The 72,089-nt window shown below is 35.1% G+C and overlaps 1 protein-coding gene across 1 annotated transcript; it reads right to left on the reverse strand.

Annotated features, from left to right (window-relative positions):
• Nucleotides 1–26,909: 26,909 nt before the first annotated feature.
• Nucleotides 26,910–27,080, reverse strand: K441DRAFT_549811 (uncharacterized protein; the record flags this gene model as incomplete). The annotated part of the gene is made up of 1 exon (XM_067643030.1): nt 26,910–27,080. A coding segment is annotated over one exon (171 nt), but the record flags the coding sequence as incomplete, so codon positions are not given.
• Between the last annotated feature and the right edge of the window lie 45,009 nt (nt 27,081–72,089).

Here is a 72,089-nt window from a genome sequence, read left to right on the forward strand (position 1 = left end):
TCCCATAACATAAATCTCTTATTACGCAATTCTACGAGGAGATCCTCTTCCTCGACTGTCTATGCCGGCTCTTTAGCGCGAAGAAGATTGCTATAATAGCGCTGATATATACCCGGTATTCTCCCCTATAGGGTTTTTATAACATCATCCTATAATAAAACTAAAAGCAATACTTAGTAACCTAGCTCTATAAGGATTTAATCTTCGTAGGGTGTCTATATAGTTTAAGACTAGGGCTCCCGCAAGGCTAGGACCTGAAAATATAGACTACTCGTACCTTGGGTCAATAAAGCACCCTATATAATTCTACCAATATTAGTCCAGTTTATATAAATAAGGGCTTATTTTATAGCTCTATGCTAGAGCTATAAAATAGGTCTCTATTAGTAAAATATAGAGCTATATTAGTAGGGCTATAGGGGGTATATTGTTTTAATAGTGGTAGGGAATACGCGGGCTTACTCCGGCACGAGTTTACGATATTTCGGCAAGAATAGTATTAGTAGGGCCTTAAATTCCATTCCAACTTTTAAGCACCTAGTTATTAAAGAAAGTCTACTATGGGGAAACGAATATACATTACATAGCTAGATTAGTATAAATTTCCCATCTATTAGCATATGATCCTTAATGGTTTTAAGGACTTCTTTACACCGCTTACCCTCTGCATAACTAATAAACGCGAAACTGTATCTTAGTGACCACCTATTTCTTTCGGCCTTATCTAACGCATGCGCAATAACTACCTTTGGCGATGGATACTGAACTATCCTTATCTCCTCTTTGCCCTTATTTATTCTAGTCTGCACTATATATATAGAAGAATGCTAGCGCTTTAGAGAATTATTATGATGTCTATTTACTACTCTGTTAAGTGTGAATACTAGCCTATCTTTATCCTTAGAAATTCCTGTTAGTATCCACTCGCTAGTAGGGCTACGGATTATATTAATGTACTTTAGGAGTTTAGGGTCGTCTAATAACTGGCGGATGATCTTTATACTATGACGTCTATATCCTAATACCGCTTTAAGCCCATGCCTTTAGCAATTATTAAAATAAGATTTTACCGTTATAAGAAACCTATTAATAAAATCCTTATAGCTGTTAGTTTTCTTCTATAAAAACGTAAACTAGTTACTTATATAAACTTCTAAATGCTTAAATGCTCTGGTTGAACTGAAAGTAGTTAGCTAAATAATGTTATCTCTAACTAGTGCTCCTATGGCTAAACTAAAAACGGTCGGCTAAAGGATATAATCCCTGACTGGTGCCACTGGAGTAAGGTAAGGTAATGTCTTAGTCTTATTATCTTTAACCGTTAGGGATTTAAGAGGTAATAATTGCGTAGGGGTTAAGGATGTACTTAGTTCCCCCTTAAAGTAGTCTTAAGCAAGCCTATCCTCTACTCTAGAGTATATAGAGAGGGTACTAATATTACTAGGGTAGGTTGGGTCCTTATTAGTATTTACAGAAGAGGGAAAGGGCTGGCTTAGTATATTAACACTAGAAGGAGTTGCCGTCACTTTAATACCGCTAGGAGAGTTAAGCTTAGGAAGTATTTGTTTCTTATTAACATCTACTAGAGGGTAAGAAAGATAGGACTGAACGCTTATCGTTATATTATTAACACTAGAGTTAAGTTTAGTAGGTATTGGTTCCTTATTAATATCCACTAGAGTAGGAGGGTAAAGATAGGGCTAGATATCGCTCGTTATATTATTAATATAAGAGTTAGTAGTGTTCTTATTAGCCTTATCTAATAATAAGTCTCTAGTGCGTATAATTTGCCTTTAGTTACTTATAGAGCTAGTTACCTAATAGTTTAGAGTTACTATAGGAAGTTGTTAATGGATTTTCGTTGCCGGTTATAGAAGGGAAGTATTTATAGGAAATAGAAATGGGGTATATCGAGTAAGTATTTATGTGAGGAAAGTACGGTAGAGCTACTGGTACTAAGCGGCTTCCTATACAGGGCTGCCTAAATCCCCCGCAAGCTAAAGTGCGTGGCGTATACGCCTATAGCTAAATCTAAACACGCTAATAACTTAGAAATACTACAGAAGTCTATATGCAAGGTTTATTATTAGTTACACTTATATTTAAATACCTTATTGTATCCCGAGGGAACGGCTCAGCGTTTAAATACAATAGGGCTAAATAGAAGCAAATGGTGAGGCTTGCTCCTATAGTTCTCAAAGCTTAAAGAATTGCACTAAGACGGTCGGCCTGTATAGGACATTCTACTCTTAATTTCGTGGTGGAGACTTAGCGACTAGAAGAGCAAATGCCCTATATTTTTAGGTACTGCTTATATAGGTAGTAGCATTATAGGGCATAAATTTGCATAAGGCATAGCTACGTTGATTAGGGTAAGATACGCTGCTAATTTTATAAGGCGAGATAGGCACTGCTTGCATTAGGCTTTAATTTAAGCGCCTATCTTTAATGATCTATATAGCCACACCCCTATACGCACTACCCGCCACTTATTTTTATATATTATCTCATATAGGATCCCACGGGAGCCCCTAAATAGGTTTATCGGTTAATTCCCCTTAGGATTCTTTGTTCTCTAGAACTAAAATATAACTTAGTAAAAACGTACTGGTTATAATGTTTATATTAAAACTAACTAGTAGCACTTCTAATAGCTTTTGGTATACGCCAGCTTATAGCCTTTTAGTTTACTTTATTTAACCCATTACCTCTTAGTTTCTCGTTTACGCGTTCCAAAATTTTTTGCCTTTTAAATAAATTCATATCATTCCAGCCGCGCCCTAAGCTAATAATACTTCTAGCTTCCTTATTTGTAAATTTCTACTAATCCTTATTAAAAAAGGCGCCTTAGCCTAGGCCTATATACTTACTAGGAAACGCTGCTACTGCTTTAGGTTATGCTGAACTGCATTTTATACCTACTTTGCAGTAGCATTAGCCCTAATGTCCATTATACGTAGTAGTGTTTAGAAATGGGTATTAGTGAAATTACTAGGTCCTAATATATTGTGGCAAAGCGGGGTTTCGCGAATAGAGAATTTTAAGTTATTTAAGTGTCTTGGCTAACGCCACTAGAATTACCCCTGCTAGTTTGGTTTTATAAGACTGGTCCTCCCGCCTTCCCCAGGATCGTACTAACTATTTAGCTAAACGCCGCTAGTTCTAGCAGCCGCGCTAGACGCAGCCTACCTAACACTTCTACTATGTTATGGAATATGCAGAAGAACCATATAAAGTCATAATTTAGGCAGCCCCTAGCTAATATGTCAGATCTTTCTCTTACTAATAGCCCTAGGGTTACTGCGAGGAGTTAAAGTGCTAGAAGTTGCTTGCTATAGCTAATCCGCTACATTATAGAAGCAAGAGGAGCCGGGGCTCCTAAGTGCAATAGCTAAGTCAACGATAACAGTCACATTTTCCCCAGTTATTGGAAGGATAATTTATTTTATAAATTGCAAAACCTCTCCGACGCTCCGCATGAGCCAGAAAAATAATTTGCTTATAGAGTAAAAGATTACCTTCACACTATTTTCCAATACTAAAAATAGAACTCTTAATGAAGTATAATTATAAAGATGGCCAATACAAGGCCTGCGTACCTATATTATATATTAGTAAACTAATAGCTAAAATTGGGGGAGGCTTCGTATATTAAAATTGACCTTACGGCCTTAATTTCCGTCTTAGTAGTTTGCGCTACTATCCTAATTATGCCTATATACCCGCAACCTAATAGCTAAGCCAGAAATACGTGTTTAGAGCGATTCTGTTAAAGCTATAATTGCAAATACTAACTAAGAATGATACTAGCGTAATAAAGCTAGACGCGCCAGACCTTAAAATCTTTAACTAACATTTCGGAGAGGTATATTACCTAGAAGAAAATAATAAGTAAGTAGAAAAGGGCACTATATAACGCTATTTTAATAATAGAAGGGTTCGGATGCTATAAAAACTAAGTAGTTGCAATAAGGAAGAGGGTAGAGTAAGTAAATCTACTAACGGGAGCTATAATCCTAAATATCTAAGAAAATAGAAAAGAATGAGGATGAAAGTAGGAGTAGGGTAGCTTATAACGATATTATTTCTCAAAAATAAGGCGGGCTATATAAACGCTATATTATCACCACTAAATAACTTAACCAAGCGGCTTCCTAATAAGTTATTACCCCAACCTCAGGCGATAAATAACTAAAGAAGGTACTTAGGGCGTGTGGGGGTTAGTCACCTTCTCCATTCTATTACTAGATTAAGTATTTAATACCGTCTATAATTTTAGGTAATACCAAATAGAAAAAGAGAAGAGTATAAATCTTTTATTTTAGCTGGTAACTTACAAGTTTTCTACATCCTTATACCCCGTATTAATCTTCGTCTCCTAGCTATACGCTTATAGTGCGGCGCTATAGTTCATAAGCACTAAAACTGTATAGATACTCTACCGGACCTTCTATTAACTTAGTCTTAATATTAAACCTAAAGTGTCTTAGAACAGGCTGGCTTGCTAGTATAGTTAACACCTATATCTTCTTTCCCTCTTCGTCCTACTTTTCTACTGCTATTTTAATAAGTATTTTGCCCAGACCAGACTTCTAATAAGACTCGTATATAGTAAGAGTAGAGATTTTTATTAGGTAATCTTGGGAGTACCTAGCGCAAAATTAGCTATGCCCTTAGGCCTATAACTTAAGAACTATACTAATGCCCCTTAGCGTGAGTTTGTTCCTTATAAAACTTAATATTATTTAGGTTTTTATCTTAACGTAGATTTTCGATACCCTTTAGGAGGCTATTGAAAATACCTTCGTTTTATTAGCTTGCAAACTTATACTAGATGGATAGTAGTACCGTATAAATGTCCCCCTTTAGTAGTGGCTGAGGTTCTAGGCCACTTATAATAAGGACGCTAAAAATTATAGTTTCGCCAATTAATACTATTAAATCTTGCCTGGCCTATGGCGACTTAACTACCTTAGCTTCGTTTTTATTGTATAGGCTTTCCATACTATAAACCCTCAAGGTAGAACTAAGAAACGTATTAATAAGATCAACTACGTAGAAGTCGTATATGTTTATTAGGAATTCTTTAAAATATAGTCTCCGAATCTTAAAAAATGGGGAGGTTTTAAAAGCTAAAACAATAATATAGGTTGCTTGAAATACGTCTATATACGTAAGTAGTTGGATTTAATAAGTAGCCATTGCAGAAGAGAGTAAAGAAAAGTAAAATTAGTAGCAGAAGGAGGAACACCCTTAAAAGATATATGGAGAAGTTATAATATTAATTAGACGAGACTATTAGGACTATTATAGATATAATAGCTATAGCCCCTACTCCAACTAATAGAATTAGGTTCTTTAGTATTACTATTCCACCCTTCCTTTAGATAGTATCTAGTAAAGGATTCTATATGGCAGGTATAGCTGAGAATTATCGCCGCACGCATTATGCTAATTTATCGTTATACATTTTGTGTCTGCTTAGTGTTACCTAATGCTTAACCTTTAGGAACGTATGTATATAAGCCTAATACTACTAAATGCTATTAGATGCAAAGATAAGGTGCTAAGGCAAAAGATATAGTTTCCTAAGCTAGATATAAATGACTACTATTAAGGGTCTATAGTAGATAGACGCGGCCTTCACTTTAAAATATTCTTTATACCTTTCTCTTTAATATAGTCCTCTAAGCCTTAGAGATTCCTCTAAATTATAGTCTGCAATTTAATTAGAATAGATACCGTATAAGAAATATTAAACGTACTTAAAACGTATATGCATTAGAGTGGTTACACATTAATTTAAGGAAAGTGGTTAAATAGATAATATCCTATACTTATTGCCCTTTAGTTTTTCTATAAAGAGCACTAAGGAACTCCCGTTAAGACTTAGAGAAGGAATAAATTAAAAAGTAAGAGAGTTTATCTATAGTCCTCTTATCTAGGTGGATGCAGAGAATTTCACTTAATATTAAATTATTAAGTATTTAAGCGACTTGTCGGTATTTTAGGCGGTTAGGATTTCCTAAACCCGCACCTGCCGTTTATTAGTCTTTTAGGCCTATAGTAATTTAAACCTCTAATAGGCCAGTGCTAGGACACGACTTTAGAGGTTCCGTTTACTAGCCTTATATACCCTTAAGTTAGTAAGTACCGGAACGCGAAGAAGTTTTAAGCTTAGTGGTTAATCCAGGACAACTTTCTAATGTAATTAAAGACGCCTTTTCTAAATCTATACCGGCGTGTAATAAGGCACTTGCTCCTGGGCCAAGGTTAGTAATTAATATATTATAGCTTAAATCTCGATCCTAGCTGCTAGTAATGGTTATAAAAGGCTGCTAAATATACTAGTTTAAGACTAGTAGGGTCTAGTAAATTGCGGCTTAAAAGAGCGAGCTAATTGTTGAAGAAGTAGCACCTATATTAAAGAATAAAGTGGCCGTAAATGGCTAGTAGAAATAGGGCAGACTAGGGAATAGTTTAAAAGGAGCGGTAAAAATAGCGAAGTTAAGGAAGTAATAAATAAAAGCTGTAGAAGAACGTAATAAGGCAACCAGTAAAGTGGACGGTAAAGGTAATTATGTATCCCCAGCGTAATAGGGCGAAATTAGCTTTATATATTACTTATCTCCATCCTATACCCTTAAGATTTAAAGTATTCTTAGGTTTATTAAAGCGTTTTAGCCTTTAATTCTTACGGGACGTATTATTGCATTATTAAAAAGAAATTAATGGGAGCTTTTAGACTTTATAGTAGCGGGTAGGCTATATCTAATTAACTAGGGAGACGGCTGTATATCCTTACTTTAATTAGCTGTTTAGTTTTCCATTATGGATCTTCAGAGGAGCATAAGTTGTAGTGGTAGAGTTTGGTATAGTGTGGCGTCTTAAGGGTAATAAGGCGAGAGGCTAATGCACGCTAAGTTAAAATTGCAGGGGTATTATTGTTGCGATCGCAACGATAATCCCCTGCAACATTTCCTGCTTCTCTTACTCTTATACCCTATTACCTTTTTTTCTTAGTTTAACCAACCTATAGGATTATAAATACCTCTCTACTTTAGCAGTGTAGTGAAATAGATTTTAGCGCCACGGTAATTCTATTCCATAGCCTTTCCCTTCTTAAAACTGATTATTATTCGCTATAGGACGGAGAAGCAGTCCTTTCCAGTGTACTATTATAGCTCGCTCGCACTATCCGTCTTTATTATGCCGTGGGTTTACCTTCTATTACTTCTCTCCTAAGGGATACTTATAGATAATAGTTATTGTTAAATAAGATTAAGCTATTTGCGTAATTCCTACATTCTACTAATGAAGGCGAAGCGGTAAAAGCCTGTGAAAAAGTGGTAGATAAAATTCTAGAGGCCTTACCTACCGACCGCAGAGAGGCGCTTAGCTTAAATAAAACCCTAACGGTCTCAGGCCCCTAGAACACCCTAGCAATCCCAAAAGCCGCGAAAGCCACAAAAGCCCCGAAAGCCGCGAAAGCCCTAAAAGCCGCGAAAGCCCTAGAGGCCTTAACGACCCCTATAGATCTAGAGACTAGGAAAGCTATAGTTGAATTCATTTTATTATTCCGGATTCTCGAAAGATAAGGAACCCTACCTCCTAATAGAAGCCTAGACCCACTTCACAGAGGAAGCCCTAAAAAACGCTAGAATTTATTGCCGGCAGCTATAGAGTGACTAGTTACAGTTTACACGAAAATTTAGTCTTTAGATAATTATAAATTAGAATAGTTCCTTAAGCTTTATAATCCGGCTAAGGGCGGATTACTTAAAGCTCTCTAGGAACTATATATTAAACCAGCAGGAGCTAATAACTAGGTAATAATTTGTAACCTGGTTAATGTCCTTAACGTAGGCAAAAATGCAGTTGGTTATAGGTTGATGAAGTCTGTTTTGTCTGAGACGCTAGATAATAAGGTAGAGCGATTAAAGAAAGAAGGTTATAAGCCTAAAAAGGGCCAATAATTTAGAGCTTTGGTATAGGAGATAGCCTATCTATTAGGAGGAGAGCGCCTTAAACTAAATAATATTGCTGGCTAAAAATAGAGTTGTTTTAAACCTGGAGTACTTATTAGTCTCTACAACCTAGATTCCAGTATAATATTAGTTTTTAATTACCTCTATTAAATTAATAACTAACCTATAATAGTATTGAAAGGCATATGGCACCTAAAGAATTCGATATATTAATTGCTTAGATGGAAACACAACTATAGTGCCAGAAATGGACGGAATTGTCTCCTTTGGCGAGGAACCTAAAGGATGCATATCTCTATCGTGCTAATACTAACTCTATAAGTCAGCCCGAAGCCAGCAGCGCTATCCAAAGCCCTAGGGGTATAAAAAGATTGGCTACTACTAAGTAGTTTAATACTAAACGTGCTAGGCGTAAGTTATTTAAAATAAGTAGTCCGCAAGCCGTCCCTAACGGGAGTTCCAATTAAATATTTCTAACGTCTTTAAGGGACTAATATAGCATAGCCAATCTTTATTTGGACCCTCCTAAAATGCTATTACCTTTTAGATCTACCTTAATCCCTAAAATCTACTCGTACCCTTTAGAAATTCCTCTTAACCTAAGCCATTACTTGACCCCTAGGATGTCCTTCTCTTTTAAACCTACCTTAATTTCTTCTAATGCAAACCTAGACTATTACTTAAATTCCGAAGTACCTCCCCCTTTTAAACCTCTATTAATTCCTAAAATCTATTTAGATCCTCTATTAATTCCTCTTAATTTAAATTCTAATCTCCAGCTAATTACTCCACCAGCTACTACAGTAATAAATAACTAGCTTAATTTATACCCTACATTTCTATATACAGCAAGCCTCAACCTAAACTAGAATTCGCAATATGGTACTCCCTGTATATTTTAATATCATTTCTACTCTGCTTCCGAGGAACCTACGGCCTTAGACGGCTTCTATAAGGCTGCGGCCTTAGACGGCTCCTATAAGGCTACGGCCTTAAATAGCTCCTATAAAGCTGCGGCCGTATAGACCTATAGAGATATATAAGTATGTTCACCCCCCTTCCCTATAAAGTGTTAAGGCGTATTATTAAGTGCGCCTATTATATTGCCGCTCTGAAGTTTAGGGTATTTATATTTTGTGGAAATCTTAAACCCCGGCAAACCGTTATCTAAACTTAGCGGGCTAAGTACTAATATTACTATAGCCTTTACCGTGCTATCCCCGGGGTTCGCCCAGATTTCCTTATTTATATTGTTGTAATATACTAGATATTGTTTTTTAACGGAGACTATATCTTTAGTAGTGTAGAGAATTTTAGTAGCGTGCTGCCTAGCGACTTTCTAAATATTTTTTATTAGTATACTGCTGATCTATCTAGCGTTGGAAATACCTTAACGTATAGTGAAATATAAGGTGACGTTGCTTCACTATTAGGTATTTTATAGAAGGGGAAGTCCTCCTTTTAGGAGGATAAGGATTGGCTCTGTGCTGATAAAAAGGCGCGCAAGTAATCTAAATATCTGCTATCCATATTAGAAGCTATCTATAGTGCGGATATAATAAGTCTAAGAAAGATGTAAGTAATAAACACATTAGTGAATAGATATAAAGACCCTTTAAAGGGGCTGATTTTTCTTTAGCGGGGCTAATTTTTAGTAGGGCTGATTTCCGGTTAGGCAGGGTCTATATAATACCGCCTATTCCTAAGAACCGTTATCGCACTAATACGCGCCTAAGTATTAACGCGCCTTACGAAAGAGGTGCGGGCGACTTATAGAAATTGTCTTAATATTTATAGGTAAAGAGAATGTGCTATAGGGCGTATATAAATATGTATCCTCTAGTCCTATATAAAGAGGCCACTAGACCTTTACTCCCGTCGTTATCCTTACCTAGCACTTTTACCTTAAGAATAAGATTGTAATGAAACTGCCGGAAATTATAAAGGATAATTTAATTCTCAAACTAGATTGTCCTCCCGTTTCTCCTTAAGATTTCCTATAGGGCTTTAATAAACCTAGTATAGATTATGACGGTATTAAGGTAAAAGATATTATATACCCTTTAGTTATATTAGTCTAATAGTTCTATAGGTTAAAGATATTTTTACCCTCTGCTATATACGGCAGTGTTAGCAATATAGCCCACACCTATATTATGGCGAACGTGTTTTTTTAGGGATATTTAATTCTAATGGTTTAGTGGTTAAACATATGGTATTCTCGGGTGATCTCGTACATATAAAAGGCGGGCTAGAAATGATTAAATAGGTAGAACGTAAGGTAGAGAATGGGAATGATTGGCTTTAGATAAAAAATGCTCTATCTTCTTAAAAATTCTTTAAATAGGTCTCCTTTAACGACCAACTTAAGCGGGTTAAGGTAAATATTATAAATAATATGGCTTTTTATAAGTTAACAGTTTTATAGGTCTTAGATATAATTAGTTTCCGCCCTACTTTAAGCGCTTCCCCCCTATATAGGAGACGGTTTACCCTACTTGGGATTTTTCTTTTAAATGGGTCGCAGAAGCTAGGCAAAGTGCTATTAGATATAGTTAAAAAGATAGAAAATAGAAAGGAAGCCATGGAATAGGTAAAGCGTGAGCTGCAGCGTTATAAGGACGAAGACTTAGCCGGGCAGATATTGTTTTTAAGTTTTACTTAGCTAATGCAAGAGCTACCTTTATAAGGAGGATCTCAAAACATAGAATCTAATATTACTAAACAAAGTTAGTTATATAAGCGGGTTTCTAACGATAGTTCTAGAAGAGTCCTCTATACGCGTTTCCTGCTTATATAAGCAGACATCCTTTGTTCCGTTTTTAGTCGGTCTCCATAGTAGATACTTCGGTTTCTATACCGATATAGGCCTATATTAAGGCCTATATTCGTTATAGTTAGATTCTAGATTTACATTCATTCCTTCCAATATTATTTAGTTTATTAGGTTATGAGCCTGGGTTGCTACTAAGCGCCACAGTTTAGCTGTTTTTAAAAAGTTTAGAAGATTAACACCTTACCACGGGTTGCATTAAGTCATATCTTACTATTCTGCATTATTTAACGCCTTACTATAGGCCGCATTAAAGGTTACTACACCTACGTGCTAAAGCCATTTTTTTATCGAATTTATTTATTTATATATCGCTATGGGTAAAGACTATCTAGGCATTTAACGCCTTAAGAATAACGGTCCAAATTAGCACTAATATTAGACGTAGCTCTGCGCGTACCTACCTTATTAATATGAAATTTAGAGTTAACCCGCACCCTAGTTACCCATAAAAACGCTAGAGACTTTAATACCTTAACTTTAATTCTTTGTGGAGGACCAAGCGGGTTATAGGGCGGCTAACTTATCGCTGCCAAGCATACAAAGGTAAAGGACTTATAAGCTTAACTTTAATTTAATGTACATACAAACAACAACGAGATACTCTTAATATAGAAGCAACTAGATAGAAAAATAATACCGAGCTAAGAAAATCCTAATTGGCGCCTTAATTCTTAACGCCAGAAAATAAGAACGTAATTGCGAAAATCTTTTCTTATAAGAAATTTCTTATTTCTTTAGCTTCTTGGAGGCTCCATCTACGGTATAATCCACCTTTTTTTTACGTGTCCCTCTCCTTAATAGATCTTCTAAATGATTATCTGGCGCCTCTTCTGGTTGGTCTCTTTGCTTATATAGTTTACCCCTCCAAGCTATCTCTATTATAACATCTTTAAGCGGTTTATATATCCTAGCATAATAACGGAGGTGACGCGGGTTCTTAGTATAGTATAATACGAGTTTCTTATGCGGTATACCCGTGGGTAAAACCTAGGTAGGATACCAGCATATTACTGCGATAGGACCATATGTAGATATAACTAATCTATATTTAGGGTTTCGGAGACGCTTTAAGTCCTCTATTATATAGCAAGTTGGCAACTATAACAAGAGATACTATACGGGCGTCTAATTAATTGTATAGGCGTTTAGTTAATTAATCGTATAAACGTTCGTACGGGCGATTGTATAGACGTTTATAGAGCCGTTCGTAGAGCCGTTCGTAGAGCCGTTCATAGAGATAGTTGTACGGCGATTAACCGTATAGGCGGTTATACGGCCAATTGCAGAACCTTCCTAGTATATTAGTGCTGCGTATTAGTAGAGCTTTAGAGCTCCGTATAGGGCTTTAAGTAAAGCTTTAAGCGGGGCTTCGAGCGGAGCTTTAAAGGGGAGACCCCCTTAGACCCCTGCGCACAGCGTGCTCCATTTACTGCATAGCCAGTTAAATAGAATGAAGGCAAATTACGTAAAGTAAAGGTAAGTAATTGCCTATATTATAAGCAAGCAGGTCCCTAAAATCTCAAAGCTTTGTAAGATTATCGGCATTCTATATATTCCACCCAATGTTCGCTAGGCTACGATTTCCATACGCGATACAATTATTAAAATATCTTTAGCCGTACCGGGCTACCGTGGTAGCACATTAGCTATAACGGCACTTAATTACAATAGAGAAGCGATAATATCTAATTGCCTTTCCGGCGATATACAGTTTATAAAAGGTGGAAAGAAAGCTTTAGAGCAATTAAATAAAGAGGTTAAGAAACTTAATAAAGCTAACTGGGCTACTAGGCCCTCCCTTATAGTTTAATTAGTGTTCTAGGCTCTGCTAATGCTTGCGGCAGCTATAGTACTTCCATAGAGGAAATGATTTGAGTTTATATAGAGGAACCACGCTGCTTAAATTGCTTGATTTCGTTTAGAGAATATAAGATCTTATACGGCTTATATAATGGTCTAGCGATTTACTATTATTCTATAACTAAGCCCAAAGCCCTTCCCGCCTTGTGCCTTTACGTTCGCCTATACTTACAACCCCTACTAAAATTAAACCCCCCTCTCTACGCTCTCTTCTCCTAGCCTTGCCAAAATACCTAGTGTAAATATACTTCTTTTGTAATAAAGATAGAAAGGCTACATGGAAGTAGTCTTTTAAAACCCGATGCTTAATTTTGTAAACTGTATAAGCATAGCTAATCTTGCGAGCTGGGTGATCGTATAGGTTATATTAGCACATAGTTAAGGAAAAAGTGGAATAGTGTAATTGGCGGGCCGGTACGCAGGAATATAATACTATTTAACTTTACTTAATATGGCTTGGAGGAGTGTAGAGCCTTAACCTAAGCTATAGGAACACGTCCTCTAACTAAGCCTCTATTATATAACCACTAACTGCTTCTAGGCGCTGCGGCCGTATACCCCACTACTTACCCTTCCTGGAACTTTAGAAGTTACACTAGTCCTTAGTTAAGCAACTAACGTTTAAAGCTCTAACTAACTAGCTAAATTTATTACAGATTAAACAAAGCTAATAATGACTTCTTAATGTATATATAGAGGCTCTAGAGCCACGTTTAATAAAGCAGAGTTCTTATTCTTAATCGTCCTATTTAACACCAAATCACTCCCTTAAACATTGCTTAAGACGTAGTTAAAACTAGAGAAACATACTATCCAAGAGTGTTCCGTTCGGCTTAGCGCGGCTTATAGATAGCGAGAGATATAGCGACTTAAAACTTATATGCCAGGGGCTGGAGTTTAAAGTCTATAAAGTGATTATATGCACCCAATCTTCTGTACTTGTAGCTGCCTATAATAGAGGCTTTTAGGTAAAAGCTAATTAAACGTCTAGTGGAATTAACCCTAACTAACTAACTAACGGGTAGGAGGCGGCGACTAATATTATAAATATCAACGAGTTCAATTCCGGCACCGTTAAAAGGATAATCCAATTTATATATAAGAGGGACTATAAGAATGGCAAGGAGAAATAAGGATCTAATATTAATGACGCTAATACCTTATCGCCATCTAAACTAGATAATAGCGGTGGCGATAATAAAGACACAACAATACGGCCGACGACGGCCTATATTATACTTCATCACGTTTATGTTAATATAATTGCCGATTACTATAATATACCATAGCTAAAAGAGCTTGCGAATACAAAAATCCAACACATTCTAGGAACCAGCTGGTCCGTAGGTAGGTTTCCTAATATTATTAAGGATGTCTTTAGCCTAATAGGCGACTTAGTATTGTATAATATAATTACCTTAACAGCGGCCGAGTATATTAAAGAGTTTGTTAAACTTAAGGACTTTGTAGAGCTGGACGTTATAAGCGATTTCGCCATCGGTATTGTACGGATAGCGATTACCGCATCTAAGGACATAGAGGAAAATTTTATACTAAAACTTTAAGCTATCTAATCTCGGCTATGATAAATAGAATCACTGCTTTAATCCGCCGAGGCGAGGTATGCCGCGGCTGAGCGTAAAAGCGAAAACATTAATAACTGTTTTAATACCCTCTGCACGACTAGGACCTGTTATAATATCGGTTGCAGAGCTGAGTTTATATATTATATTAAGGACAGCAGTTATCTATCTGACCCTAATTACCCTTATATACTTCGTTGTAAAAGGTGCGAGCGTTATATATAAGTAAAGATACATAGCTTAGGAGATCAGCTTAGGTAGGAAGTTATTATATAATACTTCTCTTTCTTTCTCCGTTTGGGTTGATCTAAGAAATTCGAATGTATATCTCGTCTATAGTCGGTCTGTTAGATATTATATAGCAACTATATTATCCATCTCCTATTAGCCTCCCCTCCCCTTACCTTACCCCTCACCCCACCCTTTATCTCATCCTTTACCTCACCCTCACCCTTACCCTCACCCTCACCCTTACCCTCACCTATTACCCCTTACTCCCCTAAACGAATTACAAAATCCTAGTTATTATATCTATTCTATTAAATACTGGAATAGGATTAGATGATAATAGACTAAAATAAAATAAAAAGTGGTAAAGAATAATAAGATAAGCGCGTAATAACTAGGAAAAGGTCCTATATGTACTAAGTACATAGTTCTAAAGATGTATTTTATGCTTAAGGGTTACTTCGCAAATATTGCACTTAATCTTACCCTGCTATAGGAGTTTAGAGAGATGTGTTTATTGGAAATGCTTTATAAGAGCAGCTAGAGTGTGGAACTTGTATATGCGCTTGCTGATTGCGAGATTTTTATTCCCAAGGCAGATAAAGCATATTTTTGGTCTTTTCTCCTTATATAAGGATAACTTTGCCCTCTCTAGCGCTTTAGCAGCTTCTGAAATCTTAGCATCTTCTTTAATCTTGACTTTGCTAAGGGCGATATCTGTCCTAAACTATCTCTGGTAATAATTCCGCCGATATACTCTGCCTTCCTCGATATTATAGTAATCTATAACCGCATTAATGGTATTATTGCGTCTACGTATTTTATCTTTTAGTAACATGCTAGGAAGCGTTATAATCGCTTAGATAAGGCGTTTGTGTTTAACCGATCTATTATCGCTAAATTCTAAGGTTGCTTTAATATCCTCGCTAAATTTATCTCTAGAAAGTTACCGCTTAATATTAATTATAGCTTATTCGTTGTCCTAATTCTTCTTAATATTTTCTAATAGCGTATTTCTCTGACGTTGCCTTTCATTTGTAATTTCTTGGCTAAGTTTTTGGTATTCTATACTTCCTGCGGTTTTGCGCTTAAGGCTAAGCTTTAGCTTATTTTAAATTTTAATTAAGGTACGAATGCGTAGGTTCTCGTTTACCAATAAGGATTATTCTGTTATTAGGTGCTGTGGCCGCCGCGGGTTAATTAATTGGCTTATTCGGTATACCGCTTTCATTAACTTTTCTTAAGGCTCTAAGCCTTAAATAATTACCTATGTATCTACGCCAACACGCCGCGGAAGGTAGTACTTTAGGAATATTCGAGCGTTAGCGTGCTGCATTATTAGGTTCCGGAGGGCGTTACTTATATTACCTAGGTAGTATAGGCGTTAGAAAGGTTTTAGTAGAACTAGCTTTATATAATAGAACTCACCATTCTTATTAAATGCCTTACCTGCGCCGTAACGGAGACTATATAGGCGCGTAACCTGCTAAAATCCCGTGATTGCGCCAAGGTCCTTAATCTAGGGCAAAAGAGTTAAGTATAGTAAAGGCTGGTTAAGTGAGACCTTGTAGCCGTAGGGGTTTTTAATTGATTACCGAAATATGGGGATATTATCTAGGTCTAAACGGAGTGGTAGCGGCAACTTATTACGCCTAGGCTTAATATATAGCTTGCTAAGCTGCTCTACGGACGTTAGATTAGGGGGTGTAAAAGCTTAGTTAGTAAAGAGAAGGCCTAGGAGAAAGACGTAAGGGCTAAAAATAAGTAAAGGGTCGAAGATAATCTTAGGAATTAGGAAAGTATTACTAGTTCTCTATAAGCGTAAGGTAAGAGAAATAGGGTAGAAAGAGAACGTACGCTTCTTTTATGCTAAGATATTCCTTAGTGAATTTAAATATAAACTTAAGCACGATCTTATAAGGCCCGCCTTCTAGGTCGCGAATAAGTGTGACCTTTATATGTCGGTAGCATAGATTAAGAAGAGCTTTAGGTCGGCTTGTAGTGCAAAAGCCTAGCTATAGTAAGAAATGGACTTGTATCTGATATCGTCTAACTATATATCTCTTCCTTATTATAACTAAGTTAGTCTTAAGAACTAGGGCGAGATCCTCCACGTCTATAATAGTCTTTTCTCGCTTTTTCTTGCTTAAGCTATATTTCTTGGCCAGTTTCCAAAGTACCTAAGAAAGATATCTTAGCTCCACCTTACCTTACTAGGTTAAAGGGTTAACTGGGAACGTAATTACCTTATATATCTAGCGGTTTAGTTTGCCAGGAATTTTCCTACTAGTCGCTTTCTCGTATATAAGGCGATAGTACTTCTAGTATAAGCTAAGCGAGCTAGAAGCCTTCGTCCCGCGCCATTTCCTACCCCCTTTCCCTCGTTTTTAGTTTAGAAACCAGTTAAAGAAGCTATAAAGGAGCCGAAGCGAGAGGACACGGTATATTTTCTTGGGGTCTTTCCTTATATAGGTGCAGTATCTAGAAATTGTTAGCTCTCCGCCAAGTTAGGCCTAAGAGGAAGCCGCTAAATAGGTTATTACTTACTAATACTAGTGCTCTTTAATGCGGTTAAGGAGATTCTTACTACCATCGGCATAGTCCTGCGTTGTGAAATCGGATTCCTTAAACTCTTCTAACTATTTAAGGTAGTATTTTGGTGGATGGTCTTAATCCTTATAAAGCTATACTTAAGCGGGCGCTTTATAAGCATCGTTAGATCTAGCAATATTACCAGCGTTAGATCTAGTAATGCTATTAGTGTTAGATCCAGTAATGCTATCAGCGTCACAGTTAATGCCACTGTCGGCGTCATAGTTGGCGTCGCAGTCGGCGTCACTATCGGCATCACTATCGGCGTTACTATCGGCATTACTGTCGGCGTTACTATCGGCATCACTGTTAGTATTACTGTTAAAGACGGTCGGTTCTGTCCCGTAGCTGTCACCATCGCTGTCCGTGTCCATATACTCATTATTAGTGACACTAGACAACGAGCTGTAATCCAATAATCGAGCGCGCCGCATTCTAGGGAGCTAGAAGAGAACTTAGGGTAATGACGGCGAGAAGGATATAAAGAGTAATATGGGGTTAAGGAGATGGGAGGGTAGAAAATAAGAGAAATGGGGCCTAGATTAAACGGATCAGAGGTGGGAGCTATAGAGTATATATAGCTTCGGCGCTAGGCGCATAAAAGGATCATAGTTTGCCTGTTAAAAAGCGAGGGGTATAGGGTGGTAAGCGAGAGGCTTAACGTTAGACCGGCAAGTAAGAGGCTTAGGGCGGCGGGGAGTTTTAGCGACGTGACCTCTAAAAACGGCGACAGAACCCTCCAAAACCGGCAGTCAGATCTCCATTTTCTTTTTTAATAGAGTATATTTTGCGTAGTTATTTATTATATACCGGTTTCTATAGGGCTATTATCTAATACTCTTTTAGGTTTAGACTATTAAATAAAAGACGTATTACTTTATAGTTTAAGTGTCCGTAGTTATATTATACTATTATTAATCTTTTTATAGTATTAGTTAGTTTAGTAACTTATAGGTATCTTCTATTCGCCTCTAGGGCGTCTTATTAAAGACTATTACGATTAGAATTCTTTACTAGGGTAGGCCTTTAGCGGCGTTAATACTACCTTATAGGCATTCTACGCTCCCCTTTACTACTAGCTAGGTAAAGGGTACCCTTATTAAGGTTAGTACCCTAAATCTCTTTCTTTATATAACTATCTAACCGCCATTACTTATCCTGCTTAGCTCTTTCTCCTTATATATATTTTCCTATAGCGTAGTTATAACCTAATATAATTGGGTTTATCTTATTCTAGTAGACTTTAGATATACCTAAAAGGTTTTATATACTATCTTCTGCTATACTTTATATTCTTTACTATAGTATATATATTTAGCTCCCTTATCCTTAGGGTAGTTCTTTATCTTATATATATTAGCGTATTGCCTATACCTTTTCTATCTCCTATATACGCTCTAGGTATAGCCTTACTACTAGTATCTAAAGTATTAGCGAACTTAGACTACGTAGTATAGCTGGACTTTATACTATAGGCTATTTATACCTATTCCTTTATAGGCTACTACCGCCTATATCTTATAAGTTAGTAGGTTAATTATTAAGGTACTGCGTATTTTAACTCTTTGGAACCCTAGTAATACCCCTATATATATTATATATACTTTATAAAGCTATATAACCCTAAACATTATAATTCCTAAAACTAGTTTTTTAGTAGCCTTTATAATCTTTTAGATAAATTATAAGTTTATAGCGCCTTACCCGCTTTCTACTTATATATTAAGGGGTATCCTAATTACTTTAACTAGGTAGTTTTAGCGGAGGATTTTATACTTAGAGGTATCTCCAAATATAATAGCCTAGTCCTTTACCTATTAGTTAGGGAGTCATCGGGAAAATATAGTACCCTTTTAATGGCCTCAATGGCTAGTAGTTAACGCAATTAGCGCGCAGTTAAGGTCATTTAGCAACTCGACCGACTAGCCTATATTATATTTTTTTGACACGCAGCCTACGCGTAGCCTACGCGCAACCTACTAGCAATCTGCGTATTTAGCAACTATAATTATATTTACCTCTTTTATACTAATAGTATATTTTAAATAAATAAAAGCTACTTTAAAGCTATTTATAAGGCTAGCAAAATAAATATTATTATTTTAGATAATTTAATATAATATAGCGATGGTTCTTTTCTACCTATCTACCTATTAACTTACCTACCTGCCTATATTACCTACCTGTCTATATTACCTACCTATCTACATCGCCTACCTATCTGCATCTACTTGCCTATCTATATCTACTTACCTATCTATATCTACTTACCTGTCTATATTTACCTACCTATCTATATTACCTACCTATTTATATCGCCTACCTATCTATATTTACTTACCTATCTATATCTGCTTACCTATCTATATCTACCTACCTATCTATATCTGCTTACCTATCTATATCTACTTACCTATCTATATCTACCTACCTATCTATATTTACTTACTTATCTATATCTACTTACCTATTTATATCTACCTACCTATCTACATTTACCTACCCGTTAGTATCTACCTACCTATCTATATCTACCTACCCGTTAGTATCTCCCTGTTTATGCCTACCTGTCTATACTACCTTAATTTAATCAATTAATTGAATCGTTTATAGTGTTCGCTGGCTAGTTATTATTATCTAGCTCTAGCGACAGTCGTCTAGTTCTAGCGATGGTTATCTAACTCTAGAGACGGTTATCTGGTTCTGGCGACGGTCGTCTAGTTTTAGCGACGGTCGTCTAGCTCTGGCGACAGTCGTCTAGTTTTAGCAACAGTCGTCTAACTCTAGAGACGGTCGTTTGGTTTTGGCGATGGTCGTCTAGTTCTAGTAACGGTCGTCTGGTTCTAGTAACGGTCGTCTAGTTCTAGCGACGGTCGTCTAGCTCTGGCGACAGTCGTCTAGTTTTAGCAACAGTCGTCTAACTCTGGAGACGGTCGTCTGGTTCTGGCGATGGTCGTCTAGTTCTAGTAATGGTCGTCTAGTTCTAGTAACGGTCGTCTAGTTCTAGCGACGGTCGTCTAGTTCTAGCGACAGTTGTCTAGCTCTAGCGATAGTCGTCTGGTTCTAGCGACAGTCGTCTAGTTCTAGCGACGGTCGTCTAGTTTTGGCGACGGTTATCTAGTTCTAGCGACGGTCATCTAGTTCTAGCAACGGTTGTCTGGCTCTAGCAATAGTCGTCTAGCTCTAACAACGGTCGTCTGGTTCTAGCGACGGTTATCTAGCTTTAGCGACGGTCGTCTAGTTCTAGTAACGGTCGTCTAGTTCTAGTAACGGTTATCTAGTTCTAGCGACGGTCGTCTAGTTCTAGCGATAGTTATCTAGTTCTAGCAACGGTCCTCTACTAGCTGCTATTCTAGTGCCTCCCTAGATAGGGAGGATATAAAAAAGGAAGGAAGGGTAAAAAATAAGGCGGCTACATAGGTAGAGATACGTGTAGACGCTATCGGGAATATAGCGGGGACCCGATGCAGAGCTTCGTGTAGAGCCTCCGTACGCAGAGCTTTACACAAAGCTTCGCGCAGAGCCTTATACAGAGCCTCTATACGTAGAGCTTTGTATAGAGCTTCGTGTAGAGCTTCGTATAAAGCCTCTATATGCAGAGCTTCGCGCAGAGCCTCGTGCAGAGCTTTATATAGAGCCTCCGTACGCAGAGCTTCGCGTAGAGCCTCNTGCAGAGCTTCGTGCAGAGCTTCGTGCAGAGCCTCTATACGCAGAGCCTCGCGCAGAGCCTCATACAGAGCCTCTATACGTAGAGCTTCGTGCAGAGCTTTGTGCAGAGCTTCGTGCAGAGCTTCGTGCAGAGCTTTATGCAGAGCTTCGTGCAGAGCCTCTATGCGCAGAGCTTCGTGCAGAGCCTCTATGCGCAGAGCTTCGTGCAGAGCCTCTATACGCAGAGCTTCGTATAAAGCTTCGTGTAGAGCCTCGTGCAGAGCCTTATGCAGAGCCTCTAAGTAATAAGACTATATAAGATTGTATAAGATTATATTAGATAATATATAATAGTTAAATATATAGCATATAACTTTACCTTAATTACATGTTAAGAAATATATAGTTACCTTTTAAAGTTGCTAAGTAGGTTAACTGCGTATTATTTAACTTTTAAATATATTAAGTTAGTTAATTGCGTATTAATTGCGTGTTAAGTTAGTTAAATTGCGTGTTAAGTTAGTTAATTGCGTATTAAGTTAGTTAAATTACGTGTTAAGTTAGTTAATTGCGTATTAAGTTGGTCGAATTGCGTATTAAGTTAGTTAATTGCGTATTAAGTTGGTTAAATTACGTGTTAAGTTGGTTAATTACGTGTTAAGTTAGTTAAATTGCGTGTTAAGTTAGTTAAATGCGTATTAAGTTGGTTAATTGCGTGTTAAGTTAGTTAAATTGCATATTAATTACGCGAAACGCGAAAATCAAAGTCTACTTAAATCTTATCCTGCGAATATTTTCCCGATGGTATAACCTTTACGTTACTACTATATAGGACCCTAACTACTACTGCCTTTAGTATATATACTCTAATTAATATAAGGATCTATTCTAGCTCTACTCCTCCTAACTTTAATATTTAGACCCTAACTATAGACCTTATGGATGCTATATTGAGTAGGCGCTAGAGGGGCACTAATTAGGCACTAGTAGCAATATTAGCCTATAAGGGCTTTATTAAGTATGTTATTAGTATTCTCTATAATTTTATAGCTTCTTTAATACGCCTAAGCCTATCCTCTACGGCGTTCTAGTTTCTATTATGTCTTATCTATAGCTCCTAAACAATTTATCCTACTATTAAGCCGCACGCGCTACCCCTACGCGTAGGTATTTATCTTCTCTCTTTCCTAAATCTTCCTTAATATCTTTTAGGATGTTTATAAGTTCCTGCCATTTCTAATCCTTATTTTTTAGTTATTATAGTTATATCGCCCCCTATTAGGTTTATTATAGTATCGCAATTTTCTATATAATGTCTTACCTTTAAGTCTACGTTAACTCTCCTATATCACGTAGGCTTTCCGGCTATGCTATATATATTAGTTCTAGGATATAATATGCCGTAGATTTAATTAAGAGTAGTTGTTTCTTTATTAGGTAAGTAGTAGACGTGTTCTACTACTATAGCGGCTTTTTACTAAGTTTAATTATAAGATTAAATATAAACCTAGTAAGTTAAACCTAATAAATAGCCTATTATAGTACTTAGACTATATAAAAGAGTTTAAAAAAGGCAGTAAAAGGATAATCCTTAATGCTATACTACTAATAGTATAGTAAAAGTTATGGGTAATAAGCCTTATAAGAGGTTTATCTAGTACTACTATACTAATTATACTATAAAAAGTATATAAAAAGTATATAAGTGACCTTTATAACTATCGTATTAATAAGATAAGGTACTCTATTATAATAACTTTATAAATAGTATCTATATTATATAATATACTTACTAGTATAGACTTTATATAGAGTCTTATACTATAGTAAAAAGTAATAGTAATAGCTTTTACTAAAACAACTTTTAAGGAAGAATATTCTAAACTACTTTTAAACTATATTTAAATAGTATAGGATAAGGTTATTAATTCTTATACTATTTATAGGAAGTTAGAAAAGGGGGAAATGCCTATTAGTATAAAAGATTATATTTTTTTAATTAAAATAATCTTATATAATAAAATAGTAAAGGTTTAATACTAGAAATATTTTGCTTTATTAAAAGATCCTTTAAAGGAATTATAATAATCCAATAATAGGCCATTATAGCTTTAATTATACTTGTAAGGTAATTAGATGAAAGTATATTTAAGATATACTTTTTAAAGACATTTATAGATATTTAAATTAATATAATACTGATTAATGTTTTAAAACTTATTACTATATACTTATAGCACCCTAAAAAAGCTCTTAAAAAAGATAGTTATAAAACGTATATAAGAAGCGGCGGAAGTATAGAAGCTACTACTATGGACATAAATAGACGTAAGAAAGAAAAGATTAACTCTCTTAGCTCTTTCCCTAATTATCTCTTATATTTAAGCGGTATAGTAAGCTTACCTAGAACATACTATATTTATACTAAGCCTAAACCTAAGCGGAGTATTAGATAATATATTATATAAAAGTGTTAGTAACATAGGGTAAATCACCAATAACGTAGTTGGTATGCAAGTGGCCCATATAAGCAAGTGGCCCACGTCAAAACCCCACCAAAAATTCGAGAATTCATACCTTAATATCTTAACAACCACTTAATAATAAATTCTAATAATTTAGATTTAGACTTTTATATATACTCTATAGCTTTTATTAAAGTTATATAGTAAATAGTTTAGTAGTTTTTAAGATATTAAAATTTGGGGGCCGAAACGAGGCCATATTACTATAACTTAAAAGCTACTAAATTTATTTACTATGCAACTTTAATAGAAGCTATAAAGTATATATAAAAGTCTAAATCTAAATTATTAGAATTTATTATTAAGTGGTTGTTAAGATATTAAGGTATGAATTCTCGAATTTTTGGTGGGGTTTTAACGTGGGCCACTTGCTTATATGGGCCACTTGCATACTAACTACGTTACTACTCGAGTAGATACAGTGATAGAAAAGCTTGTTGTATTAGATAGGGGCGGGTGAGGAACTTAAGGTTCCTTACCGCGCTAGTGCCACGACAGCACGTGACGGCAATTTGCCGCACGTAAGGGCAAATTGCCTTATTCCCGACACTAGCAACTCTTCTTTTTATAGTTACTATTTATATACAAACAGACCGTATATAATAATACAACAGTAGGTAGAATATAGTAGACTTTGGTAGGTAATATGTCTTATTCTACTAACCCGGACTTCTACTAGCTAATTATAATTTTTTATCCCTAGGATGGAAAATCGCTATTAGCTCACTTACTACTAGCGCCTTAGCGGCCCTTACCGCATCTTTTACTCCCTCTTAACTTAACCTTTAACTCGCATACATAGAGTATTTATATTAACGAACGTCTCTAGTGCCTTATTTAGGTTTGCCTTTGTTATTACACTACTAGGTTATCTTAGCCATTAATTTATTAAATCTTAAAGAGTTCTTAACGCTTATAAGATTGCTATAGTGCTATAATATTAATTATAAGGCGCTTCTCCTTTGTAGTACTAAGCTTAACTAAATACTTATAGAGGGAATATAAGTCGGTATATATAATTATAGGGATAATAGGGAGTTTAAGTCGATCTATAATTATCTTTAAGGTAGTTCCAATTATAATTACTATATTAACTCCGCCAACCATTCTATATATCTCTAACGCTAGAACGCTTTAAGTAACGCGCTTACTTTTAGTTAAGCTCTAATAAATAAGGTTACTATAGATTGTAAAGTTACTCTCTCCGGTAGATTCGTTTATAATAATAATCTTATATCCTAGCTAGGAGCTAAAATCTTTATTATTTATAAACGATCCATTAATAAATATAAAAAGCTTAGCGGTAGGAAGGTTAATAGGCACGTAGAGCAGTCCTTGGTTAAGATAGTTCATTTGCTAAAAGAGGCGCTTATTTAGGGCAAGGACGTCCTCCTTAGTTAGTTCTTAGTGTTAAGCGGCAACAAAGAGATTAAAGGAAGCCTTAGGTTGGTAGATAGAAGCAATATAAGCTCCGCGAGCGCGTTACTCTATATATCCTTGCTTTAAAGACTTAATATTAACGGCGTTAATCTTCTTACCTTAACCCTTCTAGCGTAAGAAAATGGAATCCTTATTTAGGGAGAGGATGCATCTATTAAAGAGTAATAGTATTTTTAAATTAAGTCTTTCCTTTGGCTTTACTATAAGATTTGCCTTTACTAGCTTATCTTCTTTAAGAGCTAAGAATTGGTCGTCTCCTAAGATAATTATATTATTAGTTTGTATGCTAATAATTCCAAATAGAGTTCCTGTAGTTATAATAAGGAAGCAGGGATTAAATATAGAAGTGGTCATTAAAAGCTTCTCTTTATAGTGTTTACTATAAGTAGCCTACTAATAGGTTCCTACCTCCGCGATTCTATATAATGGCTTAAGCACGACTATAATTATATCCTTAGGATATTAGTGGTAAATTTGCTCTAGAAGATATGCTAATATTAAGCGCTAAAGGTGTGTCTCTAATTAGGTGTAGGCTTAAGTAATATCTTAAAAATAAACTACTATTCCGTTCTTTATTAAGGAAGAAGCTAGTACAACAATAACTTATTAACTAGCTCGTTGTATTATTAGAGATTGCGTAAGAATCGTCTCCTTACCGTTATTATTGTAGCCTTAGATAATAAGCCTTAATTTCTCAAATAGGGCGTTAGTAGCTTTACCCTTAATCTCGTTAACCATTCTTAACTTAAAGATGCGAACTCTATTAAACTTAGTAGGGTCATATTTCTTAAATTTAAAGACTCCTTTTGTAATAAGACCGTCGATTTCCTGTTTATTAGATGCTTAGAAGGGAGCTTCTAGAGTTATAATACGGCCTTCCTTTTAGAGCTATTTTGCAAGCTTAAAGTTAGCCTTCTCTTTAGCTGTTATAAAGGCCATTAATAACTCGTCCCTACTCTTAATAGCGGTAACGAGTTATTCTTTAAAATTAATAAGATATTAGCAATTTTATAATCCCTTCGGGCGACCTCTACCGCGTCGTGGTTGCGGTATGTCTACTATAATTATATTAGGACCACAGTCGCCTTCTAGGGTATATTAATCGTGGTTCTCCTCCGGGGTATCCTCTAGGGTATCCTATAAAGGCTTAAGACTGTTATCCCTATAGTAGGGCTTAATAACGGTTAAGCGAAATTAAGTGGGTCTATAGGGCATCTAGAGAGTGTAAGTTTAACTATTAATAGTAATAAGCGTATATAGGCCTAACCAGCCCCCTTTCTTACGCCATACCCGTACTTTAGATTAGAGTGGCAGATCTATTATAATTAAGGTATTTAGACCGTTTCTTATTCTTAATACATTATTAACCTAACACGTGGCGTAGATACAGCGTACTTCCTTTATTGCCTTATAGATAGCCTTAGCTCGTTACATAACGGATAAAGATAGTAGAGAATTATTAGTTATTTAAGGGTAGGTGCTAAAGACTAGTAACGTAAGTATGAGTCTATCTAGGCTAGTAGAATCGTTAATAGCCTTAACAGCCATTTATAGGATGAGCTCTTTGCTAGCGCCCTCTAGTTCCAAAAAAAATCTTATATACTTAGCGTAATGGCGTATAATATCGTTTTACTTTTCTAATACTATTATATGCCTTAATAGGGACTTCCTTAACCTTAATTTCTATTACCTTTGCCTATTACCAAAACTCTATAGATAAGAAGTTCCTTTCTATATTATAAATAACTCGATTAGGTAGTCCTAGGTAGATATTAATCTAGCATAATTAAAGAGTATCCTATGCGTTCCTAGCTAACATATTCTTTAGAAAACGTGCGGCTTAGAAGAAGGTTAAGAGGTTAATAACCTAAAGTACTGGCTTGCCGCTAAAATATATAATGTTAATAATAATATAGAAGTTAAAGTTATAGTTATCTTTAAGGGTAAACTTAAATCGGCTAGGGGACTTCTAGTTTATTTGGTAGTAATAATAGTACTTTATAAGATGCTTAATTGTCTTAACCTTAACCTTATAACCTGCTTACTAAAGGACCCTAAGTAGTTAGTAAACAGATAGGTAGCTAAAACAATGGTGTAGTTAACGTAGCTCTAACTTAGTTAAGTGGCTCTAAGTAATGCTCCTTTCTGGCTATTAAAGGAGCAACTAAGGGTAACCCTACTTACGTATAACGGGCACCCAATTATCTCCCTAAATAAGTATATTCTTAAGGTTATTAAGCTTAATACCTAATTTATCCATATCTCGGATATAAAATAGAAATGGGGTATTTATAGGAATAACGTGGAAAGTAATATATCCTAACGGGGTTTGGACCTTAATTGTGCTAAGAGAAATTGCAGTACCCTTGCTAAAGCGAATTATATATTGGCCTACCGTTAATTAGTTAATTTAAACAGAGCTATTAAGCTACTAAAGAGCTTAAACTTAAGGTTCTTCTACTATAGATACTCCTGCGGCTCTAGTATCTGGTATAATACCATGGAAGACGTTTGCTAAGTATTTATTGTTAAAGGAGAACGCAGAACTTTTCTTTAGCTTATTAAAGATATCTAACTTTATAACAAAATGGAGCGTAGATTAGTTATTAAGGACAGCGATGGTTTATATGCCATTTACCTTACTATACTTGGTAAAGTATTAACGTAGTCGGCGGGCTAGTGGCCCACGCGGGCTAGTGGCCCACCTTAAAACTCACCAAATTTATACCTTAATATCTTAACAACCACTTAATAATAAATTCTAATAATTTGGATTTGGACTTTTATATACACTTTACAGCTTCTATTAAAGTTGCATAGTAATTAGTTTAGTGGGTTTTAATATATTAAATTTTGGGGGCTAAAATAAGGCTAAATTACTATATCTTAAAAACTACTAAACTATTTACTATATAACTTTAATAGAAGCTGCAAAGTGTATATAAAAGTCAAAATATAAATTATTAGAAATTATTATTAAGTGGTTGTTAAGATATTAAGGTATGAATTATCTAATTTTTGGTTGGGTTTTGAGGTGGGCCACTAGCCCGCGTGGGCCACTAGCCCGCCGACTACGTTAGTTAGAAGAGTAGTCCTTAATTTCCATATCTATAAGGAGCTATTTAGCCTCGTTAGCCTTATCCTTAAAATCTTCTTCGCCTTTATATTAAACTAGGAAGCTTTAGAAGTAGGCTATAATAACCTCTCGGTTTCTAACGTTTTATACGCTCTAGCGGAACTTATTATATACCTCCTTTCGTCTATTAAGGGGGTGCCTAGTTAACTAGCAATTTGGCTTCTTATAAACGTAGCACTTCTTCTAATAATCGCTCCGAAATAAACCTCTATAATTATCTTGTAGTTAACGTTAATTATACCCTCTACCGTATCCCCTACCGCGGCCACTATATATTTAATCGGTCTAGTTGTAATTATATTAGTTAGTTGGGTTAATTAAAGTAGGTTAGGGTTAGGTATTAAATTGCTATACTTCTTAAGAGCGCAGAGCTGTACTAATAGAGGATCTTAATTAGGTATATACTTCTTTATAAGTATTTACAGGATTAAAGAGAGTAAGGTTGTATTCTTTAATACCTTAGCATACGCTAATAATTTAATCACGTAGGCTAAAGTCCTCTTAATATAATTTAGATAAACCACGCTAAATTATCTAAAGTTAATTAAAGAGCTTTTAAAGATAATTAAGCCGAGAGATACCTGGGTTTATAGCAATAATTCTTAGAAAGGTAGTCTCTCTCCACTCCAATATATACTACTGCTTATTCTCTTTTATTTTAAAGTGGCATCTTATCTTATATATTATTCGGTTAAAATTATATCCTTTTCCTACCAGATAATTATAATAGAAGGTACTAGTGCGGCCCTTAAGCATAACGGAATAGGCGTTATAATATTAGTTAGGTTCTAGTCCAACCTTCTAGTAACAGTTATAGAAGATACGCAGCTTTAAATTAAGGATATTATATAGTTCCCTGCTAAACCTCTTCTCCTAGTCCAAATAGAGCTTTATAAGCTCTGTAAGCATCTTTAAGGTGCCTTTAAGTAGTATTAGGCCACGTTAAAATTACATTAAAGATTAAGGTGGGGATTGCTTTATAGGCTATAGTGGAGATATAAAGCCTAATAGAACACGGTATAGTACCTAGTCTTACTCTAGTAGAGTTTAAAGGTTATTAAATTGCGAAGTAAGGGGGTCTTGCGCTTACTCTAGAGCAATGGAATTAGAACATGTCTCTATTAGTGTATTATTTAGATTCTATTGTAAGTTAAGCTTCCTTATAGTGCGTAGTTAGTGCTTAATTTCTTATAGAGTCCATTTATACTCTTCTTTTACGTTAATAATATGCTCCTAAATATTATCTCTAATAGCGCCCCCATCTATAGGAACAAATACTCCATTCTCCTAAAGGAAGTTACGGAAGTCTTATACGATAACCTTTATCGCGAGAGCCTATGTTTCCTTTATCTATCTAATAAAGTCCTCCTTTATATAATACTAAAGCACAGTATCGTTATATTCGCTGTCTTTATAGTGTGCCATACAGTATAATAAGAATCCGTTTAGGTCCTGTTGTTTAGCATTTATAGGGTTAATATCCTTCTTATACTTCTTTAGGTAGGTTAACGCCATAATTAGTATAGAATTAACGGGGTGTCGTACGTCAAAGGTAGGTAAGTAGGATTTTCGGTTTTGTAGAATCTCGTAGGTTTACTGTTAAAAGGTAGGCAATTTAAGATATTGTTTAACGCGTTTTAGACGTTAATTTAGGACCCTAGGTTTAGTAATACTTCTAACCTAGAGTACTCGACCAAATCTTTGTAAACGTAATTGTTCTGTATAATAGACGTAACTTGGTATCTCCTAGTACTTAATAACACTTCTATTACTAGTTTTCCGTAAGTCTAAGGTAGTATAGTATCGCCGGGATCCATTCCATATAAGCGCATATAGCACCCCTGCACGAGACTGTCTCTTCTATTAAAAACCTTACTATTCTATAGTTAACTGTGTATTTAACCACTAATCAGTGTTGGTAATATAGGGTAAATTACCAATACTACTTAAGTAGATACAGTGATGGAAAAGCTTGTTATATTAGATAGGGGCGGGTAAGGAACTTAAGGTTCCTTACCGCGCTAGTGCCACGACGGCACGTGACGGCAAGTTGCCTTACGTAACGGCAATTTGCCGCACGTAAGGGCAAATTGCCTCATTCCCAACAAAAAGACTTCTATAGATTCTAAGAAATAAAGGCCTATTAAACTAGATAATTAAGTTTATCTAAGCCTTTCTAATAGGGCGTATTATAAAAATTATAACTAAGGGCTATAAAAGCAAATTAATACTAATACCTATAGATATCCTATAGGGATTACCCCTATTACTAATTCTATTCCTTTTCTTTATATCTAAACTACTAGAGATATATAATAATAGCTAGAATATAATAGCCCTAAGATTTATAGATAATATAAATCTAATTATATAGGAAAATATAGTAATAGAAAACTATATTAGGCTAAACCAGGCGTATAATAGGTATACTATATAGGTAAAATAACACGGCGCTAAATTCGCGTTAGATAAATATTAGCTTATCTACTTTATAGGAAAAAGGAGGGTAAGTAGTAGCCTAGCCTTAATAGTAAATATCTAAGGCTATAAAGTAAAACTAGAAGCTACCTTTAAGGTCTTAGGGGTTTAGGTAGACTCTAGGTTAAACTAGAATAAGTATATTATATAGACTACTTAAAGGGGAGCGGTAGTATTTTTTAGCGGTATTATAAATTACTACCTTAATATAGGGACCCTCTTTTAAATATATACGCCTACTATATATAGTAGTAGTAAGGCCAATAATACTATACGGCTCCTAGATCTAGGGCTTAAGATTAGGTAGTAAGGTACTAATAAAAAGCTCTTTAGCGCCGCTAGTTAAGCTATAAAACTAGTGCTTATATAGAACTATAGGGGCCTATAAAAGAATACTACGCGCTATACTAGAATATAAAGTAGTAGTTCTACTACTAGACTTATATATTAACTTAACTACTATATAGAGAGTAGTTATAGTATAAGCTACCTAGTAGAAGAAAATATATAATAAATACTAAAATGTATATAAGGAACGAGATATATATATAAAGCGATAGCCCCTTAAAGGGGCGATACGCCTAAATATACTAGCTAGGAAGCCCTTTACCTATAAGTAGTAAAGAGAGAAAAGGAAATATAAGAATTATTAGCTTACTAGGCGGAGATCTAGCGCTATACTAGTAGAGCGCTATAATAGTAATAGAGGATAGGAGGTTACTAATATAGATAGAGATTTACTATACTAATTATAAGATAGGCAGATCTTAAATAGAAGTAATAATAGAAGGAGGTAGTAAAAATATAAGACGCAGATATATAGAATACCCTATAGTTAATATTAACTCTCCCCCTATATAAAGGACTAATAAAGGTAAAATCTATAGCCGTCTTTCTACTATAGATAAAGGTCCTAGGTCTAAATATATAGCTAGTATCTATATTTTAAATATCTTACTTTAATATATATACGGGTGGCCTATTTAGTTAGCATACTATATACTACTATTCTATAGCTACTGCTTAATAAAAGACTAGCTATTTGCTAGCGTAAGTATAAATAATATTACTTAGATACTCTCTATAAGTAGGGGCTTATAGGTAATAGTAAAATAGCTTATAGGCTAAGGAATTCTCTAGCAGTTTTAAATAGTATATAAGATCTAATAGGAGGACGCTAAATAATACGCCCTATTCTAGCCCCTTAAGGACTAAATACCCCTGCCTAGCTATAGGCAGCTTACTAGTAAATTACTAAACCCTTTTACTACCCCCCTTAGATCTTCTAATATACCTAGGAAGTATAGTATATAAGGTAGACTAGAAGATATAAAGATATACTAGCTAGGCGAAAATGGAATAAGTAGGACTAGCTAAAAGGAAATACTTAGGGGTTTCCCCTTATAGGGCTTTTTCCTATATAGACCTAAAAAGGGACTAAATTGGGCAATAAATAGAATTAATAATAATGATTATATAGGTGGTTATATAGCTAATTATAGAACCTTCCTAGTATATTAGTGCTGTGTATTAGTAGAGCTTTAAAGCTCCATATAAGGGTTTGAGCAGAGCTTTGAGCAGAGCCTTGTGCAGAGCTTCGACCAAAGCTTCGACCAGAGCCTCGACCAGAGCTTCGAGCAGACCCTCGACTAGAGCTTCGACCAGAGCTTCGACCCTCAAGCAGAGCTTCAACTAGACCTTCGACCAGAGCTTTAAGCAGACCCTCGACCAGACCCTCGACCAGAGCTTCGACCAGAGCTTCGACTAGACCTTCGACTAGACCTTTAAGCAGAGCCTCGTGCAGAGCTTTGTATAGGTATTCGTGCAGACATTCGTGCAGGCGTTCGTGAAGGCGTTTGTGCAGGCAGTAGAGGAGCAATAAAGCAGGTAATAAGGCCCGGAGTTAGTCTAGATACAATACATTAGCTATTTAGGTGTTTATCTACTATAAATATTAATATAGGAGGTTAAATGTTAAGAATTAGTGGCTCAAGCTAAATGTTTACTGTTTTGGTGGCAATATTTTAGGCGAAACGTAGCGGTAACCACCAGGCCGTTCGCAATAATTTTGGCAGCATTAGAATCGCCCTATAAAGCTCTAGAACATAACGTTAGCCGATTATTTATAAAGGCGTTAGTTCGTTGTTAATTAATAGCTAAAAAATTAGTATAGCGCGTGAGTTTGTATAAAAATCACATCTAAATTAGCGCGAGGGACTAACAAATTTCTGAACCGTGTACCAGACTTACCTCAGAAGCTCAGACTAAGAAATCGATTACGGATATAGGAATATCCGCACCGTCCGCTAAGCTAATTTAGGACGGTAATCGTTTTCTTAGTCTAAGGCCCTTTGGCGAGATTTGTAGAAAACCTAAACACTATTTATATAAGAAGACCTCCTTAACTTTAACGAAATTGATCTACCCTCCTACAATACCTATCGACATAAAAATTACACCAAATTATAGAGAAAAGCCTACTCTATAAGTTATAAGATCTTTAGCCCCTTATACACACGCGACATTAAGAGGAATTCGTTACCGTAGAGGCCCTAATTCTACCTCCGCACTACTAAGTCGCGTAGTAAACACTAACGCTAAACGCTTACGCCTACGCCGCCAGCCCTCTCTATAGCTAGCGGATATTCCAGCGGATATTTTAGCGGATATTCTATCTGCTAGTCGGACAAAGACATTAAAGGAAAAGAAGGTTAATATTATTAAGGACCTTCTACGTTAATAGGGCTGGTCTTTAAGTACTTAGAAAGCGAGAACGGGCATAAAGGTAATAAAAAAAAGAAAAAAGTAGGGGACCTGCTTATTCCTTTACTAGAGGATAAAAAAAATATAAGAAGAACTTATTAATAGGGCTAATATTTATACAACGCTAATAACCTATACTATCCGCTGTATCTAAAAAGAGCTTTGCCAACTATAATTATAACGCGGCCCCTTTAATATATAGACTCTAGATATAGAGTTTTAGAATATTAACCTTAAGAATACGGCTAAGTTTATTTAGTAGTATGGTCCACTACTATTCCGGCTTATTAAGGGGATATCTATACTAAATAGAGAGGAATATAGTTGAGATCCGCATAGCGGACGTATAGTTATAGTTGCCTCTATATTCCTCCTAGGGTTTACCCAAAACTCTATAAATAGTTTTACCCGTCTACTTAATCTATATCTTTAGGCGCTTAATATAAAGCGCTATATACTATTTTTCCTATATAGCCTTAGTCTAATTAATAGTTATAAGGCTCTTAACGCTAAAAAGCTTAAGCTAGCTAAATGTTCTAAGAAAGGTTCTATTAATCCTACTAGCCCTTCTAGCGCTAATAACCCTTAAGAAACTGATTAAGTCTCTATCTATTTATAATAATGTCTGTATTATCTATAATAACTTTAACTATTACTAAAAGACTTAATATTAGGTTATTGGTAAGACTAGTAAGTTTACTTTATATACTATAGGAAAGATTTTACGCGGAGTATATATACCTAAAGGGGGCCTTAAGCAGTTAATATTAAATAATACCCGTTAACTTAGCCTAGATAAAGTTATTAATGCAGCTAAGAATAGATTTAATAACCTTTAAAAGCGAATATTTATAAGTTTTATTGCGGACGCTATCTAATACGCGTATCCTACTGTGGTTAATAGTATATTTAACTCTAACGCGGATATTAGATATCCGCGTATACTAGTAGTTAATATTCTCCCTTATAGAAGGATAGAGTATATAACTTTAGGACCTATTCTAGATAGCGAGGCTTTTATTAACGGTAACTATCGCGTAATAGAGAATATCTTCCTAGAATAACTATAGTATAATTATAAAACCGCTTTTAATAACTGGCTTTTCCTAGTATATAGAGACTAGAAAACTATAAAGCTTATCTAATTATATAAAGAGGAGCGGGTTAAGGCGGAAGGTGCGTATAATAGCTATAAGTAGGTGTTGTCTATTCTAGGGCTATAGTATATACAATTAAACTTCCTATATATAGTTATACGTACGTTCTATAGGGGTAAGGAAGCCGCGTAGTAGTTTTTAGCGCTTTACACCTATATAAACTACCTAGGGCGGCGTAATATTTCTAGGGAAAAGGCTTTGTTTTATTATATAGAAGAGCTAATTCTCTAAAGCTTTAACGCTTATATTATTGCGTTATTTTTACTCTATATTTGCAAAAAGTATAATATTAAGGCAGATGGTAAGGCCAAGCGATATATACAAAACTTATTTCCGCAGCAATTTCTGGAGTATATTAAGGATATCCGCATAGCGGCTTTTTTAAGAGATGTATGCCGTAATGCAAATTAGCGCATATTTAATTATTTAGAGCCATCTACCAACGCACGTTAGCTAGTAGTAATGTCGTCCTCTATAGATATATTAAGCTCCGCCGCTAATAACTATAATATAGAGTTCTTTAATTATATCCGGTTCCTATAGGTTATTAATACTTATAAGCTTTTAAAATACGCTATTAAGTATACGGATATTGGACTACTAAAGCGTATAATCCCCTACCTTTGCTTATACTTTGCTAGAAGCTTATTAAAGAACTATATATATAATATGCTAATTCTATAGTAACTAGTTAAAATAAGCGCTTATAATTTAGTACTTTAACGGGCTATCCTTATTAATAGTTTAGTTAACCTCTAAGGGCGGCTAAATAGCTTCTTTAAAACAGATCGCCTTAATAAACTGCTAAATCTTTAACTTAAGGAGTTAATCTAGATATATAGGAATTTAACGTTTGGTATAGACGAGCTATTTAAGTAGAGTATTCTTATAATAAGTTATACTAGCCCGCTCCGCGATATTTTTAAGTGTATATTTAGTAAGTGTATAAACAGCAAATATATAACTAAGTCTCCAGCGCTAGATATCCGCTATCTTACAGATTAGATTAGGAAGGATTTAATTATATAATATACGCGGCGCTCGGCAGATTTTAAGGCTCCTTTACTTCTATAGCGCGGATATAAGAAACTTGCAAAGGACGGCGTAAATATATTTAACGCCTTTCTATTAACTGCAGCCGGTTTGCTATTTAATCCCCTTATATACAGCTTTAGTAACGCTAATAAGAATATAGAGGTACTAGGAGAAGCTGCTAAATATATTTACATAGTTTATTATCCTAATATTACGCCTATACCTCTGCTAATGTATATAATAGTTAGTATATAAGTTGCTTAATAAATACTAAGAGTAACAGTAATATATTGTTTTAATTGCGGATATAGGACGTTGGGTTTAAGGCACCCACTATTCTTTAACTTAGATTAGAGCGGCTTTTATAGGGCAGTATTACTGATTTTAATATGCGGATATTTTATATTAATGGTTTACTATATAACCCTTATAAGGACGGATTTAATAAGGCTATAGATAATATATTAGAGGACTTTTAAATCCTTAGGCTTATAGTACGTCTCTATCTTAATATATTAAGCGAGTTTTTTTTATTAATATTAATTCTAGCTAGCGTATAATCTTCTTAGTACGTAGTATATAACGTAGCAGTTAGCTATTTTATAGTGCGAATATATAAATATCTTTATCTTAGCTTATGCGGATATCTTTACCTTAGCTTATATGGATATTATAATATTAATTAAGTATATCTATTAAATATAAGGCGGAGACTTAATTCCTATATATATAGTAGCAAAAAGGTAAGAGCTACTATTTTATTATTATAAACCCGTAATAACAGCCAACCTATAGCAATGGCTAACTTATATCTACTTATTTAATATCCGGTAGCCCAGTATTATATATAAGTGTAATAATACTACGCCTTAGGAACGCAAGCTTATCCTTTATTTTACTTAGAGAATCTCTAAACTCGTTTAACTAGCGGTCTATAGCTTAAACATCTTTTGCTATATTAGTTACCTATTTATAAACTATATTAACGCATATAGAAACAGCAATTACTAAATATAGCCTAATAGATTCTGTGCTAGTAAAAGCGGTAGCAGTAACAGCAGCACCTGGCGTGCTAGCAATTAGTAAAGGAGTTAGAGGAGTAGCAGTAGAGTAGGTGCCTCTATAACCGCGTATACTACTATAAGTAAGAGTCTTAATGGGAGGGGAGGTCTTAGTGGGGGGAGGCGTAGTGGTATAGGTAGGGATAGTGCGAGAATAAAGCTATGCGGATATTAGTAATATCCGTATTATTAACACGCAGATATTATACCTTTTTAGTAGGCGTTTTAGCTAGACTATTGGTAGAAGCTAACTTCGCACGTTTTTTGCGCTAAGGTATAGCCGGCTCTAGATTTAGTAAACTTTTTTATACGTATATTAGCTAACAGAATAATAGTATACTATTAGCATATACCTTTCCGCACAACCTGCCACCTATATAATATCTTAAGCATATACCCCCAAAATAAGGCCCAAAGTCCTTCTTATAAACGCGATATTTATAGCTATACTTCTTATATAGAGTGTATAACAGGTTACGCAGCTTACTAAAGCTACCCTTAATATTCTGGATGTGTATTAATATCCACTAGCAACTTTCCTTTATATTCTCCCAAATACTAGCTTTTAGAGTGTACTATTTATTCGCCAACGGCAGTTAGATAGGAAGGCGCTTATTTGTATTTATGGTACTATAGAGAATATAAAGGCTGCGGAGATTGCGAGGGCTGCGGAGATTGTAAAAGTTGGCGTTATTAAAACCTTTATCTTTACCGCTATCTAAAGATTCGCTATTTAAAGAAACCTTATAAACGTCTAGGCCACTATAAGAGGCAAATTAGTAGATAAGATATTAAAATAGTATAACTAATATATACGATTTAATGGCTATCTTAGCCTTTAGATTTATATCAGCAGCCTTTTTAGCCTACTTTTTAAGAAAAAAAGATAAACGAGCCTTATTAAGCCTCCTTTTAGAAGTATTAGGTAGCGGTAGTAAAGAGGCGGACGGTAAAGAAGCGGATGGTAAAGTAGCCTACGGCAAAGATGCAGGCAACAGAAAGGTAGGCAGCAAAAAGGTACGCGGATTTTTAGCAGATTTCGCTCTATCTATATTATTGTCATCTACTAAATCCTATAAAGAGCGCTTCGGTATATATTTTTTATAATTATATTAGCTATAGGCACAATTTAGTATTAAAACGCTTACTCTTTAGGAATAGAGTCCAAAGGCTTAATAAGAGCAGCTATAGCGTGCTTAACAGAATCTTTATTTATTTCGCGCATATTAAGCTCCTTAACTACCTAGCTGCTATTATTTGTACTAATATCGTTTATAGGTATAAATAAAGGCATTATAGATAGAAGAATGCTAAGGGACAGTAGATAGAACAATAATAATGAATTTTGCGGTGCGGTACTATAAGGTAGAAGGTTAGTAGAGGAAGAAGAGGTGCGGAGGTTAATTAAAGGTAAATATCTACGCTACCTATTTTATTAAATTAGCTCACTAATAAATAATTACTACTATAGTGACTTACCTTAGTAGTTATTAATGGTGCAGATATATAAATATCTTTATTTTAGCTTATACGGATATCTTTATTTTAGCTTATATAGATATCTTTATCTTAGCTTATACGGATATTATAATATTAATTACATCTATAAAATATAAGGTAGAGACTTAATTCCTATATATATAGTAGTAGAGAGGTAAGAGCTACTATTTTATTACTCTAGACCTATAATAATAGTTAACCCACAGTAATAGCTAACCCGCAGCAATAGCTAACTAGTATCTACTTAAATTCTATATCTAGCAACCCGGCGTTACGTATAAGTGCTATAATACTACGCCTTATAAACGCAAGCCCATCCTTTATCTTACTTAGAGAATCTTTAAGCTTACTTAACCGGCAATCTATAGCCCGAATATCTTTCGCTATCTTAGTTACCTATTTATAAACTATATTAACGCGTACGGAAACAGTAATTACTAAATACACCCTAACATTTTCCGTATTAATGGGAGCGGCAGTAATACTAAAAGCAGTACTAGGTGTGCTAGGAATTAGTAAAAGAGTAAGAGGAGCAGCAGTAGAATAGGTGCCCCTATAGCTGCGTATATTACTATAAGTAAGAGTTTTAAAAGAAGGGGAGGTCTTTAAAGGGGAGATAGTGCGGGTATAAAGCTATATGGATATTAGCAATATCCGTATTATTAAAATGTAGATATTATACCTTCTTAGTAGGCGTTTTAGCTAGACTACTAGTAGAAGCTAATTGCGTATATTTTTTATGCTAAGGTATAACCGGCTCTAGTCTTAGCGAACTATCCTATATACGTATTAGTTAATAAAATAATAGTATATTATTAGCATATACCTTTTTACACGACCTACTACTTAAGCGATATCTTAAGCACGCACCTCTAAAATGTGGCCTAGAGTTCTACTTATAAACGCGATATTTATAGTTTAACTTAATATATAGAGCGTATAGCGGATCGCGCAGTATACTAGAGCTACCCTTAATATTCTAGACGTGGGTATATATCCGCTAGCAAGCTTCCTTTATATTCTCCTAAGCACTAGCTTTTAGGGTATACCATTTATTTACCAACGGCACTTAAATAGGAAGGCGCTTATTTATGTTAATATCTAACATTATAGCTTAGGCCGTTTCCGTGCTATAGAGCTTATAAGGGCTACGGAGATTATAAAAGGATAGAGAAGGGCTTTTGGGAGAGTTGGCGTTATTAAGATTATTCTCTTTATTATTATCTAAAATCTCTAATATTTCTGTTAGGTTACTATAAGAGGTAAATTAGTAGATAAGATACTAAAAGAGTATAGTTAATATATATGATTTAAAGGCTATCTTATACTAAAATTTTTATATAGTAATTATATTAGCCTACTTTTTAAGAGAAGTAGAAGTACGACAAGGATTAAACTTCCTAGAAATAGTAGGCGATAAAGAAATAAGTGGCTTAAAGGTAGGCGGCAAAGAGGTAAGCGGTAAAGAAGTAGGCGGTAAAGAGGTAGGCAGTAAAGAGGTAAGTAGATTTTTAGCGGATTTTATAATAACCTTATTATAGTGCTCTGCTAAATCTAATAAAGAGTGCTTTAGTACGTATTTCCTAAAATTATATTAGCTGTAGGCATAATTTAGTATTAAAAAGCTTACTCTCTAGGCAGAGATTTTAAAGAATTAGTAAAAGAAAGAGCGTCCTTAAAAGCGTCCTTAATTATTTTATCGTTAATATCGCGCGTATTAAGTTCCTTAACTAAATAGCTGTTAGACGTATTTAGAGGTATAAAAGAAGATATTATAGATAGTAGTATGCTAATAGATAGTAGATAAGATAATAATAATAAAGTTTATGGTGCGATACTATAAGGTAGAAGGTGCAGAGGTTAATTAAAGGTAAATATCCGCGCTATAGATTTTATCGAATTAGCTTACTAATAGATAGTTGCTGTTATAGTGACTTACCTTAGTAAATATTAACTACCTCTTATACGCTTATTTATAACGCGCAAATCCTTTATAGTTAAGTTACTACTAATTAAAGTAAGTGGGCGCCGTCTAGTTAACTTACGAAGTAATATTAATATAGAATTACCGCTTAATTAAGGTGCTAAAGAAGGGTTGTAAGCGGATATTAGGTTTACTTAGTAAGCGGATTTTTTACTTTTAAAGTACGCAGATATATCCTTTTGTTTTCTCTTACTGTAAGGTAGATCTAATATTGGCTAAGAGGCTTAAGGTATAGTAGCCTAAGAAGAACGGATAATATCTGGTTAAGAGGATTATAAGACACTTAAACTAAATAGCTAATATAATATAGGTTCTATAGGTTTTAGGAGCTTTTAGTACTAACCCTAGTATCTCTCTAAATAAGAATCTAATAAACTATTTAAATACGTATATAAAGATTAACACTTAATACCCGGATATTAATTAGAGCTCTACCCTAGCCTTAGTTAAGTTAATAAATAAGTGAAACGCTAAGGAATATTAAATACTAACCTGCTAAAGCTATGTTATATCTAAAACTAAGGGCGGAGATTAAGCACTAGGCCGTAGATTCTAAGCTGCGCCTAGTTTAGAGAGCGGAGATTAAATATTAGACTATAAATTCTAAGCTGTACCTAATTTAGAAGGTGGGGATTGAGCACTAGTATATAAATTCTAAACTGCGCCTAGTTTAGAGGGCAGAGATTAAGTATTAGCCTATAAAACTTAAGCCTTAGAGTTTCCTAGGAGCGGAGATTTAGTATTGCAACTTAAATCTTAAGCCTTAGGATTCTCTAGAAGCAGAGATTTAATACTACATTACGAATTCTAAATCTCTGGATTTCCTACTACCTGGGAACTAGTGCTACACTATAGATCTTAAACTTTAGAATTTTTCGTAATCGGAGATTTAGTGCTGTGTTGCGAATATTAAACCTTAGGCTTATCTAAAAGTTAAGACTTAGTGTTGTACTATAAGCTCTAATACTTAGACTGCCCTAAGGATTCGGATTTGATGCTGTGCTATAAGCTTTAATATCTAGATTACTCTAAGGGCTAAGACCTAATACTGCGCTGTAAGCTTTAATATCTAGATTGCTCTAAGGGCTAAGACCTAATACTGCGCTGTAAGGGCTATAATATTTTAGTTTATAATGGTTAATTAAGGCTAGTACTCCTAGTACCTCTAAATACAGCAATACGTCTACTAGATTACAACGCAGCCTATAAAATACTACGGCTAAAGTATTGCATTTCTTCCTTATAAATAAAGCAAATAAGTGCATCTACTTTATCTCCTAGGAAGCTATAATCCCATTTAGGCAATATTCGCTTAAGGCCCTTATAGGTTAGTGGAGGTTGGATATAAAGTATGCGGATTTAATTGTTGGATATAATATAACTAGAAATTAGACTCTAAACTATATCCTAGTATACCGTATTAAGCTATCCTTTAATCTACTTCTTAACACTTATAAATAGATACTTTAAGTACTTGCTCTTCGTAATATTCCTAGTATATAGTACAATAATATTATACTCCTTATAAGCCTACAACAAATTATCGCAATTAGAGTAATAGCGTAGACCTCCAGATAACGGACTTGTCTCCTTATACGGCTTAAGTAGAATATTACGTAGATATCTAGTAGCTTTATTCGCGAGCTCGTATAATATATCTAGAAGTACCGCCCGTTTCTCTATATTAGTATTTACCCTCTTCTATTTTTCTATATACTTAATTAATAGGGCTAATAATATTATATTCTTATTAAGTATTTAATCCTCCTCCTCCTGAGCAAATACCTGCGAGATAACGTTACTATTAATTATAATAAATAAAGCTAGATCGCTAGCGAAATCTACTACCCTATCCTTTTATATCGCCATCCTAGTAGTAATAAAGTTATGACCGAGTCGGGTAGATAGAGGGGCTATAGGTTTTTAAGACTTTTACTTTAGCGGTATAATATCCGTAAGAGCGCCCTTATACTAGTTTTTAATAAGGATAATTATATATCTGGTAATACTATCGCGTTAGGCGGCCCGTCTAAATTGCTATAGTATTATATTTAGGCTTTTATTGGGATAATAACCGTATATAATAGAACGGATAATATCTAAAATATCCACACTATAGGCTAAAGCATCCGACGTAATAAGAATATGGGTAGGTAAGTCTTCTATATAGAAATTTTAATACTCCCTGCTCTTATTATATTCGGATAATATCACATAATAACTTTACACTACTATTTTAGCCTGCTTAATAGTATAGCCCTTAGTTATAAGCCATAAACGGATAGTATTTATATATCTATAGATATAATTTTTAGTATAAAGAAAAATAATCGTCTTAAGAATTAATTCAGGACTTAGAACCTTTCGTCCCTTTAGCTATATAGTACCTCCTACCGGATTTTAGATCTGCCCGACTAATTAATAAATAGAGGTAGTAGATATCCTACTAGGCGCTATAGGCGTTTAGCTAGATAATATAGATATTTTACTAAACCCTATAGATATCTAGCCAAGGGTCGCGGATATATAATCCTCCTCTACTACTACCTTATTAAATGCCTCTTTAATAATAAAGAATAGTATCTTATAATTATTTTTATCCCTCCTCTTAATATAGCCCCTAATAATGGATAGGTCAGGCTAATTAATATCTATTTATTTAAGATCTGTCGTACTCTAATAAAACCCCACTAGCTTTATTACCTTTATATATATCTCCTTATTAAGTGTTGCAGTATATATAAACCACGGCACTATTAGACTAAATAGTAATTGGACCTTAAAGAGCTATGCGTAATAGGGCCGGAAGCTTTTACCCTAGTTAGTAACTAAATAATACTTATTAATTATAACTAAGGAAATATGCGAGCGAAAAGCGGGCTAAGTAAGGATATAGTAGAACCGTTTACTTAATAGCAACTCTGGCGATACTAGAATATATATAAACCGACCCGCCTTAATATGTTTTAGAATATCCGTATACGCTTTTATTACCTTTATATATATAAATATAGGATTTACTCCTAGGATAGCCCATATCTTTAATAGCTACTCCTCTCTAATTACGTTTAGAGGTAACATAATAATAGCAACAGAAGCTTAAATTAGTAATGGAATTGCCTACATTATTATCCTCTTACCCTATAATATCTTCGCCGCTAAAAATAAGTCCCTCTACCCATATATTACCTGTCTTAATACCTTAATTTAACTAGGTTATCCGCTATACGGATATAGAAGCTTAATAGCTCTATCTATTACGCTTAACTATTTGTTTTTACTTGCCTCCCGTAAAGCTAGAAGCTTATCTTGTATATCCTATAACTACCTCTCTACTAGGGATATAAAATCCTCCTATATAATTATCTAGCTCCTATAAGCTTTATAAGATCTACTAGCGTTTCTATTTAACTATAAGCGTCCAACCCCTATATCTAGTAATTTTCTTTAGAGCTATAGTGGGTTTTTTATACGGATATAATACCTAGTAATAGTAGAGGCACTCTAGGCTAAGAGAGGATATTTTTAAGAAAGGACCTAACTATAATACCTACTAGGTGTTGCAATTGCTTTAAGTAGTAGATATCTATATATCTATATAGTTTTATTAATATTAGCAGACTATCTAATAAGATACAATATATGCTTACGTTTTTAATAACGCGTTTTTTAACTTTAACGAAATTGATATTAGGACTAAGTAATAGCCGTATTATAAAATTTATACCATTTAGAAGCCCTAAGTCTTAAAAATAATATATAAACTTTTGGTAATAATAACGCGTTATATGAATAAATGAATTAGATATCCGCAATATCTATTTTATGGATTTTGCTTACGTTTTTAACAAATCTCGCTAAAGGCTCTTAGACGTGATTTTGCAAGAAGGAGATGGCGTAGCTATTATTCTAACGCTAGCCAAAAAAAATCACGTCTAAGCTCGCTGAGGTAAGTACTAGATAACAATAATATAAGATAATTAATCTATTATATAAGCAGCTTATAATTGGCTAATTGTTTAGGACTAAGATAACCTTAATAAGCTTAGACTATAGAATTAATTAGTAGGCATATATATATCCGTAAGTGGATATCGCTAACCTTTTTTATTAAAAAGTTAATTCTATAGTATAGGTGGTTTTAATAAATCTAATTAAGAGGTTTGAGGTGTTTTGCTCCCTAGCATAAGGGCACGTTTAATAACTTTTTTTAGCTAGGTAGACTTTACTAGGTAAGTGCTCTAAAAAAGCTACCTAGGTTTACCTAGGCTGACCTAGTTACGAACGGGCCACCGATATCAATATCTACCTAGTAGATACTGTCCATTCGACACCCTAGGTGGATTTTAGGCAGATTGGCCGTCTTAGCAGCTAAAAAGGAGGTTCTACCTAGCCAGGTATAGGCGTTCGCGCCAACTGCGATTACACTCCCTAATCTAGTATAGTAGTGAGTTTTGTTAGCAATTTAAGGGCACGTTTAATAACTTTTTTTAGCCAGGTCAACCCTACTAGGTAGGCGCAGCTAGGTCAATGCTTTTAAGGCCTACCTAGGCGCCTCTTCTAGACGCTAAAGTAGGGGTGCTTTCCACCTAGTAGAAGGCGTTCGTTTAGTAGGCGATTTGCCAGAAAGAAGCGCGCCTATAGGTACTGTAGCTAATATATAAAGCTTTATAGTTGACTTAAATTAGATTATATAATGGGGAGAATAAGTTAAAAATATCCTAAAGGAGGGCAGAATTGATCGACCTAGTTATATCGGGGTTCCACAAGTAACCCCCCCTTCAAAATGGTAGGTACTTGTGGAATTCGCCTAAATAGACTACCTAGGTGGCTTAAATTGCTAACAAAACTCGCCGCTATACTAGATTTGGGAACATAGTCGCGGTTAACGCAAACGCCAGGTAAAACCTCCTTTTTAGCTACTAAGACTGCCAATCTACCCAAAATCTACCTAGGGTGTTAAACGGACAGTATCTACTAGGTAGATATTGATATCGGTAGCCCGTTCGCGACTAGGTCGGCCTAGGTAAACCTAGGTAGCTTTTTTAGAATACTTACCTAGTAGAGTCCACCTAGCTAAAAAAAGTTATTAAACGTACCCTAAGCTACCTAGGTAGTCTACTTAGGTGAATTCTATTTAGACCTACCGTTTTAAAGGGGGGGTTTAAGTGGAATATTAATATAACCTAGTACTAATTTTACCCTTTATAATATTTTTTTAACCTAGTCTCCACATTATATAATATAATTTAAATTGCCTACTAAATAAACGCTTTCTACTAGGTAGAAAGCACCCCTACTTTAGTATCTAAAAGAGGCGCCTATACCCTATAGATTGCGCCTAGGTAGGCCTTAAAAGTATTAACCTAGCTATACTTACTTAGTAGAACCAAACCGACCAAAAAAGGTTATTAAACGTGCCCTAAGGTAATAGCGAACCGCTACTTTAGGTATACGTTATAGTATAATATAGGATTAAGGATATTTGCTATATAAGCGTATAGTATCTAAGCTATAGTGCGATATTGTTATCTCTTTTGCTACTATAGTGCCTATTGCTTTACTTGGAGACAACACCTAAATATCCCCTAAATGCCCTTATTCCATATACTGCTTAGCTTACTTCTTAGCCTAGTAAGCCTTTTGCCTTAACTTCTTCTATTTTTACCTCTAATTATATATTTATTAAAAACACCTAGCCTACGTATAAGTACTCTATGGCTTAGGTTTTGGCTCTATATTTATAGCGGTGCGGTCGCTTTCTTCTTAATTAGAATTAGAAATACTACCTATTGTATTTAAATCCTCTACTTCCTTAAACGCCTTATTATGCTCTAGGTGTAAGGCAGTATTGCTAGGGTGTACGGTAGGGAGCAGGCAAGCCGAGCATGAGTCACATAGGGAGTCGATGGAAGAGGACGATATGGTAATGAGGGTAGGCAATAGCCTGAGTACAGAGACGAACCGATGGGGGAGGAAGGAGGCTGCAAGCCCGAGGAGCTTATAAGGGGTGGCCAAGGCCTAGCCGAAGGCTAGCCTTGGCAGCCCCTGAGAGCTCCTGGGATGTAGCCGAGTAAGGGACCAAAAGTACCCTTACATTGCCCCCCCCTTGGTTAGGGCTGGCCCCCAGCCCGTATCCCAATAGATTAATTCTATGTATAGAAAGGTAAGCAGTGCAGAAGCCTTGCTTGTATAGGGGAATAAAGAAATGGGGGAAAAGGACCAGCCAAGCAGCCTTGATAAAAACCTTAACCTATGGCCAAAACCTAGTGGGAAAAAGGGCCTATTTTAGGTAGGAAAAGAGCGTCTGCTGGTGGGGTAAGACTTAATCGTATACGATCAGTCTTAAAGAGACAATCGCCTGCGATTAAGTCTCGACAGCTCTATGGCTGACAGCCAGATAGTCTCCACTTGGAGCCGGCTTGATCGCAAGAATATCCCTTANATNCCCCCCCCTTCTTGCGGTCAACCCCCTCCATTACCTTGCGGTAGCGGGAGATTATAGAGGGCTCGTCCCGGAAGGGGTTCGGAGAGATGTCGATAGGGTCTTGTGAGCTTTTGAAGCAAGCTGGAGCTCTTGGAGCAACCAAAGCTTTGCTAAGAGATCGCGTAGGATCTTTAAGCTGCTGCCATATCTTTTGGGCAAGCTGTAGCTCTTAATGCAAGCTGGAGCTCTTAGAGCAACCAAAGCTTTGTAGGGATGATCGCGTAGGATCTTTGAGCTGCTGCCATTCTCTTGGGCAAGCTGTAGCTCTTGATACAGGCTGGAGCTTCTTGGAGCGACCAAAGCCTTGCAGAAAGATAATCGCGTACGATCTTTGTAAGACGTAGCTCTTTTAGAGACTTTAAATTGACGTCTTAATTGCCTTCCTCCGCCCGCGCAACCAGTTTTTGTAAGGAAGTGATGGCCAAATAGCCATACGCGTGTCCCCTTCCTTCTGAATTACACTGTTATTACGGAGTAATATTGGCAATAAGAAGAGATCACGTAGGATCTAAGAGCTGCTGCCATTCTCTTGGGCAAGCTATAGCTCTTGATGCAGGCTGGAGCTTCTTGGAGCGACTAAAGCCTTACAGGAAGATGATCGCGTACGATCTTTGAGCCGTAGCTCGAGGACGAGCCGTAGCTCTAGAGACAATCGCCCTGCGATTAGGTCTCGGCAGCCCTATGGCTGACAGCCGGAGAGTCTCTGGGTCGGGCCGTAGCCCTAAGACGAGCCGTAGCTCTTGAGGCAAGCAGTAGCTTGCGAGACCAACCTACGATCTTGATGAGCCATAGCTCTTAAAGCAACAGTAGCTTGCAAGATCACATAGGATCTCTGAGCCGAAGCTCTTAGGTAAGCCGCAGCTTACGAGAGACAACCGCCTACGGTTTAGTCCTCGGCAGCCCTTAGGCTGACAGCCGGAGGATCTCCGGGTCGGGCCGTACCCTTGGACGAGCCGTAGCTCTAAGATGAGCCGTAGCTCTAAGCGAGCCGTAGCTCTACGAGACAATCGTCTGCAATTTAGTCTCGGCAGCTCTATAGCTGACAGCCGGAAGTTTCCGGGATGGGCCCTAGCCCTTAAGCGATCGCGAACGATCTAAGAGCCGTAGCTCTTTGCATCTCTTTTAAGGACGTTTAACCTTCCAATCTCTGTTGGTGGGACCTCTGTCGCGAGTGAACCGTGGTTGCCCTAGAGAGCGTTACTAATCTCCTTGGGAGGTGATCGCGTCCAATCTGGTCTCCCTTCTCTAATCCGTATTCCATAACCGTTATTAGCGGACGCAATCCCAGATATCTGCTAGTGTACCTGCTTGTTGCAGTGAACTGATCGCCTAGGTAAGAGGGAAAGGATTAAAATTCTTTTTTCTCCTAATCTGTATCTACCACCGTAAGCGGATGCGATCTGCCAAGACGTCTTGCTGGTGTAGCTGCTCTGTAGCATACGCGATCGTCCTAGGAAGGTAGAGGACCTGATCCGTATTCCAACACCGTTATACAGATGGCGATCTGCCAGGCGTCTTGCTGGTGTAGCTGCTCTGCAGCGTACGCGGTCGTCCTAGGTAAAATGGAGGATTGTGAAATGCTTGAGGGCGAAGCCCTCGGCTTGCTGCAGGCTACCACCTGTAAGGGTGTAGGATCGGTTCGAATGTAAGGCAGTATTGCTAGGGTGTACGGTAGGGAGTAGGTAAGCCGAGCATGAGTTATATAGGGAGTCGATGGAAGAGGACGATATGGTAATGAGGGTAGGCAATAGCCTAAGTACAGAGACGAACCGATGGGGGAGGAAGGAGGCTGCAAGCCCGAGGAGCTTATAAGGGGTGGCCAAGGCCTAGCCGAAGGCTAGCCTTGGCAGCCCCTGAGAGCTCCCGGGATGTAGCCGAGTAAGGGACCAAAAGTACCCTTACACTAGGTCGCTTACCTTTAACTTAAATATAGAGTTTAATAGGCTTTAGCCTGCGTTTATAGCGATCTTTAGGTAGTTAGGGCTAATAAAATTTATTAGAACTGTGTCGCCTTAGCTAGGCCAAGTGCTATATTCCTTTTGGCGTCTTCAATATAGTAGAACCGCGGCTTATTAGGGGGTAAATGGTAGAGGCGAAGGCGAAGGCAAGGGGGTAACCTTTAGCTTAATAGGTTGAAGACTAGGGGAGCGACGAAGCGCATTATTAGAGTTGTAGTATAAGCTAGACATAGAAGGACACAGAAACGTGAAATGGAGTCGGTTAGGAGGTATAGGTAGGAGAGGGGATCCTTAGGAGTATTCGCTTATTAAAATTGGCTTGTTGTTCGCTTAGGCGTAAACGTCCTACTTATACCTCCTTCGCAAAGTCGATTGTAGCTTTGACCGCGCTAATGTCCGGGAAACGCCACCTCGACAAGGGTGTGGCATGAGCGGGTTGGCACCTCCCTGCTAGCGCAGCCGAAGCTGCTGCGGCAGCGCTTGACTTTGCTTTGGTATAAAGTAATTCCGTTACTTGAACGCGTAGTTAAGTTGCTTAGAACCGCACAGTCGCTTAAAAAACAGTAATAGTAATGAAATGAATGATATTGGAATGAATTAAAAATGAGAATTAATTTAACTATAATAAATATAGGCCTTAATATAGGCCTATATCTATAGAGTCCGAAGTAATTGTTATAGATACCAACTAAAAAGGAATAAAGGGAATCTGCTTATATAAGCAGGAAATGTATATAGAGTTACCTCAGCGAGCTTAGACGTGATTTTGGTTGGCGCGGATATTTTATTAGTCCGCTACGCTGACTAACTCTTTATAGACGCGCCGCTAAAATTATATCTAAGCGCCTTTGTCAAGACTTATCAAACTTATTATTAATATCCGTACTATAGACGGTGCGGATATTTAATTTAGTTAACTATAATATATAATATTGTTTTAAAAAGTTTATTAATTATATACTGGTATATAGGCTTTTGGAAGAACTAATTATTATATTTTAGTAATTACTTAGGCAAGTAATTAATTCTTTTAAAGTTAAAAAATATGTTATTAAGGATATTAACGTATTAACCCTCTATATAGCGCAATAAAAAACCCGCTAATATATATAAAATCTATATAGAATTATAACTATGCGCTATAAGTACCTATTGCTATATTATAAACCTACTACCTTTATGTTAGCGCGGGCCTTAGAGGGTCGACTAGCGTTATATTTGTGGTAAGGGCGGCGGTGCAATTATGTACTTAATAATCGCGAACTTAACGGTTATAGACTTAATAGCGCTTCCTGCTTAACGGCGCGGGCATAGTTAGGGCTAATATATTTATCAATTATATACTAGGCACTGCTAATTAATTTAGTAATATTTTTAAGAGCGTAGGTGTTATTAGAGGATAGATTAATTTCGTTTAAGTTGGTAACTACCTGCTATATAAGGTTGGTCGATAAGTTTTATAAAATATGCGAAAGTCCCTTAGACTAAGGAATTGACCCCCTGTTTAAAAATGGTTTAGCGGATATCCGCGTAGTAGATGTTTAATTATCCGCAAAATAAATAGGGGTATTAATTCCTTAGTTTAAGCTTGCTAAGGTAATATATAGAGGACTCTTCTAGAACCCTAAGATTAAGGCATTTCCCCTACCTAGTAATGGCCATGTTCTTTAAGGCACGTAATTGTTTGGCCGAGTTTATATATCCTTTATTTTAATATATTTAGACTTATTCTAGGGTAGGATTTACAGAGGTAGGAGTACTTAGGAATATCTATAGTTATTAAATTTCTTTACTTTCTTTAAATATTAGTCTCCTAGGCTTCTTAGTTTACGGCGTATAGCATATCTAATATTTTAGACTATTAGGCACAAAACATCTCTCTATATATTGTCGACTGTTAAGGTCACTGTTAGGTATTACCTTATAACTTACTACCCTATTTCTTACTATCTTACCTACCCTTTAACTTAGTTATTAACTCGGTTATTAATATGGTTATTAACATGGTTACTAACTTAGTTACTAACTTAGTCTATTACCCCTTCCTTATATATATAAAGAGCTTCTAGAGCTAGCTTAAATCAATAGAGTTCTTATAAGTAACTTGTCCGTCCGATATATATATATAATATTAGTGTTACTATATTTACTTAGTTCCCTAATAGGCCGAATGGAAGTACTAATATTATTATACATTCTGTATCGACCTAAGAGAAGAGACCGTAAGAATAAATAAATTGTATTTAATTTCCTCTGTAGCTGCTTGCAAGATTGCCTTAATACTATAATTAACCTATAATTGACAGAGACATAGCGTATTAAAAGATTCGCATCTTAACTACCGGTCTATTAAATAATATATATCTCCTCTAGATAGACCTAACACCGACTCTTTTATATATGTTTTGTTCTAGATTTAATAGCTTAACAACTAATATATAATAATCCTACCTAAAGCCTATACCTCTTCCGATAACCATATAACTTAATCTCTAAATATCCGATCTGTTGTTTTTGTTGAAGATTAATAGTCCTTTTACCTTTTCTGAGAACCTTCTCGCCAGAGCTTTTAATTTAATGCTGACTGCATTACTCTCGCTTTGCGGGAAAGACTCAGATCTATTATATTAGACTGCGTCGCTCTATTTTACTAAATTAAATAGGATATCTATATAATGGATCTCTCCATTATATGCTATCTAAGACTACGACGGCACGCCCTAAGACGAGGGGTGTTCTATCCGCTTTATTTTCTTATCCTCAAACCGTTACTATAGGAGGCTTTGATGTAGATAGCGCTAGAGTATACCAAATTTTTTCTAGGTATTGAAACTGCTTATAAGGCGTTCCTCTAGTCTAGAGATCGTAATAAATCTATTAGTACTCTGCGTAAGGGCTCTCTTTAAATATCCTTTAAAGATATTTTTAAAAAGAGAGATCTTAGTGTAATCGGAATGCCCCTGGGCCACACTTAGAAATTAAAAGTCGGCTAGAAATGCACTTAGACTATATTAAAGTGTTAGATACTTCTAAATACGCGTTAAAGTATAATTACTAAACCCTATAAAGTTGCAGCTACTAGATAGACTTACTTACTCACCCTAGTTAGGGTTTTGTAGCAAATCTAGCTTTTACATTCCTAGAATGTCTAAGTCGTTGTAAAATAAATTGTTTGCCGCGATAAGGCTCTTTCTTGTAACACCTATCCCCGCTAATTAAGTACTCCTTCCTCTATATCGCGATGATAATCGTTAATATTTTCGCAGATATAGAGCGGAATACCTAATGTATTTGGGATCTTTATATATTGTCGGGCTCGACGGGGACTAAGAAAGCCTCTGGTGGAATCTTTAGCCAAAGTTGCGGCAATCGTATAGTAGGCTAAACTGAAGTATTGCCCTATTTTTTTAGACTCCTTATCCTAGTCCTTAAGTATGCTGTATCTGTTAGTGCATCTTTTATAAGACTAAATTATGCAAATTGAGTTAACTTAGAGGAATTGTACACCTAATTCTCGCGTAACCGTTACAGCATCTTAAAATATCGTTGGTAGATTACTATACTTAATACTTTTACATCTCTTTTTAATATTACACTTATAAGTGCAAAACGTTTCTTTAATACCTTTGTCGACCTTACCCTAGCGATAAGATAAAGTAATATATCTTCCTCGTTCTATTTCGCCCGGGCGGTAAAGACGCAAATTTGGGTTCTTATTATCTCCCACATTAAGAACCTTTGTTAGTAGTGTGACCTAGGATTTAAGGCGACAATTATACTCTTTATTGTAATACTAAAGCTACTTTTAGAGCAATTTGAAATGGACTAGACCCCTAGCTTCCAGTAATGTCGGGAATCCAATTTATATATTATTAATATCTTTAGGAGAGTGTGTAGCTATTATCCGCATAGTAAAGGGTTAATTTCCTACTTTCTAGTGTTCTTTAAATTAGGATAAAGAACGTATACATTAATCTGGGTTAATATATATCCTAAGAATTGGTACAGAAGTATTGACAAACTTTAGGGTAGACCCATCTCTATAAACATCTATAACTTCTTAATCGCTTTTAATAGATAACTTAAAATGTTAATAGACTATAGTGCAGAGCTTATAAGCCTCTACAGTTAGTTTTCGGAACTTAAAAGGGCTATTATTAGACATTATATTAAAATTGCTGCATTGCTAGCATAATCGCGATAAGGCTAGCGGTTAAGGCAGTGCTACTAATATATTTCGCTAGTTAAAATATCCAAACGCGAACTAGTTATCTGTGCGGTAGGTCTAAAAATCTACCACCTTTTATATTTTAGGAGGGCCAGTTAATATAAACACGGCTTACTTAGGTTAGGGCGGGCCTACTTACTTACTATAGTACTGAATATAACCTCGTTAGCTGTAGTTATACTTACTCTCCGCTAAACAGCTTTACTTACTACCTATAGCTATAAATAGACTCTTGTTAGCTATAGTTATACTTACTCTTTACTAAATAGCTCTATTTACGAACTATAGCCATAAATAGACTCTCGTTAGCTGTAGTTATACTTACTCTCTGCTAAATAGCTCTACTTACTTACTATAGCCATAAACAGACTCTCGTTAGCTGCAGTTATACTTACTCTCTACTAAATAGCTCCACTTACTCGCTATAGCCATAAAAAGACTCTTGTTAGCTATAGTCATACTTACTATCCGCTAGATAGCTTTACTTACTTACTATAGCTATAAATAAACTCTTATTAGCTATAGTTACGCTTACTCTCCGCTAGATAGCTCTATTTACTTCCTATAGCTATAAACAGACTCTTATTAGCTATAGTTATACTTACTCTCTACTAGATAGCTCTACTTATGTCACGGAACAAGGGTAGTAGCTATAGAGCGTATATATTTAAGGAGTCTATAAGACGTTACATAATTAATTGTAAGGGTTAAGGGCGTAAGGAGGTAATATACCTACGCGTAGCTGATATAAGCTATACATAAGGTGTATATAAGAGCACGGGGCTCTTCTATAGAGGCCCCTACGGTGGGGTTCCGTAATATTACCCCCCCTTTTATAGAGGCGGAGCTTTGGTAACGCTGTAGTTACTATATATATATAAAAGGGACACTTAAGGTATAAAAAAGAAGAAAGGGGGGTATTGCTAAAGGTTTAAAACAACGTTATATAGTAAGGCTTAGCATTTAAGAATCCAACTAATTAGACAACTTTAACCGCTGGTTAAAGTTCCTAGATATTTTAATAATATTCCGGTTATATAATCGCACTTTACCGCAATTTAACGGTAATTTACCCTTACGTGGTAATATATAACGGTTTAACTCTATAAGGGCTCCTATAGAGGATTGGGTATAAAATCTCTACTTAAGCCCGGTTTCTGTAGGTTTACATAGTAAAAGTTACTAATTAGATCCTTTGCATTTTTAAAGTCTTTCTATAGTTACCATTCTAGCTAATTTATACCAAATCCTGTGTATATAGCTTTATAGTAGAGCCGTTGTCCTCTACCTTTGCTAAAGTATTTAGAGTTAATAATTTGTTTAATAGTCCACTCCTTATAGTTCTTATTTTTGTTCTTATCTCAAATTAGTATTAGTAAAGGTTTAGGCTATATCTACCCTAATAAGGGGTTAGGCTAATAGAGGTGTAGTAGCTATAGGTAAAATATAGGCTATATCCCATGGGTAGCTAGGGTAGATGGGAGTTCTAGCTTATATACGGCTCCTCTATTAATAACTTATTTAATTAAATAGGGGCTAAGGTTCTTATAATTAAGTAACTTTATAGGCCTTTGCGTAGAGATATTATATATATTTAGCTATACCTAGTTACTAACACACATCTCTGGTAGTGGCGTTTTATAATAGTTAGTAAAATAGGCCTACTTTACTTAAGCCCAGGCCATTTCTCCCTTATAGTAGTTGAGTAGATTTTTTATATAGTTTGCATGCTAGTTAGCAAGTAGTATCTTAAGGCGTTTTCTATATGGTAGTTTCTTATTAATAGGTTCTAGTAGCTCTATGCCGGATTAGGGGTAATAACCCTTATTTGCGAAGAACGGGGTAAGTCCTATAGTAGTTAAGACGTAGTTATTTGCTGCGAATTTACCTAGTAGAAGGTAATCCACCTAGTTATCTTAACTATAGGCGACTACCTATTATAGGTACGCTTTTATATTGGCATTAGCGTTTTTTAGTTACCTAGCAGTTTTATAATAGAAGGATATAGATATCTTAATGGAGATGCTAAGGCGTTAGTAGATTTGTCTTTATACATTAGAGTTAAATTATATGCCTTAGTTAGACGTAATTAAGTTAGGTAACCTATGTAGTTAGTAAACTTTATAAAGAAAGGCGTTAGTAACGTCGTTAACGGCTACGCCTTTGGTTAGGACGTAGTGGCGCTCTTTTATAAGTTGGTATATTATTATAAGGATGTTTTTATAGGTACGGCCGTGTCGTTTATAGGGTGGTAGGTTAATAATAAAATCTATAGTAATATCTGCCTATTATTATATAGGTACTAGTAGAGGGTATAGTAGTCCTTAGTACTTTATATTAAAGGCCTTAGCGCGTTTATAACTATAGCAGGCGCCTATAAAGTGTTTAACTAAGTCTATTATTTTTAGCTAGAAGTAGTATTAGCTAAAAAGCTCGTAGGTTCCTTCTCTGCTTAGGTAGCCGCTTAATTAGAGGTTGTAGGCTATTTAGATTAGTTGCCGTTATAGATTTTCTAAGTTAGGGAAAAATAGGCGACCTCTGTAATAGAGCCTATTCTCTTTTACTTTTAAGGCTACTATATTAATCTAGCCTAAGCTTTAGAGGTTAGTAGGTAGCGTATAGGCGCTAGCGGTCTTTATGGTAATAAGTTAATATAGTAATGGGTTAATAAAGGTGTTATATGCCGTAGTAATAAGCTCGTTAATTTTAAGAGGTAACTTTAGTTCTATAGTATAAAGCTAAGGTATAGTTGGCTCTATTATAGGTAATATGCCTAGGGCCAAATTTTATGCTTTTAGGATTATTTGTTATTAGAACTAATTATAAGGGTTATCTTTAGACTAAGGAAGGTCTTACAAGCGGTGTATTAGGCTATTAGGTTTAGTACCTTATACTCCTAATCTATATATAATTTTAAAGTTAAAACTAGAGAGGAACTTGTTCTAACGTACTTAGCGTTAGTTTAGTTACTTTATAGTTATAAAGTACTTAAGGTTGCGATGGTCCGTAAGGACTTTAGTTAGCTAGTTAGGCTCTACTAAGAAGAGTTCTAGTTAAAATTCTTTAAACGCTTATATAATTGTAAGAAGTTCTTTATTATAGATCTTATAGTTATACTCTTATAGTATAAGCTTAGACAAGTAGAATGCGACTAGGTAAAGGAAACCGTCGTTACCTATTTAGGAAAGAACGCCTATATTAATATGGTCTAAGGAGTTAGTTTTAAAATAGAGTTATTGTTTTAGTGTAAAGTAGGCTAGAATAGGTGCTTTAGTAAAGGTATTTTTAAGGTTTTAGAACGCCTTCTTGTATTTAGGCGTCTAGGTAAAGTATAGGTACGTTTTTCTTCCTTTTACGGAAAGGCCCTTTATTCGCATTATTGCTATAAGTAGTGCTACTATACCTAAGAAGTTATATATAAATTTTTAATAGAAGTTAGCGAAACTAAGGAAGGCTTATACGTTCTTAATGCAGTTAGGGGCTTACTATTTAGTAATTATATATACCTTCTTAGGGTTTATACAGATACCCTTAGTAGTAATAATTAGTTTAAGGTATTTTACTTCTATAACTAAGAATTTATATTTCTTTAAATTAATATAAAGTCCTACATCCCTAAGGCGCTGTAGGACCTTTTAAACGTGTTTAGTATACTTAGAAGGGTTATTGCTATAAATAAGTATATCGTCTAGGTACGCGGAGTAGAAGTCATTAAGGTAGTCCTATAAGGTGTTATTAATATAGCTTTAGAAGGTGCCTGGGCCGTTATATACGCTAAAGGGTATAATAGTATATTTAAATTGGCCAAAGCGTAATGCAAATATGGTTTTCTATTTGTTACCTTCCTATATTTAGAAATAGTTAAAGGCGGCGATAATATTAAGCTTAGTATAGATTTTAGCTTGGCTAAGCCGCTTAAGGGTCTCCCGTATAAGTGGTACTGGGTATTAATTTTTAATTATAATAGTGTTAAGTCCTCTATAGTTAATATAAAATTAAATACCTCCTTTTAGCTTTTTAGTAAGAAGGATAAGGGCGGTTGCTAGTAATATGCTAGGATAAATAAACTCTTTATTAAGGTACTTATTAATATACTTTCTTATAACTAAAAGTTTGTCTTTTAATATTAGGTAGGGTCTCTTATAAGGTAGCGTTTTTTCTTATTTAATATTAATAGTATAGTTATTAGGTTAATATAGGGGGAGTATATCTGCGCCCTTTTATAAGCATATATTAATAAAGTTATAGTACCTCTTAGGGAGGAGCTTGCGGAGTTCTTTGTTTGTAAGTCCTTTTTTAAGTTTTATAAACTTCTTAAAGTCTAAAGGTAAAAGTCTATAGAGTTCCGTAGGGGCGTTGTCTTCTAAAAGGTTAACTATATCTATCCTATTACTATAGAGGACGTAGTTTTATTCTTTATTAAACTTATATAGTTATAATTGGGAAGCTATAGTAACGGTTTAGCCTTTCCTATATGCTATACGGTAGAAGGCCGCGGTACTTATGTAGTAGTAGTTAGTTATAGGTGGGATAATAAGGGGTTTCTTAGGTTAATATCCTAGTAAGTAAATAGAGGTGGCTAGGCTATATCCTAGGCAAGTCTCTTTACAGTATTTAGAGTTAAAGGTTACTTTTCTCTTTTCCTAGTTAATAGTAGGGTTGTATTATTTAAGCTAGCTCATTCTAAGAATAATAGGGTAGTTAGTAAGTAGTATAATATAGGCCTAGAGCTCTTTTTGGTGCCTATTTATATCTAAATAGAATTATACTATATAGGCAATCTTTTATACGGTATAACTACCGTTAGTAAGTTATAGGGCGCGGGCTTTAGTAAGGGGTAAGGTAGGTAGGTTATAAGTACGTATAAGTTAGGTATTTATAAATTAGTTAATAACTCCGTAGTTAATTATAAAATAGCTTTTATATTATTTTATAGCAGTAGTTCTTATTATAGGTAAAACTATCTATTTCCGTTCATTTATCTTTATTAAGTTATTTATTAAGTAGGCTAATATATAGATCCCTCTATTATTAGGGCGTCCTAACCTATGACTTAGGGCTAGGACTTAGTGTTTTCCGCTTTTATATCTAATTCTACTACTATTACTGCGTCTTTATCTTGTACGGTAATAGCGTATAGCAACGTATTTAGTGTTTAGGGCATTAGGTTAGGTATTAGGTAGCGGGTACTAAACCTAGCTATTAGGTAGTTTGGGTTATTATAATAATAGCCTTTTTAATAGTATCTATAGTAGCGTCCTAATTTTTAGAGTAGCTCGCGCTTTCTATCTAGGAGTTTTTATAGAAAGGTTAGTATAGAAAGGTTAATATTAGCTCTAGTGGTACTTAAGGTAGTGGGCGTCGGTAGCTTAGTATATATAGGTTTAGTAGGCCCGGAGGGCTTTTATAGAGAGGTCTTTAAGTAAGGGTTAGTAGTAGCAATCTAATTTAGTTGTTGTTTAATCTTCTATAGGGCTGCTACCATGTTATAAATATTGTTATAGTTATAGCTAGCGGCTGCGTAACTAAGGCGATAAGTAACTTTTTTAAGGAGATCCTCCTAGTCTTTAGTATTATCTTAGGTAAGGGCTCCGGTATATTCCTAAAATTTAATATAGAACTTATTAAATAATTTAGTAGGGCTTATCTTTAGGGTATATAGTTTAGCTTAGTTAGTGGCTAGTAGGTCGTAGTTACGGTATATTAGGTTAAGATCGTTAAGGACTTCTTAGTAAGACTACTACTTTTAGGGGCTACTAGTCTTCTATTAGGCGAAGAGTCTGTTAAATAGTATACCCTTTATTTACCTAATAATGTAGCTAATCTTAGTATCTTTTATAGGAAAAAGGTAGGCGCTCTAAGTTAGTTTCTTATAGATTTATATCTTCTAGTAGCTATATTCCTTACGGTCTCCTTAGAAGACTAGGGGATTAAGGTAGCATATATTAGATCTTACGGTAGCAGTTTAGGTTCAATTATTATAGCTTTTATTATTACTGCTTTAGTAGGGGTTTCTATTAGGTAAAGCTACTTAGCGCTAACCCTCTATTAAGCGTTAAGTAGGTAAAGTTACTAGGGGCGTAAAGACTTAGGTGGCGTTGTATATAGTAGAGAGGTATCTAGCGTTATTACAAATGTGCTTATTAAGCTAAGATTGTAAGTATTTAATTATGCCTTTTTTTTAGTGACTGTAGCAATTAGTATAATCTTATTCTTCTTTAACTGTTAAATGTTACGTTTAGACATACAGAGGTTATCTTCGGTTTCTTAATATATGTTATCCGCGAGCGCCTTATAAGCTTATAGGTCTTAGATAATATTACAATCTTAGGTAGTACGCATCTTAGCTTATATAAGCTTTAGGTGGTAGTTCTATAGAAGGCGGTAGTATTTATTAGGGTCTTGTACTACTATTTTTATAAACATCTTAGCGTCTTGTATTTCGATTTTAATAGGTAGTAGCCCTTCTATTTACTTATTCGTAGTTATATAGTTAATAAAAGATAAGATATTATTGGTGTCTATCTTCTTAGGGGTTAGGGCTAATAAATCGAATTCTCCTAGGATTAATTGGCGTCGTAGGTTAAGTATAGGTATTAGATTATTCTTTAGGTTTAATATAATAGCTAGTAAGGAATATTGTCTTACTATTATGGGTTCCTTAGAAGTATAAAGTAAGGTAATTTATAGATACGCTGCTTTTAGTAGCGCGTACAGTATTATAGAGATGTAGAATTGGTTATAGGCTAAGCGTTAGTAGTAAGGGGGCGCAACGTAATGTTATGGAACGAGGGCAGTGGCTATAGAGCGTATGTATTTAAGGAGTTTATAAGACGTTGCGTAATTAATTATAAGGGTTAAGGGTGTAAGGAGGTAATATACCTACGCGTAGCTAATATAAGCTGTACGCGAGGTGTATATAAGAGCACGGGGCTCTCCTATGGAGGCCCCTACGGTGGGGTTCTATGACAACTTATAAACTATAGCTATAAACAGACTCTTATTAGCTATAGTTATACTTTCTCTTCGCTAGGCAGCTCTACTTACTCCCTATAGCCATAAATAGGCTCTTATTAGCTATAGTTACACTTACTCTCCATTAGACAGCTCTATTTATAAGCTATAGCTATAAATAGACTCTTATTAGCTATAGTTATACTTACTCTCCGCTAGATAGCTTTACTTATAAACTATAGCTATAAATAGACTCTCGTTAGCTATAGTTATACTTACTCTCCGCTAAATAGCTCTACTTATAAACTATAGCTATAAAAAGACTCTCGTTAGCTATAGTTATACTTACTCTTTGCTAAATAGCTCTACTTATAACCTATAGCTATAAATAGACTCTTATTAGCTATGGTTATACTTACTCTTTACTAAATAGCTCTATTTATAAGCTATAGCTATAAATAGACTTTTATTAGCTATAGTTATACTTACTCTCTACTAAATAGCTCTATTTATAAGCTATAGCTATAAATAGACTCTCGTTAGCTATAGTTATACTTACTCTCCGCTAAATAGCTCTACTTATAAACTATAGCTATAAATAGACTCTCGTTAGCTATAGTTATACTTACTCTCTACTAAATAGCTTTATTTACTCCCTATAGCTATAGACAGACTCTTATTAGCTATAGTTATACTTACTCTCCGCTAGATAGCTCTACTTACGACCTATAGCCATAAAAGGACTTTTGTTAGCTATAGTTACACTTACTCTCTACTAAATAGCTTTACTTATAACCTATAGCCATAAACAGACTCTCGTTAGCTATAGTTACACTTACTCTTTACTAGATAGCTTTATTTATGACCTATAGCTATAAATAAACCCTTATTAGCTATAGTAACACTTATTTTACTTTATACTTACTTTCTAAATTTAAGTAGAATATAATTAGCTATAGAAACTTATATAGTATACAAAATTTTTACTTATTCTACTTATAGGCTTTAACTAAAATTAGCTATAATAATAAACGCGAGTCTAATACTGTAACTTACTATAAATGTTTCCATCTTCCTTAAAAATCTTAAATAGTCTTTAAGTCTAGAACAGTGTAAGCATGCATTAGATGCTTAGTTATAGTAGTAGGGTTAGTAGGTTAATAGATTTAATATAAATAAAAACTGTGCGAACCGTTACCTTCCTAAATAGCGGGCATTGGCTAAATTTCGAAGATTCGTCCTATAGCTATCTTTAGAGGTATTTTGCTATGTTCTAAACTAAACAATTCTGGAATAATTAATATAATATACTGTAGTAAAGACTATATTAGGTAAGGCGTATACTTATAAAAGCCAATTAGGCACTAAAGAGATTGACGCTAACTTATATGCCGTAGCGTGTAATAGGGTAGATCCTAGAAAGGTAAGTATACTTTATTGGCATTACATACTTAATACTTCGCACTTAAGCCCTTGCGACTCTCTTTTGTAACGGATTTTAGATGCCTAATAGCTAAACCTATATGTAATGTATTACCTATTAGAACATAGGTTAAGATATAAGGCACTTGGCTAAGTCTTTATTTAAAATAAGTCCTCCTAGCCTTCTCTTCTCTTTACTTCTTTATAGAACACTATATGTCTTTTAATATACAGCCTATACGAGCTCTGGCTTTCCCCCCCTATATATACGCAGCGGTATATACGTAATTTCGCTTTCTTATATACTAAAGAACTTTAAGTTTAACTCTTACGATTAAGCTTAAAAATTAGAGACTTTACCTTTCTTGTAAGTGCACAGTGTCTACGCTAGATAGTGCACTTAATTAATTATTAGCAAAATTGCGTGTGTACGGCTGCGTGTATACGGGGGGGGGAAGCTGGAGCTCGTATAGGCTATATTACTAGTTTCCACCGAGTTTTAAGACCCTGCCTTAACACATCCTAATGCCGCATCGTCGCTTAAGGCTCTAAATAAGTGGATGGAGAACTTAAATATAGAACGCTAAAGCGATTTATAAAGCTAAAAAAAAATTATAGTACTTGGATTTTAGTCCTTAGAGGACCTAACGGATTGATAAAGTAGTGTAAGACTAATAATCTCTCTTGAGACTCTTCAAATCACGTTATCTATGTTAATTGGTAAGGGCTGTCGCTTAATATCTCGCCCCGCGCTAGCAGGGAGGGTGCCGACCCGCTTATGCCACACCCTTGTCGAGGTGGCGTTTCCTAGACATTAGCGCGGTCAAAGCTACAATCTACTTTACGAAGGAGATAGGACGTTTATACCTAAGTGAACAACAAGCCGATTTTAATAAGCGAATACTTCTAAGAATTTCCTCTCCTACCTACACCTCCTAACCGACTATACTGCGAGCCTCTACCTTATGTGCCTCCGCTAGTGCGTTGCCGATTAAGAAGCGCACGACGCTAAAACAGCCCCGCGGACACGAGGCGCCTTTAAACTCCGACTTTCTTCTAATAGTAACGTATTACTTTCCTTTATTTCCTTAGTTAAGTATAGTATTAAGCAATAGATATATAGTTCTTATAGTTGGCTTCTGAACTAGAGTAAGCATATTAGTGGTAGGAAGTATTTAGCTAGCGCTCCATAACGACCTATACCCTAAATAGTGCAGCTATAATAGAATATATATATATATATATATATACGTAGGTTAAGAACTAGCGATAATTCTAGTGGTGGTATAGCTTAAAGAGATATAATAATATAAGTTTTAGCGTTAAAGTAAATATAAAAAGGGCCTTAACCGGAATATAGGGTGGCGTTTCTGCGACGGTTGCGTAACATCTAATACGTATAGCCTCTTCTATATGGCACAATTATTATATAGGGTGTTATCTATTTAACTAAAGCCTCTTTCCTTAGCTAAAGAAAGGTGGCCGCTATAGAGTCGGCCGCTATAATTATAGGAGGTGGGTTCGTATTGCCCTATAAGGCTGATCTGAGCTAAGACCTATGCGTTAGTCTCTATAGGTAACTTTATTCTGCTACCTTCCGCTTATATATATAAGCGCAGTGTCCGCCTTTTAACTATAATCCCCTTACTTGCAATAAATCGACTTAAGGTATACTAATAGATACTATTAGTACCGAGATAGAAAATATATACCTTCTTTACTTCCCCTTTACGTTTAATTTTTATAACTAATGTAGCTATTATAGGAACTTACAATCCTTTAATATAATATCTGCTTTAAGCTTAACTAGCTCTTAAATATAAATCTAAAGTATTTCTAGCTAATCTGTAATTAGGCGCTTATACTTTTTATAGCTATTAATTTTATAGCTATATACCATATTGCCACCAGAGACTTATTTAAAGAAGATTTATAGAATTATAATAGTGATTTTATTAATCCTAGTAAGCTCCTTTTAGCTTCTAGCTTATCCCTTTTACCTATAGGTAAGCTAGCTAAACAGACCAAGGTAAGCACTGCTAATTAGTTTTCCTCTTATGACGGTGATTTAATGCTATCTTAAGGCGTCAATATAACCCCCTAAAAGTCTCCCGCGGCTTCTCTTTAACACTCTTTATTCTATATAAAAAACTAGTTCCCCTTTATAGCTATAAACCTATTAATCTAAAGTGCGGAGATATTGTAGCAAAGTCCTAGTAGTTAACCCTATAATTATACGGATAACTAAAAAGAAGAGAAAGAACAGTCACTGTTTTAGGTAGACGAGTAACGCCGTAAAGAGCCTTAATAATTAATTAACTATAATCTCTAATATATAAGGCGGGATAAGGTAGAGCTAGATAATATTTATAGATAGAATAACGTAGTGGAAGAACGTATAAAAGATGTGTCTCTTATTAAATGCGATCCTATGTCACGGCTTAAATAAATACCTCTAAACCGAAGCTTGAACGAATGCTATATTACAAAGATACTAAGCTAAAGAGAAGGAAAAGGGGTTGCTAGGACCGATGTAAACAAATATATAGGGTGAGCCGCCAAGGCGCTAGCTTTAGGCGGGCTAATCGCAGGTCAGCAGAATATGACAGAATTTGGCAGGTAATGTACGATAGCACCGTTACATTACCCCCCTCTTTAAAAGAAAGCCTGCCCTTAGGCTTAGTTAGAAAAAATAGGGTAGCACTAGGCTTATAAACGTAGGATTATAAAAATATAAGATAAGGAGATAAAGGGGATACGAGTCCGTCCTAACTAAGTATAAAGGGCGATTGTGGGCTAAGTAGAAGCACTAGGCTAGAAAGAGTAGCCGCTAAAAGTCTTAGCACGGATCTAACTAATTAGATAACTTTAACCGGCGGTTAAAGTTCCTAGATATCTAAAATTTTATAGTACTAGCAGAAAACAGTAGAATATGGCAGAATTTGGCAGATAGCTATATTAGGGCTTTAGGGCGTTTTTGTCCCTATGTTCTTCCGGTAACTTATTATCTTTATTATACTAGCATTCTATCCATTTATCTAGGTACTTTAGGGGTCTAGGCGTATTAGGGTATTAGTTATAGAATTCTTTAAGCTTCTAGGGGCAGCCTATAAAGTTCCACATAGGGTACTAGGTTGGGTTAGGATTATAGCCCTTTCATTAAATACGGTATTTTAGCACTCCCTATACTATCTTATAGGCTAGTATTTTGTTAACCTCCTATTTATTGTTACCGTTTACTTAAACTAGTAGGGGAGGCTTGTTCTTTTGTCTAGGTAATAGGTCGTTTATAGCTTTCCGTAACTTATTTAGTAAGAAAATAGGGTGAACCCTAATTAAGTTTAGGAGCTTTATCTTATATAAGTTGCCTATCTTTTTAAGAACCTTATATAGTCCTACTATCTAGTAGTCCAGCTTACGGCTAGGTTGTTCGGTTCTCTAATTCCTTGTTATAACCTAGACTATATCGCTAGGGGCAAAATCAGGCTCTTGACGGTGTTTGTTCGCCTGCTATTCTATTAACCTTTAAGCTTTTTCTAGGTTCTCGCGGGCTACCGTTTAGGCCTCCTCTAATTATTTAGCGTACTATTAGGCCTTAGTATAGGATAGCTTCTCTTATATAGTCTGGGGTTCTTTTAGCCTTTTCTAATTAAAGCTTATATAGGGTAAGTATTCCATTTCTAGCTAAATTGGGGCAAACCCTATAAAGTTATGGGGTAGGGTTACTTGCGCGTAGTCTATTAAGGGTAGTAGTTTAGACTAGTTATCTTAGAAATAGTTAATAAAGGGCCTAAGCCTTTAGTCTAGGTACTAATTTATAATCTCTATCTAACCGTTTATTTGGGGGTAATAAGCTATAGAAAGCTTTAGCTTAATGCCTAAGATCTAGGTAAACTTATTTTAGAAGGCCGATATAAACTATAGCCTATAATCGGATATAATAGTATTTAGTAGTCTGTAGATTTGGTAGACGTAATAGATATATAGCCGGGCTGCCTCTTTAGTATTAATATTCTTATAATATAGAATTAAAAACGGGCGTTTACTAAAGCGGTTAACTATAACTATAACTATATTATATCCGTTATGGTCCTTAGGTAGTTTATAGAAGTTTATAAAAATATACTACTAAGGGCGCTCTAGTATTAAGAGTGGCTTAAGTAGTCCTAGGGTCTTATCCCGTGGGATTATAGCTCTCTAGTAGTCTTTACAGTTCTATATATATTAATTGATATCTATAACCATTCTTAGCTAGTAGTAGCGGCAGTTAATAATTTTATAGGTCTTATTTTTGCTAGGGTATACCGTAGAGACTTAGCAATAAGCTTCGCGGATTAGTTTAGTCCGTAGATTATTAATATTAGAGACTATAAGCTACTCCTAGTATAGGAGCAATCCTTCCTCCGTCTTAAAATCGGGGTCTCCTTTTATAGCTTATTTGTGGAGGGCCCTTAGGGCGTTAGCCATATGGTTTATAGTTAGGAGGTGGTTAATTAGCCTTATTAGCTTATCTAAAGACTTCTCTATTAGTATTAGCTCGTTTTACTAGGAGTCTAGCTCCTTAAGAATCCGCGGGTTAAGCTATTCTAGATAGAGGAGGGCGCGCGTCTAATATTAGGTCTTTAGCTTATCCTAGGGTTCTATATCTTATTCTCTTTAGGTTAGGGTATTAGCCTTAGAGTTTTGCTTACTAGAATAATATATAATTATAAAGAAGAATTAGGAGAATATTTTAGCCTATTAGGCTTATCGCCCTATAAGCTGCTTTATAGTTATAAAGTACTCTAAGGCTTTGTAATCTATATATATCTTAATCCAGAAGTTCGTACCTTTAAGCTCTACGCGCTATTAGAAAAGTAATTAAATAATAGCTAGCATTTCTTTATTATATATTTCATAGTTATACTTAGCTGGGTCTATTATCTTTAAAAAAAAAGCTATAGGGTATTATTTACCGTCTAGATATAACTGTAATAGGATTCCCGCTATAACCCTATTAGAGGCGTCTGTTTCTAGCATTAATTTAAGGTCTAGGTTATAGTAATAAAGGATTAGGGAAGAGATAAGCCGATTCTTTACCTCTTTAAAGGCCTTTATATAGCTATTATTAAAGATAAAAGGCGTATCCTTCCTGGTTAGTTATATAAGAGGTTTTACTATAATTCCGTAGTTACGGATAAACTAGTAGTAGAAATTATAAAAACTAAGAAAGGACTAAATTCCTTTTACTATATAAGGGGGCTTCTAGTTACGGATTGCCTTTACCTTTTTAGGGTTAACCTTAATTCCTTCTATAGTTATAATAAACCCGAGGTATTTTATATGTTTTACCCCAAACTTGCATTTCTTAATATTAACTTATAAGCCCGTGTTCCGTAGTCTCTCTAGAACCTTCTTAATATAAACTTAATACTTAAGTTCGTCGTCTAAGTATATAAGAATGTTATCTAGGTATACCGTATAGAATTTATTAAGGTAATTAAAAAGAACGTTATTTATATACCTTTAGTACGTAGCCGGTTCGTTTATTAGTCTAAAAAAAAAAACTTTATATTTATAGGAACTATAGTAGGTATAGAATATTGTTAAATCTTTAGATATAGGATCTATTCTAATTTGGTAGAAAGCTTAGCAGATATTAAGTTTAGTAAAGATCTTTACTTAGCTTAGGCGTATAAGGGTCTCATTAATTAAAGAAATAGAATACTAGTTCTTTTAAGTAATAGCGTTTAGCTTTTAATAGTTAATATAAAAATAAAGGCCTCTATTAGGCTTTTTTATAAATAGAATAGGGGAAGTAAAAGGGGCTTAACTTAGCTTGATAAACCCTTTATCCAAGTTATTAATTAAGTACTACTTTATTACTTTTAGCTTATCCGTTAATTAATAGTAGAGGGGGCTATAGCTTAGCGAGTTATTGGCCTCTAATTGAATTTTATAATTATATGTTTAGTAAGGGGGTAACTTATCTAAGGCCGCCTTTAAGAATGTATCCTTATAGCCTATATAAATAGTAGGAAGAAGGCGTTTAACTAGTTTCTTGTCGGTTTCCTTATCTAGCCTTTCCTCTCTATTATTAATAATTTAGTTAATCTTATATAGGCTTATTATAAAGACCTTATTATTCTTCCGGTATATATTAAAGTGGAACGCTATAGTACTAATTGCGGCGATATTTATAGTAGGGGGGTTAACTAATAATAGGGGCGTATGTAACTTTAGGGACTTCTAGGGTACTAGCGTTATCGTTACTCCTTTTAGCTCCTATTATATCTTTTAGAGGTTATCCCTTATATCCTATTAATACGTTCTTTTTTATAACGGTTAGATCTGTACGATTTAGATATTATCTATATTATTATTTGTCCTACTTCTATATATAGAGTCCTCTTTAAATATAGCACTTTAGGAGAGTATCTTTATTAGTATAGAGTTCTTTCTAGCTTTGCGGTAGGCGTTCTCTTAGGTAAAGGCTAGGTTATAGGCCCGGATATTCTACTAGTAGGTAGGGTTAGCCCTTACGGCTAGTATCTTGCGGTTAGTTCGGATCTCCTTAATAAAGGAGGGTAACCTTAGTCTATCCTCCGGCTAGACGAACCGTCTTTTTTATATATTTAACTAAATATTAAAATAGGACATCTATTTTCGTCTAAGGATTATATTATAGGACCCTAGGTCTAGGATACAAAAGGGGATACTATATTAGCGTTATCCGTTAAGAGCGATATATAACTTTAAGACGTAGGTAACGGGCTAACCGGCTTGGCTATTATAGCCCTTTACCTAGATAGGCTTCTCTAGTTAGATAGCTTCTGCATTTAGAAACTTAGCAATATTATTTATATAGGTAGTATTTATAAAGGCGAAGCTATTTGCTCTAGTGTTAATAAGGGCAGTTATATTAACTCTATATCTATTTTAAGATACTATATATAGAACTATAAAATGCTTTCTACCCATTAACTAACTAAAATTAATCTCTTTAAGATTGATAGGGTACCCTAGGGGGGAGTCTTTCCCTAGGGTTCTTCTTTTCCTAACTTATTAAACGTTTCTCCTTCCTCTATCTCCTTAATATCGCCTATATCCTTTAGCTCTGGGTAGGATAAGGTAAAGTAACCTTGCTTATTGTAGTTAAAGCACATAGCCGAGGTAGGGTTAATTAGAGTATTACAGCAAATACTAGTTAATAGCGTAATACGTAGCTGGTTAGGCGAGGCTCGCTAGTGCGTAGTTATAACCGCCTTTGGTATAAGAGTAGTCGTAACTTATCTTTCTGCTCTAGCTCCTATAGGTATAGCTAGCGAGTTCCGATTATTACGGAGTTACTTCTACTAATTAGGGCGGGCGTTAATCCGCTTTAGTTTTAAGTCTAATAATAGGAAATAAGCTATAAGTCTTTTATAGGTTAGTAGGTTATCTAAGGTTATAGTAATCTTTTCTTATAGCCGGATTATTAGCTTATTGTACAGGTCTAATTAGTAATTCTTAAGGGGAACCTAGCCTTCTCCTATAAGGTATAAGAATTAAGTCTAGAATTTGGCAAAGGGTTAGTTTAGTTTTATTATTAGGTAATTATAGTTATAATAGGCATCCCGTACTTTATTTAGGTTAATATAAATAGCCGCTAGGTGCCGTATTATCTTATTAATAGATATAAATTGGATAGAGGAGTTGTCCTTAAACTTGGCTTAAAGGTGCCGTTAGGCGTCCCTAGTGGTTTAACTAAAGAGGTAGAGTATTTTGGCTTCTTTAGAAAGGAAATGGTTATAATTAACGCGGAGCTTTCCTTATACTTAAATCCTCTAATTCTTAAAGGTAGGGTCTATTCTATTAGATAATAGTAGGGGGTTAGGGAGCTTAACGGACTTTAATTACTTCGTTATTATATCCATACTCCCTAGTGTATTGCATTTAGTAGAGTAAATAGGTTGGCTAGGGCTTTAAGAAGGGGAAGCTAGGCTATTTTATAGGGCCGTAAGGCTTTCTAGGATCTCTTATAGGGTCTCTTGTATATTTCTTACTTTAAGACAATTAGCTTCCTAGCTAGCTACAAGGGCGTAAATCTGCTTGCGTATGTCTATAATATTATTATTATCTTTAATTTCTAATCCCAATTGGATCTTAGGTTCCTCTTAGGTAGAGGTAGCTCTCTTAAATAAGCTTACTTTAGGTGCTATTGTTAGCTTCCTAAGGTTCGTCGGTATTATATGCTTTAGTTTTAATTCTAGGGGTATAGGTCCAGTTCTGTCTAGCTTATAAGATAGGATATTATCCAGGCCTTCCCAGGTAATGTAGAGTTGTTTTGGTGTCTAAGTATAGTATATTAATACGTTGTTGCAGACAAAGTTTCTTTAGGGTGGGATATTATTAAGGCCTTCCCAGGCAAGGTAGGGAGAGCTTAGTATAATATCACGGCTTAAACAAATGCCTCTAAACTAAAGCTTAAACGAATGCTGTATTACAAAGATACTAAGCTAAAGAGAAGGAAAAGGGGTNGCTAGGACCGATGTAAACAAATATGTAGGGTNAGCCGCTAAGGCGCTAGCTTTGGGCGGGCCAATCGCAGGTCGGCAGAATATGGCAGAATTTGGCAGGTAACGTGCGATAGCGCCGTTATATCCTAAACCGTAAAGTAAAACATACTAGAGAGAAGGAGCACAATCGCCTATAAATAAAAAGCAACTATAGCGAGCTAAGCCTACTAAAACATTAAATATAGCAATTACTAGGTTTAGAAGGATAATATTAGAGCAGCTTTGGAGCAAATAAAAAGTTAATAATTAACACTTCTATAAGGTTAAGAGGCTATAAAAATAAACTTTAAAGGAGATTCTACCTATTTATAACTGTAAATTTCTATTAATAGAGATATATTAAACCTTTACTAACTATAGCTTGTTAGACAATTCTAATAGGCTCTAGCTCCTTACTCGCTTATTCTTTATAGTTGCTAGCTAAAACACTTTTATATAGCTATAGAATTCCTATCTCACTATTTAGGAGAGTATAAGTATAGTTATTTTTCTTTTAGTAATATAGTATCTGCAAATATAGAGTCTCTGAATTAATTACATATTTTACTTACTATAGCGTTTATTATAAAGCAATTCCACCTAATTAAATTGGTGGAAGCTTATACGCGGCTAGAATAGAATTACTAGCTTTAACCGGTCTGGTAGATTAGATATTGGCGGAATAAAGAATAAATATTAGAACTAGGTTATTACGGCTAGGCTGCTTCTCGCGCTCTAAACAATATGCTATCCTAGGCGTATCCTAAACTTATAAGGTATATAGTTAAGTATAATAAATAACTAACTACCCTAAAAAATAGACTTAGTTAGGGACGCAACTGGGATATACTAGCAGCTTAATTTAGTACTAGTATCCTTACTTTAGTCCCAACTAATAGTAATTTTAGTATCTACAACTGTAAGTAAGCTTTCTTTCTACTAGCAGAATCTATACTAGGCTAACTTCCTATAGTATTAAAAGACTTCCAGTAGATGATTTTAAATTGCTTATTAATATTTTAGATAAAGAACGTAGTGGTTTTCTCTATAAATGCAGCTAATAGATAACTTACTTTCTTAATCTCCTCTCGGGACCAATTTTAGAGAGAAAATATATACTTAAGAATACGGATGGATCCCTCGTAAAGGAGGAGCTATTTAACTTACTAGGTTTAATAGAATACCTAAAACTAGATAGGTAAATATTAGCGTAAATTTTTGTAGTGTATAGGGATGTGTATTAATTATATATATAGATTATTATAACTAAAAAGCTTAATATAGCTCTTACTATATCTATTTATAAATTTTATATAAAGACAAATTTAATAGGCATTGTATTTAGGTTTAAGGCTTCTAGAAGGCTTTTAATCCTAAAAAAACTAATCTTAATTACCTATTCCTACCTTTATTTTCTAGTACAATTACTATAAAAAAAACCATAAACAGTATAGGTAGTAGTAAAAGAATAAAAGATTAGAGATATGGCAAAGTGTAAGAATTTACACGCCTAAGGTAACACCAAGCTAGGTACCCATACTACGCTACGCCACGCATAGGGCTAGGATAATAAAATATATATCTTACTTCTTATAATAAGCAATAACTAAGGGAGCATCCGACTGACCCAAAAAAGGTCTTTTATTTAACGCCTAAAATTAGGTACTTAATTTTCAAGGTTTATTCAATCCCCTAAACCTCCTTAATATTATTGCCTCCTCTCTAGCGCTCTGCCCTGAGTTAAGCAGTAATGCTAATTATTTAAGCAATAGGAAATTCTACTAATAACTCTCTACTCTACCTAATTGCTTTTATAGCATCTTAAGTCCAAATAAATCTAGAATGTTTTCTTAATAGGCATTCTCGTCTTATCTTTACGCTGACTCTAGTTACTCTTATTTATATTAGCCCCGATCTTAATATAGCGCTTAACGGCCTTATTTCTAGTCTAACCGCTATACTTAATAAGAAAGGGAATAAGCCTTGCCATTTTGCTATAACGTATAGTCTTGCAAATATTATAATACTACTTAATTACTTTAAGCCCGGCGAGGATATACATCTCTAACTTCTATAATTGCGCCTCTAAAGTGGCATACTTACGGTATACACTCTTAAAGATACGAAACTCTTAGGGCGTATTAACGACCAACTAAAAGTAATCTATAAATACTAACCAAAGCTAGAGGTTCCCCTTAGATGCGTTAAAAACTGGCGCGGATATAGACCTAGAGATTACCCTATTTATATATAAATAGTAAACGCTAATACCTCCCGGGATATCTAGTAAGAATTTAAAGCCGCTATAAGTACTCTTAATTAAAGGCTTCTCTAATAGACATTCGGCTAATAATACTAAGTTAAGGAAGAACCGTTTAAAGCCTAAGAAGGGGAAATGTCTATTATAGGCAGAAGATATTAGCTAGAATAACATAATAAAGCGTTAATTGTAGATATATAGTAATTTAAGAGATAGAGTTAAGAAATAATATTCTTAAGTTTTTCTATCCTAAGGCTAGAGGAATTTAGAAAGAGACTAAGGTTTTATTTAACTTGGCTATATTTATAACTATAAATAAAGAGTACTACGTTAGGCACTTCTAACTTTAAAAGGCTTATTCTATTAATTCCGGCGTCCTATACTCTAAATTACAGCCACATATACCCTACAATATCTTTATATTCTAGATATTATTTAGATTATTTTCCG

This window comes from Cenococcum geophilum (genome assembly GCF_001692895.1).
Source record: "Cenococcum geophilum 1.58 unplaced genomic scaffold K441scaffold_11, whole genome shotgun sequence".
Lineage (NCBI taxonomy): Eukaryota > Fungi > Ascomycota > Dothideomycetes > Gloniales > Gloniaceae > Cenococcum > Cenococcum geophilum.